Genomic DNA, 72089 nt, shown 5'->3' with positions numbered 1-72089 from the left:
CAAGCTTTAACCAAGTCTCCTCCCCCCAACTCGATAGGACGAACTGTTTTCCAAAACAAATCCTTAAAATATGATTGAGAAAAGTGAAAGAAATATGAACCAAAATCTGGTTCTCAAGATGAATACTTCAGTACAACTCGGCATGTATTTAAAATGAAATGTGAAGTGTTCCTATCGAGGAGCTTCAAAGCTCTACAAGTGAAATTGTTTGACCTGCCTGGCAGCAAAATAAATACAATGGGTGGTCTGTTTCAGGCCCCCGTCCAAGTCCAATCACATTGCATTTTCATAGTCTCAACATTCAAAAGCTGCATCGCTGTTGTGTCAACAATAGCATATGGGGACATCTCCCAAACACATGGCAACCAGCACGTTATGCAAACACGTTGGCTCCGTGAGCCAGAGTCGCTGATTTCCAGAAAATAGAATCTTACCAAGTGTCAGGAGGATTTGTGTGTTACAGCTCAGAGCTCCATCATTGGGAACAGAGCAGGAGTGTGGAGGGCGAGGACCCGCTCCATGAACAGTCTGTCGACTCTCCAGAATCACAAGCAACACATTCCAGCTCAAACGAGGGAGTAGGCGCTAAACGGCCAGGCCTCTGGCTTGGAAACCAGTCTGCTCCTCACTGTACTTGATGCCTCCCTTACTTCTTCATACCACTGAAGACTGAGATACAATTAGTATGTACCCACCAATGCTTCCCCCTTTCCATTATTTATAAAGCAAACAGTGTAGGACAGAAAGCTCAAACTTGAGTCCACAAGCTGGCCGCCATGGATTTAAATTAATTGCTTAATTTTCCTAAACCAATTTTAGGACTATAGCCTAGAACTATGTGAAGTTTACTCAAGATGTTTTAAAAGATATCTAAGAGGATTACAAATGATAAACAGTGTACAAATATATTAGTATTATTAATAAGAATCACTTTTTTCCTGCTGGGATTAAGAATCAGTGGGGAGTGGCAATTGCTGCTGAGCCAGATGACCCAGGTGTAGAAGGAAAGAATGAAACCCTGTGGGTTGTCCACTACCCTCCATGCACTGGGATAAAATTGCATGTGTGCATACATACACACACACACACACACTCACATAAACAAATAAATGAAGTTAAAGAATCACATTCAACTAAGTTTTCTTGGGAAGGATAGGAATAATAATCAAGTATGTGGCTTGGTCATGATTTCTGAGCCAGTGATCTGTGAAACTTTCTGTTTTCTGGTTCAGTGACTTCCTAGGCAGAGCCTGGAACCAAACAGATGTTCATAAAAACACTTCAGTCTACTTGGGAAGTCACAGATAACTTGAGCTACATATTTTCCACAAATGTCCAGTTCCTAGTGTACCTGCTGGCTCTGCTGATTCGGTGAGCAAATGCATTCCTGTGACACTAGTGTTATGTGTTGGTCTCATATTGGCTAGTTAATGACAGCTGTTGAGTAGAACGTTGAACACACGTTGTATCCTTTCTTTGGTCCAGTCTAGAGTATGAAAAGTTACGATTTAGCCTTCAGGGTGGGGCTTGCTTATGCTTTCTCATTTATTGAAAAGTCAGAAGACCATGGAGACACACAAGGCCAAGGAGCTTGCTGCAAGTTTATCCGGTAAATCCTCTCTGGGACACAAAGATCCTAAGGGAGGGCTCCCCTGCCAGACCACTTCCTGTGTTACATCCTGAGGCCTCCACAGTTTTTTGGCCTCTCTCTCCAGCAAGCCCTTCCCTTTACAGCTGGTCTGGCTGACAATTTTCAAACTAAAATAATACATGTCTGAGACATTTAATTACCACTTGTTTTGAGTTGAATATTGCCCATGTCCTTCAAATGATTGACTGTAGCCCAAATGCCCAAATACCCACAAATCAGTCGCTATTTGGATAGATTCAGTGTCTTTGCTGATGGAAGCAGATTGGGAATCTCAAGTAGAAATGATCTAGGATTTAGAGGAGGCACCACATCAGATAAATGGAGTCCTTATAAAAGGAAAGCGAAGGATTGGGCATAGAGACACGGGGGAACCCGAGATACAGAGGAGAACATGATGTGAGTACAGATGCAGCCACTGCCACGGTGTAGAATCCCTGTAGCATCATGGCCTTTGTAAAGAGCGAGTATAGATTTGTACATTTGGTCTTAGGGGCCAAGAGGGCCCAGCTGACACTTGGCTTTCAGAGATCTAGTCCCTAGGTCCGTGAACGAAACTGGCACATTCTAGTTCTATGACAATAAAGGAAATATTTTAAGAAAAAAAAAAACATCCTAAAGTCTGTCATATTTCCTCCATGACGTAACCATTTCAGTAATTGTCTTCCCTACTCTTAGTACTGCTCATCTATCTTGCTGGTCCAGTTATAAATCTACTGCACAGTAAATTTCATTTAAAATACCCATAAATCTACATTTCTCCCCCAACCGAAGTAAGCAGGAATCATTAATTAATTAAAATTTTTCATCAGGTCCATTTGTACACTTTTGTATATGTTCTGGGTAAACACAGAAAAAGACCCTGATTTTTCACTTACTAGGAAGAAGAAAAATGCCTTCAAAAGCTTTAAGATTTTTTTTTTTTAAGCAATCAAAGGTGGTGTCCTCAGCAGGGTGTCTCCTACTCATCCACAGCTGTGGCTGAAAAAAAGTCAAGGTGTGATTAAATGGTCTTAACCAATTATCATCTCTTGAAAGTGTTCAATTGGAGCACAGCCATTGTTTATAGAATCCGCTCACCAGAGGCCACTACTCCAAAGGACCAACCCCTGTCTTCTCCATGCCCTTATAAAAGTCAGCTACTGATCCTTGCCCCACAGCCTAAGGCTTTTCTACATGTCAGGTTAGTAAAGGAAAACATGACAAAACTCTGTGTGCTTTTCACATCCTGTGACTTCCTATGAGACATTCTTTCCCACAACACAAACAAGCAGCATCAGGCAGCATCAGGGGAAGCCCTTCCCTCCCTGGCTCTCTCTTCCTTTCTTAAGTCTTCAGTCAAAGATTTTTATATGCTGTCTTGTTGCAACCTCTGTAACTCCTCTCTCTCTCTCTCTCTCTCTCTCTCTCTCTCTGCCTCTTTCTCTCTCTCTTTTGTGTGTATTTGCACGCATGTGTGTAGTATATATGTGTATACTCTATATGTATGTATGTATGTGTATGTGTGTGGTGATGTGTTTGTGTGTGTTTGTGTGTATCTTTTTGTGTGTTTATTTGTGTGTATGTGTGAGACAGAAACAGAGACAGACAGATAGACAGACAGACAGAAACAGACAGAGACACAGAAAGGTCTAGTTCAGATGTTTCCTCCCTCAATTATTTCTTTTTTTATTATTTTACTTTTTTATTAGATATTTTCTTTATTTACATTTCAAATGCTATCCTGAAAGTTCCCTATACCCTTCCCCCACCCTGCTCAGCCACCAAACCCAGACACTATTGCATATGCCAGCAAGATTTTGCTGAAGGGACCCTGGTATAGCTGTCTCATATGAGGCTATGCCAGTGCCTGGCAAATACAGAAGTCGATGCTCACAGTCATCTATAGGATGGCACACAGGGCCCCCAATGGAGAAGCTAGAGAAAGTACCCAAGGAGCTGAAGGAGTCTGCAACCCTATAGGTGGAACAACATTATGAACTACCCTGTACCACCCCAGAGCTCGTGTCTCTAGCTGCATATGTAGCAGAAGATGGCCTAGTCGGCCATCACTGGGAAGAGAGGCCCCTTGGTATTGCAAACTTTATATGCCCCAGTACAGGGGAACATCAGGGCCAATTATTTCTTTATGTTTTTGAGACAAGATCTGTCACTGAACAAGGAATTTATTGATGGCTGAAACAGCTGGCCAGTGAGCTGTAGACATTGTGTTGGGATGACAGGTATCCAATGTTTTTCACAGCTGCAGAGGGTCCAAATTCAAACCCTCATGCTTGCCCAGAAAGCACTTTAAGGACTGAGCCATCTCCCTATACCCTCATGCGGCCATCTTTTGCTTGAAGCTGTCTCCGTTTGCCTCACTGCCTGGATCTTTTGATGAACCTCACTGCGCTGACTGCTCGGGTCTCTGTCAGGTAACGGTCAAAAGCACCATGCACCTTGTGACATTCCCAGCTCAGTGTTCCCGTGTGGTTTCTGGACTGGGTCATAGAGGAAAGCTGTCATTCTGTAAGACCATTTCAAACTGACAGTTCTTAGTGAGATATATCTGTCTCCCTTAACTGTGTCACACAGCTTCCCAGTTGGTCAATTCACTTGCTTTAAATCCAGATGTCCTTCCTTGTGTTTCATGAAGACTCTTTCAGCGTCTTCACTCTTTAGTGTAAAGCACAGGTCATCTTCCTATCCTACCCTTACTAATCCAACCTAGCACAATACCCTCCCTAAGGAAGCCTTCGACTGCTGCTCTGACCCTCCCTCCTATGATCCTCTGTGTCCTTATTCATACCTCACTTCCTGTTCTTCTGCTTCTCTCAATATCTTCTCCACACCAAACTGTTTCAGAAACTGTTAGAGAAAACTGTTTTAGAACTGTTTAGGAAGCCCTGCATATTTGCAATTTTTTTTATTTAAATCTTTCCTTATGTAGAGTACACAGCACAATAATACTACTCTTTTTTAAAATTTATTTATTTGTTTATTACACTGCAGACCCCACTCCCCTCCCTGTTCACCCTCCGACTGTTCCATATCCCATACCTCTTCCCTGACCCCCTGTCTCCACCAGGATGTCTTCACCACCCCCCAGACTTCTAAACTCCCTGGAGCCTCCAGTCTCTTGAGGGTTAGGTGCAACTTCTCTGACTGAACCCAGACCTGGCAGTCCTCTGCCATATGTGTGTTGAGGGCCTCATATCAGCTGGTGTGTGCTGCCTGGTTTGTGGTCCAGTGTCTGAGAGATTTTGGGGGTCCTGGTGAATTGAGAATGCTGGTTCTCCTACAGGGTTACCCTCTTCCTCAGTTTCTTCCAGCTTTTCCCTAATTCAACTACAGGGTTCATCAGCTTCTGTCCATTGGTTGGGTGCAAAAAAAAAATGCATCTAACTCTTTCAGCTGCTTGTTGGGTCTTTCAGAGGGCAGTCATGATACATCCTTTTACATGAGCACTCCTTAGCCTCAGTAATAGTGTCAGGCCTTGGGGCCTCCCCTTGAACTGGATCCCACTTTGGGCCTGCCACTGGACCTTCTTTTCCTCAGGCTCCTCTCTATTTACATCCCTGCAGTTCTTTCAGAAAGGAAAAATTATGGGTGAGCATTTTGATAGTGGGTTTGCAACCCACTAGCAAAATTGCAGTTTCTATATGGACTTATGATTAAGCAGTAGTGGTTTCTTCTCTTGGCTATTTTCCTTCAATCCTTTGTTTTTCTTAAGTCATCAACCTCTTTTCCATTCCTTTCCTTCTTAGACAAGACAATGGATGGATGGATGGATGGATGGATGGATGGATGGATGGATTGATGGATGGATGGATGGATTGATGGATGGTGATGATGAGATGAAATAAGATGAGAGAGAGAGAGAGAGAAGTAGATCAGTAGATAGATGATAGGTAGATTGGTAGATAGGTACTGATGATGATACATAGATGGATGGATAGATATAGATAGATGGTAGATCAATAGCTGGATGACAGGTAGGTAGGTAGATCAATAGATAGATGATAGATAGGTAGATTGATAAATGATGATAGATGGATGGATGGATAGATGGTGGATGGATGGATGGATGGATGGATAGATAGATAGATAGATAGATAGATAATAGATAGATAGATAGATAGATAGATAGATAGATAGATAGATAGATAGATGGATGGATGGATGGATGGATGGATGGATAGATAGATAGATAGATAGATAGATAGATAGATAGATAGATAGATAGATAGATAGATAGAGCCATTTGCCATCTATCTCTAATAGGGTCTTACTGTATAGCCTAACTTGGCCTCAGATCCTCTTCCTTGTTTTCCACATTGTAGGGTGTGCTTAAAAACAGTGAAGAAGCCAAGGATTCATTTTTTATCTTAAAATTGTAAACTTGTCATCAGTTATTGAAAGGTCTCACACCATGATAACTGTTTAACCACTTTCTCTCTGGACAGGTCAGATGTCTGTGACATCAACCTTGCTTTGTCCTTTTGAACTTGCTCTTCCTGTTTGAAAACTGGCATGGAGTTCTGAGGTGATTATAGGAATTAGTGTGTCAAAAAGTTCAGCGGAGTTTGACTCTGTTGCATTTTTATCTACTGGCATACAACTTTGAACATATTTTTTTCAGGCAAGGTTCTCATTGATATATTGATATATTCAGGAATTGGAGTCAGTGAACTCACTCATTAGGTAATTAGTTAATTCACTTCCTGCTTCAGTTCCACCTCTACTCTCTTTGCTGTTAACATTTCTTTAAAGGAGCCAAACATTCCCTTGAGTAACTGTTCTCTATTATACAGGCTATAATGGCAAAGTCACAACATCACAATGTAATTTATAAAAACTTCCCGAATAAAAGCTACAAATTTAAGCCAAAATAAACCTGTCTGGGTGCTCACTCTCAGTTGCACCCCAGGGCGTGGTGATGCACAGCTGGGGAGCTGAGCTAATCAATGCTGAAAAGTAAAAGTTCTGCGTCATAGCATCTCAGAGACTGGTCTTTTAACCCATCCCATGCTTACAGACATCGAGATGCAGATACTGTGAGAGAGAACCTTCATGGTAACAGACTTACAAGGCACAGAGAGCTATGGTGTGGAATTTTTTTTTTCATTTTGTGGACTAGTAGTATAAGAAGTCAGAAGTGGTAAGGCTTTAATAAAATGGAATCACTTTTTCATTGCTGTTTTCAACTTCAGAGGGGTCGTTTCTAGGAAAGTTGTTGGAAATGCTCCACAATGTTCTATTTATCCATAAAGAACTAGGACTGTCCCTTCCACACGGTGACTGATCTCTAATTATCTAAATATTGGCACCCAAGTACGGGGCTTGAGCCTTCCAAGGAACATTGAGTTCAGCTTCTCAACACTCAAATAACTGTGCTAAGAACACTCCTTAGCTGACCTGAAGTTGTACATTTGGTACTCACTGTTTGACTTGGCTGCTATGGTTCCTAGCTGATGGCCACTCAACACATTCAGTCCCTCATCAGTCAGCCGTTCAGTACCCAGTCATCTTACATCTAGGACAAGTGGACAATCTCTAAGCCACCCATGTTTAATAAATCCAAGAGAACAATCCCATTTGTCATAGAAAGATCTCACCAGTTAATCATGGAAGGGACTGCTTTATTCTTGGGCTTGGGATAAAATGAGACTTAGCCAGAATAAGGAAAAGAGGCAAAGAGAGGCACCAGAGTGTATTGCTAGGCACATTGGTTTGCCATAGAGAAACACCAAGCTTCAGTGGAAAAAGGGGAGGTGGACAGCCCTCATCTCTGAGACCCCATTGTCTGAGAACTTCTAGTACAGCATGGATTCTGAGGACTGTGGCGTTTATTGCATCAGACCCTTTTCTGATATTACATGGCAACAAGCAAAGTGTTTCTCCTAGAACCTCTAGAACTTTCCCTGTCCCATCCTTTAGTGTTTATTATTCCCACCGAGCTGATTTTCTTACCACTTATCACCCTGTTGAGGATAAACTCCATATCTTCTGGTCTCTCACCAACAGAACTTAACACCAGACATTGGAATAGTGGAGATTATATTTTCATTGATTGAATAAAGTTTTCAATGGATTCAAGAAATGCATCACCAAGTATTCATTATACCATAGCAATACTTATTACTGAGATGTGTAGTGGAAAATTTGACAAACGTGACCAGCATTTGGGTGGAAGACCATTTGGGTAGTCCAAATCCTGTGAGGATTCCTGTTCCATAGTTGGGATACTTCTAAAAGACACTCTAATTGCCAGAGGTTTGAGTATAACAAATTATATTAAGAAACCTCTGCACAGCGATCCTTGTTAAGTTCCCAGAGGTGTCCGAGTGTGCAACTGAAGATGACAGTGATGTGAACTGTGTGACACTGTCTCTCTTGTTATCTCTCTCTCTAATTTAATAACATGCATTGCTGGACCACTTTCTCCACAAATACAGATGCAAGTCCTGCACATGGTAGATGCTGCTCAGGAAAAAAAAATCTATTCTCACTAACTATATTTTTAATGTTGCATAAAATATCCTAGAAATGCTAAACATAACAGTTTTGGTGTCTGTAATAATTTCCAACTATTAAGCAGATAATACAACTTGTACCTTTTTATCATCCGGTGGTTTCTTTTCTTTTCTTGTTTATAGCATTTTTATCCGTCATCTCTTCTTTCATACATTTATTCAAAGTATTCTGATCATATCCATCCCCTATTATCTTCCTCCATCTCCTCCCGGGACCACTAACCCCAGCGTCCTCCCAACTTCCCATTCTCCTTGAGTCAGACTGGTGCTGTTCATATGCCCACGGGGGTGTGGGGCCATCCATAGGATCATCTTCTCATGGTCTGATCCCCAATGGATAGTGACTCTCCCTTAGCTTTCTCTACACTATAAAGAAAAAAATTTTTAAAAGAATACAAGTCCTTTAAGAGTTCATGTTTTTCAATTATACTTAACACACAACACAGAACATAATTGGGAAGCAGCCCATTCTACTAAGAGCTTAACCAACTTGATTTAAGTTTAACCAATCTTCAGGTAAGGATAACTAAGGTTAGTTATGCAGTGGAAATACAGAACAATTGAGAGACAACAGGAAAGCTACTTGACCTAGTTTCCACATCATCTCTAGAACACTAATGCCAGATCCTAACTTTCTGCTGGAAGGAATGGTTAATGAGCTGTGTTTTGACACTTGGACTATCCACATTTAGAAGATGGTAAATACGGGCAAATTTTGCATTTCTGGTTATGCTGTGCAAGTGCCTACCAGTGTTGAAGCACTGTCATGGTGATTTTCACCCATTTGAAATCAGGTGACATTCATAGCTACACAATTCCACTGACTGTTAGCAGCAAGAGGTGGGAGAAGAACATTAGCTCCTACCTCAAACAATGGCATGAAGGGGGCTGCTGGGGGCGATTATTGGAAGGCTTGGCCATGGAGGGAGGGGCCAGAGGTGAGGGGGCAGGTGTGTAAGACAGGAGCCTCAGCCGTTTCACAATGGGCAATGAAGGGGTATCTGTGAGGAAGGGATTTAGTTAACCAGAAGCTAAAAAACTAAACTAAACCCAATAATTAAAACCAATAGTGTCCTTGGAAGCAAAGGCCAGAAAAACAGACTACAGTTCTGTCTTCTGATACAAAAATAACTAACATTACCCTCACAATCTCTGACCATAAAGGACAGCCTATCACCCCCCAAGAGAGACCGCTCATTAAAAGGAGAAAACCTCAGTTTTATTCTTACTTAAAACACACACTCTCACACATACACACACAAACACACACTATAGTAAATGTAGAAAATGCTAGTACTCATCAGATCGTTCCCATCCATGCATAAAATAAACTCTGGCCATATTCCCTCCCCCTCCCTCTTACTGTCCCTACCCTCGCCCGATCCCCTTTCTTCCCTAGTAGCATCTTTCAATGGTCCTGTAATTTTTTCAGGCTTTCTCTATAAAAGGAAACATATGATGCTTGTCTCCCCAGATTTACTTTATTTCACTTGACAGGATGAGCTCCAGCTCTCTCCATTTCCCTGGAAACCACATCATTTAATTCCTCATTGCGTCTCAATGTCCCATTGTGTACATCGGCCAAATGTGAACACAGGCAGATGTCTATACTTGGGCACCTATTTTGATGCTATAGTTTGGTTTTTGTGGCAAACATGGGCATGCAGGTGTGTATATACAAACTTTGATTCCTTTGGGTATATATACTCAGCAGTTGTACAGTTTGAGCACATAGTGGTTCTTTATTTAATTTTATTTTGTATATGCCTGTGTATGTACCTGTGTAAGTATGTGCCTGCGTACATGCGTGTGTGTGTGTGTGTGTGTGTGTGTGTGTATGTGTGTGTGTGTGTGTGCAGTATATGCCATGACTTGGGTGTGGAGGTTGGAGAACGACAGGCAGGAATCAGTTCTCTCCTGCCATCCTGCAGCTCCTGAAACTAAACTCAGCTCACCGAGTTGGTGGCAAGAACCTTTACCCATGAGCCATTTGACTAGCCCTAATAGTTTTATTTTAAATCACTGAGGCACCTCCATACTGGTTTCCACAGCATTTACATCATGGGGCCCCTGCCTCTGGGTTATTGGGACAGACAACAGCTAGGCATTTTCTACCCCACTCTATTCTTTTCTTTCACTCATAGCTATCTTTTAAATACTGCAGGATGTGTACAGAGGATCATAAGGACAGTATGAGAACTTGCCATCATTAGTGAACTCCGTATTAGGGAAATCCCCAGAGAGACACCTCTGATAGATGCTATCAGAGAGATCTGCAGAGCATAGCTCAGACGGTGACTGTTGGTTGGGTCACAGACTAGCTGGGCTTTCTCTAACACAGTCCTGTTCTCCTCTATATTCAGAAATGCACAGGTCTCTCAGATGACATTCCGAGAGACAGATGTGCTTTATCCCACAGCGCGACTGAAGCAATGACAGACAAGTCTGTGTTTGCATCCAGGGCCAACCTGAAAACCTTGCCCTGGGTGGATAGAATCACTGCGGGGTTTCACTGCTGAACACATCAACATCCTCTGCAGGCTTGCTTGATGATGATGAACATAGTCATTGACCTTCAATCTTTTCAATGGCCCAGTGACTTAAAGGCAATGATGAGACCCAAGTCTGAGAGTGTTAGAGGAGACTTGGAATTTACCCTCTCTTCTGTAAGCATGTCTGCTCTGAACACCACAAATTGCTGGTAGTCATTACCTCACATGACCTCCAGATGTTAGCCATGCAACTGGCAGAACCAGTCTCCAACAAGAGCAGCAAGACAATTCTTCCCATACATGATCATTTCAATAACCACGGACATTGTTCTGCTGCTCAACTCCACTTATGTGATGTGAAACTCCCGTGTGAGCAGTGTGGGCAAGGTAGCAAGGGAAGCCAGCTGTAAACCTACCAAACGTACGGTAACACTTTATTTTGTATAGAGAAGAAACAAATAAATGAATGAAAACTAATTATAATTTATCCTTTAATTATTTATGTATTTTGTATTTCAAATCCTGTGTCTATGATCTAGACAAGTGGATTTCAACATGTGGATCTTGACTCCTTTGGGGTCTAGCAGCCCTTTTTCAGGGGTCACCCAAAACTATAGGAAAATACAGATATTTACATTATGACTTACAGAGTAGCAAAATTATGAACATAAACTAGCAATGAAAACAATTTTATGGTTGGGGGGTCATCACAACCTGAGAAACTGTATTAAAGGGTTGCATCATTAGGAAGGCTGAGAACCATTGGCCTAGACAGAGGCAGAGGCAGGTGGAGCTCTGTGAGTTCAAGCCCAGCCTGGTCTATATAGCAAGTTTGTATCTTATTGTCCTTGTTAGTTGATGGACAGTACTTTGGGCCTTCTTTATATAATATAGTCAAAATAAATTGAAATTATTTTCAGCTACAATCAAACACAGATGCAGTTCATATTTGCTATTAAGAAAACTAAATTATGCATGCTCATGAAAATGAAGCTACTTTTTAAATGAACTTCTTGACATATTACTAAGAGTAGGAAATATTAGGGTAGTCCAGGGGTGGCATTTCTTACTAGGAAGACATGAGACAATGTTTTTATTAGCATTAATCCACTGTCTTCTTAGGAAAGCATTAGACATTTATGTGCATTTGGACCAGTCCTAATAAGAATATACAAGTTGTTAGAAGACAGGAATATTGGCCTATACGTGCAATCTCAGTAACAGGCAGGCTTAGAGAAGAAGAGAATAGACATTATAGGTCAGCCTACACTGTGTAGTAATACACACACAGAGAGACACATACACAGACGGACACATACAAACAGACACACACAGACACACAGAGACACATACACACAGACACACACACGTACACATACACAGACAGACAGAGAGAGACAGATTCAGATACACACAGACACACAAACACAGACACTCACAGAGACACACACAGACACATACACAGACACACAGAGTTACACAGAGACATGCACACACAGACACACACACAGATATATATATACACAGACACACAGATACAGACACACACACACAGACACACACAGGGAGACACAGAGATACACACAGACACACACACAGAGACACATACAGATACACACACACACAGAACCACACAGATAGAAAATAAAATAAAAGAGGAGACAAAACTGGGAGGATAGAGAGGAAGGTAGAGGAGAGGATGGGAGGGGTGAGAGAGAGGGAAGAGGATGGAGGGGGGAGGGGGAAGGGGGAGGGAAAGAGTTATAAAGAAGCTAAGAGAAGGAGAGAGAAGGAGGGAAAGGGGAGATAGGATAGGACAGGGGAGGGGAGGAAAGGGGAGAAAAGAGGATGGGAGGGGGAGGGGAGGAGGAGAAGGGAGCATCTCATTTTTCAATGTCATCACTGATACAAAGTAAAACAAGCAGTTGAGCTTGCTACTTAAGGTTTCCAAAGTTGGTGTTCAGTTTTTCTACCAGGGTGCAGTGTATAAAATTCTCAAATAATTAATAAAGACACTATATTGGGTAAAAGTTAATTTGATATATATACTCTATCGAGTGGTGCGTTTCTTATTTTTTTGCGTTTTTATCTTGAAGCAGCTGTAAGGACCAGAGGTGGGTGGAGCTCTGTGAGTTCACAATCAGCCTGGTCTACAGAACAAGTTTCAAGCCAGCCAGAGAAGCAAGGTAAGATCCTGTCTCAAGAAGCAGAGGGGTCTCCCATCCAAGGGTCTCCTCCCACCCTGCTTAGCTTCGGAGGTCAGACGAGATTGGGCGCGTTCATGGTAGTATGGCCGTAGACCCTGATATAGCTGTCTCTTGTGAGGCTAAGCCAGTGCCTGGCAAATACAGAAGAGGATGCTCACAGTCATCTATTGGATGGAACACAGGGCCCCTAATGAAGAAGCTAGAGAAAGTACCCAAGGAGCTAAAGGGGTCTGCAACCCTATAGGTGGAACAACAATATAAACTATCCAGTACCCCCCCCCCCAGAGCTTGTGTCTCTAGCTGCATATGTAGCAGAGGATGGCCTAGTAAGCCATCAATGGGAGGAGAGGCCCTTGGTCTTGTGAACTTTATATGCCCCGGTGCAGGGGAATGCCAAGACCAGGAAGCGTGGGTGAGTAGGTTGGGGTGCAGAGGGGGAGGATATAGGGGACTTTTGGGATAGCATTTGAAATGTAAATGAAGAAAATATCTAATTAATAAAAAAAGAAGAAGAGGGGATGGCATGCTGGCAGAGTAAGATGGAGCAGAGTGCGGGAGACAGGGAATCACATCTGGCCCTCTGTTGGTAGTGTGGCAAGAAGAGCAGGACTCAGGGCTGCAGACACCACAGGGAAGATTGGCAGTGCCCTGCTCCTGAAGAACTTTCAGAAAACTGGCATCCATTCCTGGCAGCAGAGGCACTGCAAAGGCGTATGTTTAAAATGTGATCCTGTACAGATCTTTTCATATAAAGTGGGCACTAGCAATAGCAAGACAAAAAGTCATGTGTGTGTGTGTGTGTGTGTGTGTGTGAAAGTTACAGAAGTGCATGAATAAAATTCGCATTATATCATAGCTTGTAAGTCTTGAAAAGTTGGACATAGGAGACACTGTTATGTTTTCTTAAAAGAAGACTTTCCCATGAGAGGGACTTCATAGCCTCTCTGCTCTGTGCTTGAACTTGTGAGGCTCTGTGTGTTCTATGAATTTTACTACTTCCAGTACCCAAGAGATTGAGTCACACAGCATAAACTGTCCTGTAGTGAATGACTTAATAAATCTGTTCTCATGAGAGAACGTGACAAGACTTGCTTCCTTTTTAAAAGCTAAATAACATCTCATTCTTATTCTCATTTAACCATCTGTGGACTTTTGGCTTGCTTCCAGCCTTTGGTTACTATGTATATAAATATGAATGTATACATATTTCTCAAAGACCCTCCTTTGATTCCTTTAGACGTGGAGCCTTACATTCATTTCACTCCACACAAAGACTACTTGCTCTTTCTAAGAATGTATTTTATCACATTTCTTAAGTAGTTAATTGATTAATTTATCTGTGTGGGTATGGATACATGCATACCAGGGGTTACATGTAGGAACTAAAGAGACACTTGCGGCAGACCATTTCTTTGGTCACCATGTGGGTTCCAGGAATCAAACATAAATCGGTGGCCTTGACAGCAAGGACCTTTATGCACTTAGCCATCTCACTGGCCCAAGAATGTCTATCTGCTTTAAAAGACTGACATCAAACCATTTCACAAGAAAGCAAATTATTTAAAACATAGCCTGAAAGAGGAGCGGTGTTGATTGGACTTCACAATGAGAATCAGCAATAGCTTCCAAATCTTCTTTATTGCCTGAAGATAATGAGGTCATAACTGTACATACAGGAAATCCACTGTCATATCCTTGCATATACTCTTGTCAAGGGGTAAACAGTACACACACACACACACACACACACACACACACACACCTGAAAGTAGTCCATGCTAGAATAAAATGAACAGCAGAGATCACCATCAGACTGGCCATCATTCTATAGTCTTCTTTTAAACCTTTAGAAGTCACCATGGGAGTAGTGGACACAGCTGAACACGTGAGCTTTTCACAGCCCTCAAATCATTGACTTGGCGAGGCTGTCGAGCCTCATTCCCTTATTATGAAGCCGGAGAACACATCCAGCGAGACCCAGTGGCCTGTCCAATGGCACACAGCTGTCATTCCTGCGAGGGACTAGAAATCCTTATTCCCACCACAGCATTGCAATAATCATGTGCTTACATAACTAATAAACGAATCCAGCAGATGGGGAAGTCCGACCTGCACTGACAGTGAAATGCCTTTCTGTTTTTTTGTTTTTGTTTTTGTTTTTTTTTTTTCTTTTCTTATATTTAATTTCCGGGATGCTACAGCTTCAGGGATTTATGGGATGAGACTCCTTCCCTCAAGGGAACAGGCCCTGATTAGTAGTTATTGCTAAGTCTGTCTCTGGATTTGAATGTCCACCAAGAGCTATCACTAGAGATGAAATAATAATCCAAGACCATGTAGGGCTTTACAGTGGATGGAGAGGTTGCTGGGAATGTAGGTAAACTAAGAGGAGTAACTCAAGAATCTAGAAGCACTCATTAGGAAGTGACCAAATAGAAGAACCTCTTTCCTAAGGCAGAGAAGAACCATGAGGTAAGGTGAAAAATAAGACTTGGGTGCCCAGGTTATACAGTGATTGAGCTGGGGGCACTGACTAGGGAACTTCTACTGTCCTCTGTTGCAGGATATTTGATCACACTGTGAACCTCAAGATTGTGTTAGTTACTGAAACAAAACAAAACAAAACAAAACTAAACTATTTTTAGTTGTGGCTCAGGCCTTAGCACATATCTTTAACCCCACTGGCTGGAATCCAGATACAACCTTAGTATACGCCTTTAATCCCAAACAATGAAGTTAAAGTTAGTTGGTAGAAGGAAGCACCCATGTTTGAAGGTAGTGTCGAATTGAGTGGTAGACAAAGTGACGAATCAGAGAAAGATTTGACAGAATAGGATATGTCCCATTCTCATGAGAAGAGAGAGGAAAGGGAAGCTACTTAAGAAAGCAGTGCAGGTAGAGAGAAAAGGAAGAGAGAGAGAAAGAAGCCAGAACTCAGAAAGAACTAGAAGGTGTGAGCCTATTCAGCAGTAAGTCTCAGAGGCAGAAAACCTTCCAGGCCTAGATTAGATTGTATGGAGGCTAGAAATTTTCAGGACAAGATCTAAGTTTGCAGATGGACACAACAATAAGCTCTGAGACAACAATTAATACAGGAGAATAAAAGTTCCATTTGCAATCCTCCCCAAGAGCCTGGGCATTGCTTCAGCATTAATCACTCTAACTGTTATTCATCAATCAGGACCACCCCACCACACTCCAAGGCTTTATCTGAGCAACTCCTCTCTCTCCTTTACCAAAACTTCCCAGCCCAGTGTGTGATGCCCCAGTGACTGAAAGAGAAAAGGAGCTTGCACATCCAGAGAGTGCCACAGTGGTGAGGAAGGGAAGCCCACACCCCTGCATGTAGAAGGCCTAAACGCTAAAGCTTAAACCCCCTGGAATGAAGGCAACGATTAAAGGTTCAGTCTCAGTTCAAAATGATTTGGTATTTGATAAGGATTGGGAGCTTTAAATTTTTCCTAGTTTCCTTCATAAATGGATAAAGGGAATTGCTCTGCCAATTTATAAAATATATTAAGTCACCTATGGCTGGGGCTTCCTGACAAATGTGCATTTGTTGTGCATATTTGTGTTTTGCAAAATGCAGCAGTAGATAAATAGCAACCAAGTTAGCAAGGTGGGTGAGCTGGTTAAGGCACTCACTGTACAAGCCTGGTAGTGACTCACTTGGAACACACTTGCAAGTAGAAGGAGGGAACTTACTCCACAAAGCTGTCCTCTGATCTCCACATGTGTACCGTGACACACACAGCAGCAGGTTATTCACATACATGCACCCAGTAATAAGCATAAGTAAAAATTAGTAATTGATTAATTAAAAATCCCAACCAACAGAGAAGACACATTCAGGGTCATAAATGAGAAAAGGGGTGATTGGCTGGATTTCATGTAACTGCCACCATCTCAAACATCAGATGCTGCACTCCAAGGGTGGGATCTTTACATGTTCTGTAAAGATAACACATTCATCTTAAAGAATTCCTAAACACAGCATAGGAAATTAAACCCTGACCTGGTATCTCCCATCACACCCAGAGGGAGCTCCTGGAGTCACAGAGATCTGCTGTCTGTGCCTCCCCAATGCTGGGATTAAAGGCAAGTGCCACCACACCTAGCTTAACCTTGTATGTTTTTATCCCAGTAGACATGAAAAAATTTGGGAAAAAAAATGGAAGACTGTTTTTCTTATTTCTTTTCTTTGCTTTAGTTGTGTGCTCTATGCTGACTGTTTTGGTCTATCACTGATGTTATCAAACAGGGTGATTGGACAGACTGGCTAAAAACACATGAGCAGCAACAAAGAAACAAGAAGTTGTCCAGCACTCGGGAGGCAGAGGCAGGTGGATTTCTGAGTTTGAGGCCAGCCTGGTCTACAAAGTGAGTTCTAGGACAGCCAGAGCTATACAGAGAAACCCTGTCTCGAAAAAAAAAAAACAAAAACAAAAACAAAAACAAAAAAACAAAACAAACAAACAAAAAGAAACAAGAAGTTGTAGGAAGAGGGAAAGAATGTAACAGTGAAAATCCTCCTTGGATATTCCCACGGCCAATGCAACAGAGCAAAAGATCTGTCTTAAAAGGGGCAGCCAGACAGCCTGCAACCTAATTACATTTCAAAGTATGACAGGACCAACACAGTGTGCCTACCAGATTGCATCTCTAACTCCAGGGACAGAGATGTTTGTTCTGTAACTGTAGATGAAAGCAACCATAGCTTTCAAGTCATGGAAAGATGAAGGAGCAGTGATTAGATTCAGAACAGTCTGGCCCTGTCTAACAGTGATTGTGACTCTAGGAAGGGTCAAGTTCCAGGTGAGAAGCCAAGCCCTAGCCTGCAGGTAGGACTCCAGTCCCTATTACCTTCCTGTGTGGCTTTTATAGTGAGTTGGCCCTGGTAAGGAAAGCCTTCTTTTACTGCCTGTCTGGATGGAGTCAGTTAGTTTCTCCTTTTCTTTTCTTTTCTTTTCTTTTTTTTTTTTTTTTTTTTTGGTTTTTTTGAGACAGGGTTTCTCTGTGTAGCCCTGGCTGTCCTGGAACTCACTTTGTAGACCAGGCTAGCCTCGAACTCAGAAATCTGCCTGCCTCTGCCTCCCGAGTGCTGGGATTAAAGGCGTGCGCCACCACGCCCGTCAGTTTCTCCTTTTCTATCTGTCTCTTTTAACCAACACAGTGTTTTCAAAGCTATTGGTATTCTGTATGAACTCCATCCCCACAGTTACCTGGCAACAGCCAAGTAGGCCAACTCACTATAAAAGGGGCTGCTTGGCCCCTTCTCCCTCTCCTGCCTCTCTTGTTCTCTTACTTCTGCTTCTCTCTCCCTTGCCTCTTGCCCCATTCCCCTCACCCCTCTCTCCACGTGCTCATGGCCGGCCTCTGCTTCTCTACTCCCAGCCTTTCTCTGTCTCTTCTACCCTCTTAAATCCTCTCCCCATGCCCTGAATAAGCTTTATTCTACACAGGGGGAAGGACTGCCTTGGCATGGGCCCGCTGTGACGTATCCTTCCCCCACACCCTGCCAGAACATATTGTTATAGCTCTTTATCTTTTTATGATTACAACACAAGCTATGGTAATTCTGTCTTTGTTAGCAGTGACGGTACTTACTGATACACACATACCATGAATTCTGTCCATCCGCGTGGAGATGGCATGGGGGTTGTTTTATCCTTTGCGGTCTGTAAATACCACCGCAGATTGTGATGTAGGAGTCTCTAAGTACCTGATTTGTTCTTTTTAGGAAGGGGATGTATCCAGAAATTGAAGTTGTGGGTCATTTAATCCCACACTTATTTTCATGTTACTTCCTGCTGCCATCAGCCATGCACAACCATCGCCAGCTTGTAATCATTTCCACTAATCATTGCCCACAGTTTTGCTAACAGCCATGCCAAAGAATGTGAAGTCCTAGCTCATTAAATTAGATCTATCTGCTAACTATTAGAAAAAAGACAAAGACACACACACACACATACAAAAGAAATTATTATATGGCTGGGTCACCCTGTGTGCAAAAAGCTACGAACATCTGGTGCAAGCCCCAAAGCGGATGGTTATATAAAATATGGTTATATCTGTAAAAATTTAAAGACAGTAATATTCCCCAAACTGGGTGATCCTGAGCTTTGTAACTGCAGTTTAAAACCTGCAGCAAATTCTCGGGACTAAAGTTTATTCTCAGTCATTACAATGGAGGAACCTGACCTAAGGAAAGCATTCCTCAGCAGAATCCAGAGCTGATTACTCTTACGTCAGATTTAGGGGCAGGGCGCCAGGCGCAGCGCATGCGTACACCCATGCTGGTGCAGCTCGCCTGCGCGCGCGGCCCCGTGACGCTAGGGACGTGGCCGCGCGCCTTGCTGTCTCTCCTCCGCCATGGCTGCTGTGCCCAGCGCTGTGCACCTGCCGCGTTGTGTGGTGTCCCCGGCCGGGAGACACAGTGCCTCGCTGATCTTCCTGCACGGCTCAGGTGCATTACAGTCTCGTGGTCTCCGACCCGCTCGCTACAGTAGGGGAAGCACCCTCTTCTCGGTCCCCCAGCGCCCAGGGTCGCCCGAGGTCTCCTCTTTCTGTATAGCACTCACCTTCATCCTCTTCCTTCCTTCGCTGGTGTCTTTGACCCTTGCATCCACAGCATGGTCGAACGGCAGTCCTTACCTAACCCCAAGTTCAGTCATAGCACCATATCGGTGTAAGTCTCCAGGCACGTGGATTAACCACTGTTTCGGGGTCGACCAACAGTGTGATCTGACATACATACCCCACCACACACCCCTATTGCAGATCATAAGCTGTTGTCTGCCTTGCCGCTGTCATAGAGACTTTTTTTTGGATCATATTTACACTGTGTAAATGTATGCTCGGCACCACCAGCGGGTTTCCCCTGCGCCTCCCACCTGTCTTTTTTGATGGTCCACCACCCTGGTTTCCCCTGTGCCCTCTTGTAAAACCTCCGAGGTAAGTATAAAGTCCGCTTCATTTAGGGAGCACCCTTAGAAGAAAACACAAGAATCACCGACTTAATCCTTGCTCACTGTGCTTGGTTGGTCCGGGGTAAGTTCTCAGGAAAGGGAAAAAAAAAAATTTTTTTTTTTTTTTTAAATTTAAAAAATGAGATCCAGGCGGTGTCCTCAAGGGGCCTACCTAAATTTAAAAACAAAAACAATTCAATTAATTTGAGTCAGCAGTGGATAGGAGATCACAAGATGGTGCATGAGCTACTGCCAAGAGAATAGTAAGGAAAGAAAAAAAAAATGGGTTTGGACATTGTGAATGCAGGGCTTGTCACAGCTTTTCAGGAGCACTGCGTTATGCTGAGGCCTGTGTAGGCTTAGGGGACTAGAACACGAGGCAATTGGAGTGTTCCCTCCTCCCTCCATTTTGAAAAAAACAAACAAAAAACAAAACAACGGGACTAGAAACACTTTCTTTCTTGCTGTTTTGTAAGGAGTAGTGAAGCTGGATTTGAATCCAAATGTCTGACTTGGAATTAATATTCTGGGTGGGAAGGGGAGGGAAACCCTCAACTATGGTGTATCGTTCTAGAAATAGAGTAATAAAAGTTGTGTAAAGGGAAAGGCCTGGCACAAGACTTACACCTTTATAGCTAGCTGCCTAATAATTCAGGACCCAAGAGAATTCAGTGATGAGCATCCAAAATTCCCACATAGTAATTCCTTCTCATAATTAATTCAGTGTCTTTAGAAAGAACTAGAGTTTGTTCTTTTCCCCCCATCTGGACCACTTTGCTTAGTGCTTCCTATTTTTCTGTTTCAAATTACTGACATTTTTATAACCTGTAATGTATGTCTGAAAACAGAGTCACCTATTCTGTATGTATTTTACTCATTTGTGTGTATTGTCTGTGTGTGTGTGCACCCGCGTGTGTAAAACTTGCCTTTCTTCATTGGAAAAAATTAATCTAAATAATTCTTCCAGATGTTCAGGTATATTATTCTTATATAATTGGATCTCCATTGATGTATAAAAAGATCTTTTAGGAGTTGGCCTGTTCTGTTAATTATTATTAATAATTAATTGGAACGTGGAGTCACCTGAGAAAAGTGAGTCTCAGCTGAGAAATTGCCCAGTTCAGGTTGGCCTGTGTCTATGGTGAATGGTCTCAGTTGTTGGTTGTTTAGGAGGCTCCTGCCTGCTGTGGCCATTGCTTCTCCTATGCATATGGTTCTGGGTTGTATAAAACTGGTTGAGCATGAGCCATGGGGACAAGCCAGTATCAGCTGTGCTCTGAGTTTCCTGCCTCTGCTCCTACTTAAGTTCCTGGCCTCCCTGGGTGAATATGCTACCAGGTGTATTTGAACCTTTTTCTACTTCCAAACTTTGAGGGGAAACGGCGACTCTTACGGTGATTGATTGATGTAAATGGTCTTCTCTGTGGCTGGCTTCAGCCTCCCACACGGGTCCCTAAACTCCATTATTTCCTTCAGGGGCATCCATCATACCTGTGATTTCCTAAGTCTGTGCCCCACACTGACCTTTAAGGCTGATAAAGGCCGTTCTGTGCGTGGTTGCTGTCTTTCTCCCTTTATAATGTCTTTAGGAAGGGGCTCAGTCAGATCTTGCTGAAGTTACAAGAAACCCCAGGAAGTGGGAGCCTTTTCCAGTAGACACTGCCTTCTCCACCTCTCTTCACCCACCCTCCTCTCAGTGACATGTAAAGCACTTGGGTTCTTTCCTTGTCTCCATGCAGGTAGACATACATTAACTCTTACACTATTTTTGGGGGGTGGGCATGATGTTAGATTATATAAATATTATCAACACCATTAAAATCTGATTTCTTCACATTTATATTTGAAGTACAGTGACTGCCTTACCCACTCCTTGAAGACTTGTTGTCACCAAGAAAATTGTATTAAGTCACACTAGCTACAATGGTGTAAATCACACTGGGATTTTTTTAAAGGGTAAGATGAGAAATGAATAGTGTCAAACAACAGCTTAACAGAAGTCTGTTCTAGAAGAAATTATTCTACCTACTACAAGCAAGGAGACCTGAAATGCACCATGAGGATCTTTTCTAACTGATAAACACTGCCTCTAGATGTGTAATAATAAAGATTGTGTGCCCAGTCAACTAATTCTGCTATCCGAACAGCTCTTTTTAGCATGTGGGGATTTTTCAGGTTTTCTGTCCCAGCCCTCAAGTGACCTGAGATGTGAAGAGTACCTTCAAATGCACTGTGTTGTGAGGATGTCTATCTGACAGTGTGGGTTTTGTAATTTTGTCAGGTCACTCTGGCCAAGGACTGAGAGAGTGGATCAAGCACGTGCTAAACCAAGACTTAACATTCCAGCACATAAAGATTATTTATCCAACGGCTCCCTGCAGGTACGCAATGCTTATTATCTATGTGCCAACTAGATGTTTTTAGCTTTAACTCTTTATTTGAGATTTTAAGTTAGGGTCCTCACCTCCCACCTGTAAAAAACGCATGCTTTACTTGGAAATTGGCGTCCGTGGCCAAGCTTCCCCAGGTGGTCAACCACTCCACAATGGGAATAACTCGGCTGTTCTGAGCAACCCTGCCCCAGCCCTCAGCCTGCTTCCCGTGAGTCTCATCTTTCACCCCTCTCCACTTCACACACCCCAAAAGCAAACTTAATAACTTCAGCCAAGATAGTCGTTCTGACCTGGGTTCATAGTCCCTGGAAAAGAATTTTATAACATTCTTCTTTCCAAATTTCAAAGGATGTTAAGTACTCTTAGGTTCTTTGAATCAGTAAACCAGGATAGACATGAGGTGTGGAAATCCGCATTTAATGGAATTCATAATGATAGGAGTGAAGTAATTTTGAGGCCATGGACTGCTTTTTATAAATATTAAATAAGCATCCACATAGTCATCTTCAAATTTATTTTTTGCATAAACAGATATTGTTTTGTCATGCAAATATTGGCTTGTCATGCAACCGAGTCTGACTTCTCATGATTTAGTCTTGGTTTGTTTGTTTCTTTCTTTCTCTCTTTCTTTCACTTCTTCTTTCTTCCTTTCTTTGTTTTCATTCATTCGTATCCCAAATGCTGCCCCCTCCCAGTCCCCCCTTCACAGGGTCTGTTCCCATCCCCTCTCCCCTTCTCCTTTGAGAGGGTGCCCCCCGCCCTGGGTATTCCCCAACCCTGGCACATCAAGTTTCAAAAGTTTGTAGTTTTTTTTCTAGGGAGTTAAAAGGGAATGCTGATATCTCTGTGGAAACTGAGAGATTGTGAGTTTTAGGCTAATTGTAAATGTAAGTTATTAAATAATAAGAAAGATATTAGGGACATGATTCTAAGAATTTAGTTATTTTTATCTCTTGCTAAGAATCGAATGGTTTTCAGCCCTTGGCCGTCATGCATTACCAGTTGTAACATGAATTCTATATCAGTGCTTTTCAGACTTTAAACCAATGGTATTTTATACTCCATATTGCCATATGCCTGGGGTTGTCTGTTGTGTTTGTGCTGGCCTCTTCAAATGTGTTTGCAAGGGTTCGTCCCTTTGGTCTTTAGAGGTCTGTCTGTATCCCATTGTCTTTGAGTGTTTGATAGCACTTAGAGAACTCACTTGCACCTGAAGATCTCTTGGGTGAGTTGTTGGCAATGAATTTGTTTTCTTTTCTAGAATCTATGTTTTCAGATTTTCTGTGTATTTTGTATTTTCAAGTCAGTGTCAGTGATTTCTATCTGCTGGGATTTGTCTCTGACTTCAAGATACTTCTTTTCTTTTTTCTTTTTTTCTTTTTTCTTTTTCTTTTGTTCAAGACAGGGATTTTCTATGTAGCCCTGGCTGTCCTGGAACTCACTCTGTAGACCAGGCTGGCCTCTAACTCAGAAATTTGCCTGCCTCTGCCTCCTAAGTGTTTAGATTAAAGGCGTGCGCCACCACGCCCAGCCAAGATACTTATTTTTAATCTTTACATTTCTATTCATATATTTTATTTAGATTCTCACAGTAATATTTTGTTGTTTTGATGATGATGATGATGACGATGGTGTATGTGTGTGTGTGTGTGTGTTTGTGTGTTCTAACTTGTCAGGGTTCACGAATCATTTTTAGAGCCAGTTTAGGCGTGGTTCTTTTCTCTGTTTGGTTGTAGTTTGGACAAGGAGTCTCAGGTAGCCCAGGCTGGCCTGGAACCCCTGGCCCTTTTCTGTGTCCTGAGTGCTAGGACTGCAAGTGGTCCCCACCTCATCCAGCACAATTTCCTCTTGCTTTTCGTTTTCTGTTCCATTTATGTTTGCCCATTTTCTTTCCCCCTCCTATTTATATTAGAGCAGTAATTTTATCACGACTCTAGCCAAATCTCACAATGTTTTATTTTTTTGTTTTATTTATGTTGGAAGGTTTTCTGTCACCTTCGTGTTCCCTGTGTAATTCTTGTGTAACAAATTACCCCCAAGCAACGCTTTTATTATGGCCACAAATTCTGTGGTTTAGGAATTCAGAAGGGCACAATAATGGTGACTCAATTCCACTCTGTTGTTCTTGGGGCTTCTCTTGGGAAAGCTTGAAGGTTGGGTGTGGCTCCTGATTTGTCTGCTGGGCACTGGATCCCTCATCTGTCAGCCTTGTCACACAGCCAGCAGATATCAGCCAGGGCTTTCCTGCTGGCGTCTCTATACTGTGACACCTCAATAGGCTTTATCATTTAGAGTTCATTTTATTTTTATTGTTGAGTGTGTGTATGTGTGTGCATGTTGATATGTGTGTGCTGTCTACCTTTTCTTTTCAGACTGTCACCAAATCAGGAGCTTACCAGTTTGGCTAAACTACCAGGCCAGCAAGTTCCAGGGACCTAGCATCCCCTCTCTGACCTCCTCCCATCTTCCAGCACTGGGATTACAGACAGTGCCGACACTGGACTGCAGATCCACATGCTTATAGGCTGGACAGATCTCTCCAGCCTATCATTTGGAGTCTTGGGCTATGTAGTAGCATGGAAGCTTGTTCCCAGAGTAGATACCCTCAGAAAACAAGGAAGTTAACAGTTGCAGAGCTAATGCAGAAGGCATCCAGGATGCAAAGGAAGAGTGAAGGCCTTTGCCTCTCAGCAAAAGTCTGTCACTGTGGTAAGGGCTTGTCTGGTTACTGTTCTAACTCCACCTCTCCCTATCCCCCCCACCCCCAAATTCCTGGACCCACTTAACCAGGAAGCCATCAGATGTCTGTTGGTGATTTCATGCATCGAGGACTGGTTCAGTTGTCTTACTGTTGCTGATTTCTAGTTTCATTCCATTACTATCAGATAAAATATCCTATATAACCCGAGTCTTTGGCTTCTCACAGGACTTTATGGCTTCTCATGAATTCTACCATGGTAACTCTTCATGTATACTTTAATTTACAGCATTAAAATTGTATCAGGGCAATATAAGATGACTGATAGTGTATTAACTTACATTTTATATATGGTCGATAATTATTTTTAAGTGGTTTTGAGAGTCATGAGCAAAGGACTTTTATTACAAAATGACCCTCTTAACTTCTGGTAACAACCCAAAGTGTAGTTTGTATAATGATTGTGTACTGCACAACAATTTTTCTACACTTATTTTACATTTTTTCCATCACTTTGTTAGTTCGATTAGTGTTCTTAGCAAACTTCCAGACCTTTTTATCTTTAGCTTGTCTATCAATTGTATTTAGAATGTATTTGTTATAGGCAACATGTAATTGGGCTTTGTTTATTGCTTTAATCTATAACAGTTTTTGTCTTTTAAATGATTTGTTGAGCCATTTATATTTAGTGTAACATTGAATTTATAGGCTTGACTACAAATCTGTTGTCTTTTCTCCTATGTTCTACATTTCTCATTTTTGCACTATTTAAGCTTTTTAATATTTCAATTTCGTTATCTTGTTCCCTGATTGTGGCAAGGCTAAATACAAATCACAGACTTTAACCCGTCTTAGAGTAAATATTTGCCAGTTTAACTGAATTGTAGAACTTTAAATGGCAAGGCCCCTGTCTCCCATCCCCTTTATGATTCTCATGTCTTTCATTACCTATGTTAAGAACACCATCAAGCAAGGGTATAATTTCAATTTTCACACTCATAAGTGCCACCAAGAACCTAAGAAGGGGACAGTTGTCTATTGTGTCATTCGGCGTAGTCTGTGATCGCGTGTCATTGTGTTTCCACTCAATCCTTAGTTACCCTTCCGCTCCTCAGTGCGCCTTTCCTCAGCTATAAATCACATATTAAATAAAAGTCAACAATAGTTTGCTGTATTAATTAAAATGGAAAAGTAGAATAGTAATTTTCATTATGTTAATTTGGACTTGTTAGTTGGAAGTACTCAATAAATATTTTTATTCTGTGGCATATTTTAGCTGTGCTTACAGGCACAGGTTTTCTTAGTTTAGATATAATAACAGAATTTCCATTAAAAAATAACAATATGTGATAGTTCATTTATAATTTTTATGATATAAGTTCTGTTGATAATTTGAAAAATCCTCAGACCCATCAGACTTGCCTGTGCCTCTACATGTTGACTGTACATTTCCCCACCTAAAAAAGAGTGCTTATCATTTTCCGTGAATTAATGCATGTTCACAAGGGGAGTGCACAGGCATCTGTATTCCTGTACATGTGGAGGCCCGAGGTCCACTGCTCATGATCAGACTGAAAATGGCAACAGTTACAATCTCCAATGATGAGCACTGTGATGAGCAGTGACTTTAGTGAGACAGAGTCCTTGCAGAATAGAAGCAGCAATGGGGAGTCAAAGGTGACTTTCAGTTGACACCTGAATAGTCAGTGGGAGCCCAGCACAGGGTATGATGGGGAACACAGGGCTGGGAGAGGGCGCTGATGACATCATCTGACTGGAGCCTTGAGCCAACACAGGGAATGATGGGGAGTGCAGGGCTGGGAGAGGACATCTGATGCAATGCTCGTAAGTCACTCATGAGCTGTCCAATGGCACTTGAGCCTAGAGCATGCTGGGGGAATTCTGAAATGAGGACAGAGAGAGACCAGAGCCAGCTTGCCATCCTAAAGACTGCAGATGATCTTTTGGCTCTTATAACTTTATGGGAATACAGATTAAAACAGAAGTGGGTATTCAATCGAATACCTTTTTATTAAAAAAAAATCAAAGTGTTGGACATGTAGTCTACTCTAATACTTGAGCAGTGTGTAACGGGTTGATTGATTGATTGGTTTAGGAGCTGCACAGATGTTCTTTGCTGAACATATTTGTTTATTGTGGTAATGTCTGAACTGTTTTTATACCAGCTAATAAAGTGATTTATTTGAGGAAGAAAGTGAATGAATATAACACATGTGCCAAGCCTTTTAGCTGTTTAAAAACAATCTTTTATGCTTTATTTAAAGGTTATTCTAACATCTTTGGAAATTTATGTACTCTCGATTGTTTTCTTAGCAAAAAGAGTTCTAGTCTTTTTTTTTTAATCCCATTAAATTATCTTAATGATCCCATTTAAACAGAAATTTTTAATTTCTTTCTTAGGGAAGTGAGAGCCCCGAACCATCCCGATGAGTAAATGGGAATTTACACTGTGTTTTACCTCAATGAAGCATCTCCCTAGATTAATCTTATAAATAAGGCATTGTCAACGGAGCGGGGAAAGAGTTAGCGAGTATCATTTTTTCCCATTAATGGCCGAGTGCCCAGAATGATTCACATTTTAGCCGATGATATCATCCTTATTTAAGTGCTTAGACAGACAAATAAACAGTGAGAGAAATAGCAGGGAATGGAGAGAGGAGTCCAGAGGGCTGGGTATCACTCAGCTCTGGAGTTGGCCTTCACTGTGACTTCAGCCTCAGGGAACATTTCACAGTGTGTAACAATGACTGAGAACAAAACACCTGCTTTCAAGTGCGGTGGACTTGAAGTTAACCTTGAGAATGTCTCTGGGAGGAGGAAGGCCTGGGTGCTTCTGCCTTCTCTTGTCCCTGAGCCATCTCTTTAGCTGGCTGAGAGGAGTGCTGTGGGCTTCTATCTTCCCCACAGAAAGCGAGGGTCTGGATAGAGCAGTGAGAAGCCTGAGGGTTCAGTCTGCAGAAGCCTGCCCTCCTCCCAGGCTTTGCTCTGAAAACATTATAACCTCCATGAATAACATAGATTAATTAAAAATCTCCAAAGATAATTAAAGAGAATCATTCATGAGTATTTTAAACTTTCTAAATGTTTTGAATGACTTTTTGACTAAATAAGAATGACTGCCTAATGTAGTAAGCATGACGACTAGTGTGATGGTGGTAAGAGGGGTCTGGGGCTGGAGTGCCCATGGACAGATGCAGAGATCAGCAGAGGAGTCTGCCACATCAAAAGCATTTGGACTTCTAAGTTAAACCTGAGCACAGTTTTCCATGTTAAACCAATGAAGTGTAATTGATAAGTTGGTGGATCCACTCATGTGAGAGCACACCAGTACCAGGAGCTCCTCCAGTGGGACCTGCTCGTACAGATGCTTTGGAGAAAGGTGGTCTTCTCTGTGGTAGAATGATGGATTTTTACCACCTTTATGGAAGCAACTTTGAAACATGTACTAAGGTAAAGCCTGGACCTTCCAACCTGGCATACGATTCTCAGTCTCTGTTCCATAGGAATAGCCCCTCTACATGAAAAACATATGCATCTATATTAACTAGGCATGTTTTATGTCACCCTGTCCACAGAGGCTGGAATCTACATATATCATGGGGAGAAAGGATCATTCAGTTGTCAAATAGGTTTATCTATGAGCATTAACAACATTTATGTACATAATCATTTGATGCATAGGGAAGGGGCTAGTATGGTTGGCAGGGACCAGAATGCCCAGTGACTGACAGAATTGTGGGAACTCAGCATTCACTAATGAGAAGGTGCATAGGTGAGGACTGTTCAGATGGATTTCTGTGAGACACTGTGGAGAAGAGTGCGTACGTATGGGAAGAAGACTGGATGCTCTTGCTCTTAGTACCCCAAAACTTTATAAGCCTTGAATCACCCAAAGTCAAGTTGATCTGCCTCCTGACAGCTGGTCCAGTGTGGTGGTCATTCACTGTAAGTACTCACAGGGCTTCCAGACCCTTGCTTGTCTTCTCTGCTCCCACTGCCCTTGTGGACCTTATGGGTCGAAGAGCAGGTAGACCCACAACAAAGCATCTCCAAAATTGTCTTTATTACACACCCCCCCCACACACACACACATCCTTTTTTACCTCTCCTAACACAGAACTTAGACCTGAAACCTTTAACCACATTGTAATTGGAATATGTGCAGTGTGAACAGTATGTGCATAGGACATGAAGTTCATTGTGCAGCATTAATGTACAGGAATGGACAACGATTCCTAGGACCATCACTGTCCAACCTCCTAAGAATAGTTACCGGGCTTGAGAGGTGGTGTACAAGGTATGCGCAGTTGTCACCACGGCTGAAGACCTGTGTCCCACCCCTGGAATCTTCATGGTGGAGGGAGAGAATTGACACTTTACTAATTATGCTCTGACCTCCACATAGCCCACGGCACACCTCTCCCAAGTCAATGAGTATACCAATTAGACATTTAAGTAAGGATGTCAAACCAGGTTTAGAACATGTTAATGGAATAAATAAAAGAAAGTTAATGGAGTGTGTATAGGGCATTTTCCATATAAATTCTATTTACCATAAGATTCGGCAAAATAAATAAATAAATAATAGTATACCAATCCTTCAGATACTACAGCAGCTGTTTAACATTACTCCTGTTGTCTTACATTGTGTTAAACAGGCCATACACTCCTCTGAATGGAGGGCTCTCCAATGTGTGGTTTGACAGATTTAAAATATCTATGGACTGCCCAGAACACCTTGAATCAATTGATAGTATGTGTCAAGTGCTCAGTGGATTGATTGATGAAGAAGTAAAAACTGGCATCCAGAAGAGCAGGATATTAATAGGTGAGGACTTTATAACATTGGTAATGTATTTTACTTTCTTCCAATTATATTTTCTGAGTTGTATTTGTAACATTGTTTATAAGTACGTGAATATTGCTTGACCCATTCACAGTCTTGGAAAAGCTACATGTGTTGCTTTCAAAAATATTAGAGTCATAAACAACAGCTCATGAAACTTTCATTGATTTTCATTTTTAATAATAACCCTCTATTGGCTTGTTTATTTGTTTTAGACAAGGCGCTACTGTAGAGCCGAGACTACATCAAAATTCCAAACTCTCCTGCACTCAGCTCTCAAGTGCTGGGTTATAAGAATATGCCACCATGCCCCAGCTAGTTTGCAGTTGTTTTAATGATAAATATCTTTCTACTTTAATTTTTAACTGAGATTATCCATTGCAATTAAAATGTTTCCCTTTCATGTAGCTGGGATCTTATGAATATAAGATTCAACTGCTCCTACCATGATAAAAATAGAGTACATGGTGAGAGTGTACTGTCAAACTCATGAGCACAATGTCTTTCAAGTATGTGTCACAAGACATTGATAACCTTGTGTTAAACATGTCACAGTGATCCCTGCTCCCAAGGGTGTATAAAGCTTCATTGAAACTCTGTACTGAATACTTTCTTTGTCTGAACTCATCAGATATACAAGCCTGCAAAGATTTCTCCTTCTCTAATATATACAAATGCCAGGTGGGGTGTGTAGAATATCGCCGTCCAGAAAGGTGTGGTTGCACGGTGTACAAATACGTAACAGCTGTATTGCATGATGAAATTATAAAGATTCCAATTATAAAGTAAACACCTCCATCATGTGCTAAATAGCATCAACATGTACTCAGCAACCTTCCAGAGACTAGATTAAAGAACAGTTTTAGTACTATACAATTCCTTGCCACCCATTGAAGCCATCAAGGTGCTGAGCTGTTCAGTTAGTTACCAGTGTCCTATAATACAGTGGATAAGATCCTTTCTGTGTTTTGCCTTTGGTTTCTACTTTAGTTTAAGAACTGGTATGGCATCAAACACAGCATCACCACCTTTCTAATCCCGAGGCTTCTTGTCTGTGTTCTTCTGTTTCTGTGCTTGGCGCTAAGTGTAGATATCTCTACTAGAGGTAACCATGGATGAGCAGGAAGCCTGGGAAGGGAACAGGGGAGGAGATGCTACCCAACCCGCAACCTTAGGAAACAGCAAGGAGAAGTCACAGATCCCATCATTCTGTCATCAGCTTGGTCTCCCTTAATCCCTACCATGGTAGCAGGAAATTTTCTCAGTACCTAAAGGGACAAACAGATAAATAAAGCAAGTTCTGTATCACAGATTTCTTCCTCTAAGTTACTTAAAGAAATAACTAATCCTACTGGGCTGTGACGAGCACCCTAGAATGATATAATCCACAGCTATCCAAAGGGAATGGTCATAGGTCATGTCCCATCACAGTCCCTGCCTCTGAGCATCCATCACAAGGCCTAGCACCAAGTCTATGCTAAGCAAACGTGTACTCGGTACATGACTAGGGAGCAAACTCGTGACTGGAGTAGTTATAATTGTAGGAATTTAGATGAAGAAAAGGCCACGTGTACTTGGGGACATTAGGTGAGGACCAGAGGAAAATGGCAGTGACACGGGAGGCATATCAGTTGTTAAAATTTAACTGCTATACTGTGCAGTCCTGGCACAGTCCAGGCAGCCCAGACAAACGATAAATAGGAAGTGGGAAAGGCCATGCTTTCTGTTTTGGTCTCGGACACAAGCTACCATAGCAAAGTTAGCTGCCCAACGGTGACATTTCGTTGATATTCTTTGCCAAGTTAAGAGTCTGAAGTGGTACGGTTGGATAGTGATGACTCCAGTGTTTCCAAGACTGAAGTCTGACATGCCTGGCTCGACCTGCCCATCATTACTGTAAATATCTGTGCTATCTGTGGAGATAACACAACTGTTTGGTGGAGAGATGGTACCTATGAGGTATTCGGCTTAGTCTTGACTTCCTAGTAGATCCTTTTAGGACTATTCTGTGCATTAGGGAGTGATCTGTCCAAAGCAGTGACAAACTAGGTATGGAGCTAGAGAGATGACTCAGTGGTTAAAAGAGGACTGGCTGCTTTTCCAAAGGCCCTGGGCTTAATTCCCCACATACCATGGCGGCTCACAATCATTCCAGCTCCAGGGAATTGGGTGCCATCTTCTAGCCTCTGTGGGCACCGGGCATGCACACAGTAATAGACATAAATGTAGACAAAGCACGGTATACACAGAGTAAAATAATACTAGACATGTGTTGTACACTAAGCATTGGGAACCAGTCCTTGAGTTTATCAGTATTAGGTAATGGAAGCTGGGGAAAATATTAGGATGAGAATTTGTTGTAAAATAAGACTACAGCGCCTCTGGAAATAGAAACTGAAAAATGCCCTGCACACTTCTGAGAGAGCCATCAGCTGGAGAGCTTGTCACATCAAATGCTCAGCTCTGCTTGTTTATCACCTGCCTGCCCTTCCTACGTGCTCCTTAGTCTGTCTGTGGCATCTTTCAGTGCCGTGAAGACACTGGATTTTGTTAAGGTTAGAGAAGCAGGGAACACTCTGAATCTAGGTCTAATACTCAATTTAAAGCCCCATGATAAAAAATAAAAGTTAGAAAAACATTTAAAGCCTATAATTCTTCCATTAAACCCAAATATTTTTTAAAAGTTCATAATATTTGTCAAAATACCTTCACAAAAATTATACCTATAGATGTCCCACCATCTACATTAGAACTCATTTTTTTTTTCTAATTTTTTAAAATTCTTTAATCCTTTTCTTCAGTCCAGATTTCATCCCCCTCCTGGTCTGCCTCCCCCCACCAAACCATTTCCCATCCTATACCTCCCCCCACCCAGTCTCCAAGAGGATGTTCCCCTCCCCCAGTCCCCACCCCACTAGCCCTCCCCATTTCCTGGGACCCCGAGTCTCTGCAGGGTTAGGTGCATCCTCTCTCACTGAGGTCAGACCTAGCAGTCCTCTGCTATATATATGTTGGCTACAGCATGCTGCCTGGTTGGTTGCTCAGTGTCTGAGCAATCTCAGGGGTCCAGGTCAGTTGAGACTGCTGGGCTTCTCATGGGGCTGCCCTCCTCCTCATCTTCTTCCAGCTTTTCCCTAATTCAACCACAGGAGTCCTCTGCTCCTCAGCTTCTGCCCACTGGTTGGGTGCTAGTATCTGCATCTGACTCTTTCAGCATCTTGTTGGGACTCTCTGAAGACAGCCATGCTAGGCTCCTGTTTGTAAGCACACCACAGCATTAGTAATAGTGTTAGGTCCCGGACCTCCCCTTGAGCTGGATCCCAACTTGGACCTGTCTCTGGACCGCCTTTCTCTACTGCTCTTACCCAGTTTTTGTCTCTGCAGTTCCTTCAACAGGAATAATTCTGGGTCAGAGCTTTTGACTGTGGGATGGTAACACCATCCCTCCACTTAATGTTCTGTTCCTCCACTGGAAGTAAACTCTACAAGTTCCCCTCCCCACTATAGAACACTTTGTCCAAGGCCCCTCCCTTTGAGTCCTGAGTCTCTTACCTCCCAGGTCTCCAGTACATTCTAGAGGGTTCCCCCACCTCCTACCTTCCAAGGCTGCCTATTTCCATTCTTTCTGCTGGCCTTCACGGCTTCAATTCTGTTCTCTACCCCCCCCAAATACCTGATCATGTTCCCCCCTTCCCCTTTTGTCCCCTCCCCAACCAAGGTACCCCCTCCCTCTGCCCCCCTTTCCCATGACTGCTTTCTTCTCCCTCCCGAGTGGGCCTGAGGGACTCTTTCGTACTGTATCTGTATTGAAGTGTCCAGTGTTGCATGATTTTTTTCTACAAGTAAGCTTAAACAAGGATTAGTAACTAATTTTAATTTACATTTAATTTGCTATTTTCCTTCCAGTTCTGCTTTAGTTTAATAGGAAAGGCTTTTCTCTTAACAAAATTTATTAGCTTATCCCTTTTATAACTTTTTTCTATTTTGTCCTCTATAACTTAAGTGAGCATTCATTCAAATTAATTTAATTTTTTATAATTTATTTTACATTTAATATTTGATTTACTTGGAATTTAGTTTCTTTTCTCTCCATAGAATAAATTTTTATATTATTTCCTGAATCAGAAAGAGAATTTTGTTAAATTGTTAATTTGTATATAATTATAAGACAGTCTGTGATTAAATTAGTATTTCATCAGGACTCCATGGAATTTATGAGAAAAGAAAAGAGGTTTTTGGAGGAAGAGTTGCAATACACACACACAAACACACACACACACACACACACATAAATACATTTATAAAATTTGAAGTTATAACGAAGGCATAACAACATTTGTAAAATAATGTAACTTATGAAAATTTAAAACAGAGAAAGAAGTACACTGTTAGACTTTGAATGTGAGCCAGTCAACTTGAGTGAAGTCGCTCTCCTAGCTTTAGAGAGAGCAGAAGTGCAGCTAGGATCCTGTCTGTTCGTGCTCCTTAACTGCCTGGTTCACTGACTACTCCGTGATAACAATAGCAGCTCCATAGTGGGGTGCCATGAAACACACATGATTCTTGACCGCGAGTGTACATGAGAAGTGAGCTGACTAGCCTCTGCTCACAAAGGAAGTGCTGAGCATCATATTCCTATCTGCATTTGCTGTGTTTTTTCCAATCACTGAGCTAGCTGTAGTTTCGCATGTATTTACAATGTGGCATGGGGTGACTCTGAGTCACTTGTACCCATGGCCTACTCACTGTGGACACTGCAGCCACGACCTCTTGTTTATGGACTTGATTGCTGAAGGGCACCAGCCCGACTGACAGTACAGGACGCAGGGAAGAAGGATCGGACACTTGCACTTTGAGCTGCTGATCCTTGACTTGGAACGTAGGGTGCTCTAGCCTCCCCTCGACCTGTGCCATGAGTAACCATTGCCCCTATGGCGTGGAGCTCAGCTGTGCAGATGTCAGTGAGATACTTATAGGGAGGGATATACCCAGCACCTCCTGCTGAGATTCTATGCGCATGCGCTCTGTCTCATCCACTCTGGTGCCACCCGAAGTCTGAGTGGCTGACCTGGCATGGCATCGCCATTCAGAGACCTTGAGATGGCTCACCATTTCTTCCTTGAGGATGTGTGCTTGTCCCTTTACCATCATCACTGTTCTGTGATCTCTTAAACACTTAAATCACTACAAACTATGTTTCTGCCAGCTTTACTCTAACGTGTCTGTTCGAGTGTGTACCAATTGTTAAAAGTCTCAATGCTGTTTGTAAAGTTGTGGTAGAGGGATTTAGTGGGTAGTCAGGAGTGTGCACTTTGATTCCAAAGAATTTTTATAAAATATGCTCAAGTGAACATGCATTCACTAGTGTCTGTGTGTGACCTACACACTCCATATTGAGAAATGAAAGTTATGTTGCCAAAGCAAGTAGTTGTAATGTAGGAAGTCTCTTAGATGTTAAGGAAGTAAAAGGGAAGTACTAACTATAAAATGGACCCCTTGTTCTTTCTGTGTAACAGTGGCTAGGGTTCTGACTTACGAGATGATGTGTGTAATGGGACTGTGTCTCTGAGATTATAGTTTCAACCTTTGACACTTTGTAAAGAGTACTGTTTGAGATCTGATGCAGATAAGGAAAGGCCCATCCTTTCCTTGTGTTATTTTGATTGATGACATTTTATTGTGTTGAACTTAGCTAGAAGCAGGTCCTTATATTGTATGTGATCTGCTACCTCTCCTTGGGAGTCATCCATCTTGTATTAGAATGGTATTTAGACTTTTTATGCCCAAGTTGTTAATAAAACGTAAGTATTAGAGTAGTAACCTTTCTCAGAAACTCTAATGGGTTAGGAACTGAAGCCAAACGCTCTAATGCAGAAGTATTGTTTGATAAATGAGTGGAAGATGTGGGGCTGGTAGTATGGAGGCAGCAAATAGATCTTAGTGGTTAAGGACATTGTCTTCCTAGAAAAATAACCTTCTGTCTGATCTTAAAGCATTGAAAGGATTTGGTAAACAAGAGAAAAACCTGTTCCATTCCCAAGAAACAGTGTGGCATGCATCCCAGGACTTAGCGTCACCAAGTGATACACAGAGAACAGGTGATATGGTGGGATGTTGACTGCAGAGGGATGTCAGCCATGATGGGGTATTCAGTACAGAGAAATGTCAGCCATGATGGGATGTTCACACAGAGAGATGTCAGCTTGATGGGGTGTTCACTACAGAGGAATGCCAGCCACAATGTGGAGATGACAAGTGCAGGTTACTAGGACAGCAGGAAGGATATAACCAGATAAGGAGATTCATGGACCAATGAACTGACACCATAACACTGAGAAAACAGACACATGATGGTTCCAGAGTAGGTTACAGCCGACTGTAGAAAAGGCTATGAAGATTTCATTTTCCAAGTTTTATGCAAAGGGCGTGCATTACTGTCTTAATAGGAGAGATTAATAAGCTTCTGCTATAAAGGAAAAGGTAGGTAAAGCTTTGCTGAGGGTGCACATCTGATACACAGGTAAGCCAGTACAGGAATCGTCTCTGGAGACATTCACTAATCTTCATTATTTGAAATGAGAATGTAAGACAGGGTGTAGTTTGCTTGTTTTTAACATATCTATATATCACACGAGTTTATAAAGGTTATGATAAAACTTAGAAGAAACACAAGCATATAATTATGAACTTTCCAGTTACTTTCTGAAGGTTGACCAGATGTGTTCAGCTGAAGCAACTCTACCTCCTGTACTGTATGAGAGCAGCCTGCCTTCTGGAGTTCTTGCACATTCACTGTGAGTGCCATGTGTAAAATAGAAGCACATTTCATAGCCAGGCCATACCTCTCAGGTTTCTGTCATGGACTTCTGTATGTTTTTATTTAAAAAGAGAAATCAAAATGGAGAGTGAGAGGCTCCAATGTGCCCTGTTATGCTGGGGAATCAAGAGATAATGGTAACTCTTCAGCTTAGCACATAGCAGCCATCATACACCACTCCTGTTTGTATGAAAAGTATTCATAAGCCTTTCTCCCATATGCAGCTGTCCCGCTTGAGCCTTGCAGTGAGGAAATTAGGGTATAGTTGTTTTCATTCTACCAGTGAAGGGATTAAAATTTAGAGATTATGAGCAGCACAGAGGGAGCCTAGATCCCAAGCCCCTTAATTTAGTCAAGAACTTTCTACCATGATTAGAATCTGTTTGTGGCCACTAGGTGGTGATAACTTTTTTCTTAATTGGTTATTTATTTCATTTACATTTCCAATGCTGTCCCAAAGGTCCCCCTACCCTCCCCAACCCACTCCCCCACCCACCCACTCCCACTTCTTGGCCCTGTCGTTCTCCTGTACTGAGGCATATAAAGTTTGCACGACCAATGGGCCTCTCTTTCCACCGATGGCAGAAGAGAACATATTGATATAATTTAGGATCAATTTTGATCCAGGATGTATAGAACCGGACTCTTACCAGAATTGTGATACTGTAAGTGTATGATCAACATTTCACAGTATGGTAGAGGATGTACTTACAGGACCACATGCATGTCACATGGGTGATCTATATACTCATCATGAATGGCACAGTGAAATAACTATGGTCCAGTCATAAAACTGCATATTATGTAGCCATTAAATTCACCATCTATACATAGAAGTCACTCAACAAGTATTCATCAAATTATGAAATGAGATCTTAACTTTCATAGGTTTCATAATCCCACACAAAGACTTCTCATGTTATGGATCCACAGGAGATAAAGTAGGGTACAATGTGGAGGGCATTCAACTGTTAAAACAAAATTCGAAAACCTATGGGGTACTAAGAATTCAGTATTGGTTTCCTTTATTTGCTTTATCTATGGAGTAAACACATTGCAGAGTGACTTGTAATTACTATGTTAACATTATAATAGGATTTAAAATATAGGACTTTGTTTTGTTTGTTTGTTTTCGAGACAGGGTTTCTCTGTATAGCCCACACTGTCCTGGAAGTCACTTTGTAGACCAGGCTGGCCTGGAACTCAGAAATCCACCTGCCTCTGCCTCCTGAGTGCTGGGAAAAATATAGGATTTTAAATTGAATTATAACAGGGGCATCTGGAATCCACAGGATGCAGTCTAGCAACACAATTTTCTGAACCCCCAAGCCCTCTCTGGGGCAAACATATGGAATGATAATATTGTTCATACTATACAAGTGCAAATAGATGTATTTTTGCTAATTAAAAACAACTCAGGATTCCTTTAGCAACACTTAACAGGCCTTTAAAGGCTTGGTTGGGACTGTTGTCCTAGCACTTGTCTGTGGAAGAGTGGAAATACCATAACTTGCAAGCTTTGTAGGGTGAAATGCAGACATAGACACAGTAACTGTGAGGTGTCTGTTCCCAGAATGTTTGAGCCTTTCCTGACATTCGAAGAATTCTAGAGTGCCATGTAAATGAAATAGAGGGACTGGGATTTTTATTAACTTAAACAAAAATCTGTTCCCTTGATAGCAAACTTCATTGTTTTGTCCTTAGGAATTTGCTTTGAGATAGAACATGTTAATTTCCCCAGTATAGAGTCTTTTATAGATTGTTTCTGTTTCATTTTATACAAAGAGTTCATAAAGCCAAGTTTATTATTTTTAACATGTTTTATTCAACTTGTTAATCTTAAGTGTATGTTAAATTGTTATCTCTTACTACTTTAAATACTTCACCAGCGACTATAAATGCCCACTATAACCATTACCTACAATGAATTTACTATTTTCTATTTACCTACTGAATAGTATATTGTGGGCTGGAACTTAGACTCCTAGATGGAAAATTGACTCAAAATAACTGGTCCTTTGTGTTCAGTTTCTTCTTTGAGAGAAAATATACAAAGTTCCTTTTCACAGTGCCCCATGATAAAGGTGACAGTGTTGTCAAAGCCAGCAAGTAGGGAACTATGATGACCTCACTGGACTGTAAATGGGTTAGGGACTTTTTAATCTGCACACGTTCTCCATTGTGAGATATAGAAACACGTTCTCCATTGTGAGATATAGAAACATGTTCTCCATTGTGAGATATAGAAACACGTTCTCCATTGTGAGATATAGAAACACGTTCTCCATTGTGAGATATAGAAACACGTTCTCCATTGTGAGATATAGAAATATGTTCTCCATTGTGAGATATAGAAATATGTTCTCCATTGTGAGATATAGAAACACGTTCTCCATTGTGAGATATAGAAACACGTTCTCCGTTGTGAGATATAGAAACATGTTCTCCATTGTGAGATATAGAAACATGTTCTCCATTGTGAGATATAGAAATATGTTCTCCATTGTGAGATATAGAAATATGTTCTCCATTGTGAGATATAGAAACACGTTCTCCATTGTGAGATATAGAAACACGTTCTCCGTTGTGAGATATAGAAACATGTTCTCCATTGTGAGATATAGAAACATGTTCTCCATTGTGAGATATAGAAACATGTTCTCCATTGTGAGATATAGAAATATGTTCTCCATTGTGAGATATAGAAATATGTTCTCCATTGTGAGATATAGAAACACGTTCTCCATTGTGAGATATAGAAACACGTTCTCCATTGTGAGATATAGAAACACGTTCTCCATTGTGAGATATAGAAACATGTTCTCCATTGTGAGATATAGAAATATGTTCTCCATTGTGAGATATAGAAATATGTTCTCCATTGTGAGATATAGAAACACGTTCTCCATTGTGAGATATAGAAACATGTTCTCCATTGTGAGATATAGAAACACGTTCTCCATTGTGAGATATAGAAACATGTTCTCCATTGTGAGATATAGAAATATGTTCTCCATTGTGAGATATAGAAACACGTTCTCCATTGTGAGATATAGAAACACGTTCTCCATTGTGAGATATAGAAACATGTTCTCCATTGTGAGATATAGAAACACGTTCTCCATTGTGAGATATAGAAATATGTTCTCCATTGTGAGATATAGAAATATGTTCTCCATTGTGAGATATAGAAACACGTTCTCCGTTGTGAGATATAGAAACATGTTCTCCATTGTGAGATATAGAAACACGTTCTCCGTTGTGAGATATAGAAATATGTTCTCCATTGTGAGATATAGAAATATGTTCTCCATTGTGAGATATAGAAACACGTTCTCCATTGTGAGATATAGAAACACGTTCTCCATTGTGAGATATAGAAACACGTTCTCCATTGTGAGATATAGAAACACATTCTCCGTTGTGAGATAGATATAAAAACATGGGATAAAAGTGTAGAGAAACCTTCTGTGCTTTCTTTTCTTTCTTTTTCTTCTCTCCTCTTGTCCCACCCCACCTCTGCCCTCTCTCTTACTTGCTCTTTTTTTCTTTCTCAGGCTAGTCTTATCAAAAGACACTGAAGCCACATAAACTCACTAGATTTCCTACTTATTAAAAATGTACTGTCCAAGGTGCCTAATGTGTTAAGTTTTATGGCTTTATAGTCACTTTAAAACATATTTTGGCCTATCTGTTTGCTTTATTATACTTTATTTTTATGATCTTTATCTTAGACTCAAGATTACCTTTTAATGAATTAATGAGTTGGATTTTAAAAACTTGTTTTCTCTGGTATGGTTCTTCCTTATTGGAGTCCAGCTGCCACCAGTGACCGTGGCTCTCTAAGTTCAAATTTAAGCTACCTAAGGATTAAACACAAAATGTGGTTTCCTCATCACACTAGCTGTCCTTGAAATGATCATGTACAGTGTGTGGGGAAATGTAGTTCAAGGTCTTGAGTTTCTCAGAGAAGAACAGCTGTGTAGCCTTGGTGTATATTGACAGCAGACAGATCCCTCTTAAGTCACTGCCATGTTTCCACATAACCCATAATGCTCATTGTGGAGCTGCTCACCGCAACAGCTGAGGTCCCAAATATCCAACTCAGGACAGAAGAGCCTTTCAGATCAGACATATGCAATGAGATTTTTCTAGTGGTCCAGGACCGACTCACTCACTCTCTCTCTCTCTCTCTCTCTCTCTCTTTAAATTTTTTTATCTTTAATCTTTTTTTTACAGTCCAATCATTATCCCCCACTCCAGATTTCCTTTCCTTTTGTGAGCATTGCTGTTCGAGTTGCTGTGAAACTCACACTTCCCCTGCCTTCTCCTCCCGAGAGCTTCTACTCCACCTAAGCACCACCATTCCTAGCTTCAACCATGCACATATTTGTAAAAGCTTTATTATCATATCAAATTAAATTGCCAGAAAATGACATTTCCTGACAATAAATTTGCCTCCTTGCAGAAGTATCTTTTTCAAACTTCAGTTTACATTAACTTCATTTATCCAGGGAATATTTATGACGCTCCTGCTGTGCCCAGCCCTGTTCCAAGCATAGGGAGATCTTTCTTCTCCAGTGAATGCTAGCTCCTTATGCTCTCTACCGAAGACCTTATTAAAGTGTCAGTAGCAGAAGCGGCCGCGTGCACAATGTCTGGCTTTTGAATTTTATGTTTAATAAAGATCCACTTAATAAATTCCAGCAAGAAATTAAATGCTAGGAACGGTTTCTAGTATGATTTACTATGATTCCTCCTGTGAAAGATTATTACCCTGCTAGAGAGGAACTGTTAAACCTCCAGCTATGGCTGAATTACCACTGTGTCAGTGTGATGGCCTGCCTCCTTTCTTCTCCTGAGCCTTTCGTCCTCCCCCCTCCCCCCATGTGCTTGTGTGTGTGTGTGTACACGTACACACGCCTCCCTGTTTCTGTGTTCTCTCTCTCTCTCTCTCTCTCTCTCTCTCTCTCTCTTTCTGTGTGTGTGTGTGTGTGTGTACCTCCCTGTTTCTCTCTCTGTGTGTACATCTATGTGTGTCTCTCCTCTTGACCCCCTACACACACACACACACACACACACACACCACAGAATCCCTTTTAGAGGCATCCCTGTGGTTAACAGTGTGTTTGCCTTTACAGTGTATATAACTGGCTAAGAGACAAAGGAAGAGCTAGAAGAGTGAGTATTCCCAGCATTAACCATGAGGGCAGGGTAGCTGTAATTCTCTCCTGAGACACTGATTCTTACTCCCCTGTGAAGAATGGATTTGTATAGTTATGAGAAATGTAAACTTTGAAAGCCTTTGAAGACTCAAGTTGTAGTGCCTACCTACCACATACTGCTGTTCAGAAACCTGATGGAAATTGCTAAGGCTTCGACTCTAGCTCTCCAGTTTTCCTGGAAATTAAGTCCTAGATTTTAATGGAGTTTTTCAGACATTTAGGTAGGATTTGTCTCAGGCAAACTAAAAGTAAGGTTCCCATATTTTCAATCTAATCCTCGTTCTAATCTAACTTTTTTATTAGATATTTTCTTTACTTGCATTTCCAATGCTATCCCAAAAGTTCCCTATACCCTCCCCCTGCCCTGCTCCCCTACCCACCCACTCCCACTTCTTGGCCCTGGCATTCCCCTGTACTGGGGAATATAAAGTTTGCAAGACCAAAGGGCCTCTCTTCCCAGTGATGGCCGACTAGGCCATCTTCTGCTTCATATGCAGCTAGAGACACGAGCTCTGGGGGTACTGGTTAGTTCATATTGTTGTTCCACCTATAGGGTTGCAGACCCCTTCAGCTCCTTGGGTACTTTCTCTAGCTCCTCCACTGGGGGCCCTGTGTTCCATCCAATAGCTGACTGTGAGCATCCACTTCTGTATTTGCCATGCATTGGCATAGCCTCACATGAGATAGCTATATCAGGGTCCTTTCAGCAAAATCTTGCTGGCATATGCAATAGTGTCTGGGTTTGGTGGCTGATTATGGGATGGATCCCCAGGTAGGGTAGTCTCTGGATGGTCCATCCTTTCGTCTTAGCTCCAAACTTTGTCTCTGTAACTCCTTCCATGGGTATTTTGTTCCCTATTCTAAGGAGGAATGAAGTATCCACACATTGGTCTTCCTTCTTCTTGATTTTCTTATGTTTTGCAAATTGTATCTAATCTAACTTTTAAGTTAGGAAAATATTAAGAGAAGCATATACATTATTGCTAATATATGAATTTCTAAGATATAAAATTGTCATATTTTTGGTTGGTTGGTTGTTTCTGAGTCAGATCTCATATAGCCTAGATTGACCTTGAACTCCTGATCATCCTGCCTCCATGTCCTCTGTGCTGGCAATATAGAGGTATACCGCCCAATGTGGACTTGGTTATACAGACTTAAGTATTCAGTAGCCATCATGTGCCAGGCACTGTACTGGGCTGAGTGGTTAAACAGAAACTACTTAAGGAGTATATTCGAAGGAGAATAGAGACACTACTCAATGAGCTGTAAACAGTCAGCCAGTTCAGTTTCTGACACTTGAAGAAAGAGCTGCCTCTTCCTCTTGAGGTTTGTAACCTCCAGCAAACTAGTGTGTTTTCAGCAAATGAAAATGAGAATTTTGCTTAGCTACTATGTAGCTACTGCATAGAGACTTCAGAAGAAAGAAGTCTGAAGCTTAGAACCACAGAAAAGTCATATGAAATAGTAAGTCTGAGATTCTACTTTGCACACATGCATGTTCAACTGCTGGAGATGCTGATCTTGTCTGTACCGAGTTCTATATGTCCAAAGCAGACACGTGGACGATGCGTCATTGTACAGACACATAGCTATAGTCCACCAGCTCTTCCATCTGGGAAGACTCACATGGTAGAAGCAAGCTACACTTAAGTGTCTTAAGATATGCACATTCCCTCTTCCTGCACTAAGCTGTTCCAGAACCTTCCTTTGTTGTCTTGTATCTGAGGACGGTGCTGGGTCTATCATCCTTTAAGGGGTCTCTTGTCCACATTGGTCTAGTCACTAAACCTCTAGATTGTAGTGCTACCAGTGAGCCCCTGTCATTTTTCTCTGGAGAAATAAAATTATAGGCATCATACTCATCCTTATCATGCATGATTATTTACAAATTGTGCCTTTTAGGACAAATCTAAATCTAAATCTTGCAATCTGCTAGCCTAATTAATAGCAGTTGCCTTTCCCAGAGGAAGAAAATATTCAAAGGCTAAGTGAATGTATATTGGCTCTGTCACAGTGATTGGCATCCCAGAAGTCTTTATACCTAAAACTAAGGACATACCTTTAAGCAGGCAACCTTGCTATAGGATGTTTGATTACATTGGGAACTCCAAGACTGTGAACTGAAAAAAAAAACTTGTTTCTATTTATGGGTAGCTCAGCCCTTAGCATACACCTTTAATCACAAACAATGAAGGTAAAGTTAGTTTGTAGAAGGAACCACTATGTTTAAAAATGATGTCTAATTGTGTGGCAGACAAAGTGATGAACCAGAGAAAGATTTGACAGAATAGGATATGCCCAACTCTCACAAGACAAGAAAGGAAAGGGAAGCTACTCTACTTAAGGGATAATACAGAGAGGGGAAGAGGCAGTTTTATTAAGAGAGTTATAGAGACCAGTAGAGAGAGAGAACAAACTAGACACAAGTGAAGACAGAAGGAGCTAGAAGATGAGAATGGATTGCCAGAGTTAGTTAGTAGCCAAGCAAAGCAAAAAGTCAGAGGCCAAAGAGAAGCCAGATTGAGTAAGTCAGCTTAGCCAGGAGTTTGAACCAGAATGGCTGAGTTGAACCAACCAGCCAGAGATCAGAAAGAATAAGAAAGGGTGAGCCTATTCCGCAGACTGGAAGCATTCTAAGCCTAACTAAGACTGTATAGAAGCTAGAAGCTTCCAGGACTAGGGCTAGGTTAGCAGATAGTGGCAGTAAGCCTCAGAGACAACAGTTGCTTCAGGCAACTAAAAGGTCCTTTTACGTACCTGTTTCCTCAGGCCTCAGTCTTCTTGACGTAGACAGGGAGTATCTTATAAATTACTACATGATGGTCTCTGGTGGGTTTCAGATCTCACTTTATTATGTGAAGTAGGGCAGTAGACTGAAGATTAGGAGACACATAGGTCTCTATGTGTCTTAATTTGCCTAGTTCTAGTCACTAGTGCAGTATTCTGCACTTAAAAAGACAAAGGCAAGAGAAGCATGACTTTGAAGGCTTAGTCACCAGGGAGTGGGATTGGGTGAAAGAATAAGTAGAAGTAGACGGTATGGCCTTGGAGAAACTGTCTCCCTGGGCTGGTGGTGGCCACTCCAGGCCCAGGCATGCTCCCCCACACCCTGTCCCCATCTCTTCACTTGAGGATCAGAGTGCAGCTCTCAGCTTCCTCTCCAGCACCATGTTTGCCTACCACCATGATGCCCACCTTGATGATAATGAACTAACCCTGGGAAACTGTAAACAAACCCCAATAAAATGCTTTCTTTTATAAGATTTGCCGTGGCCATGGTGTCTCTTCAGCCTAAGATGGCAACTGCAGTTCTTTTTAGCAGTGTATTTCCTTCATATCTCCAGAGTCTTTAAAATGCTCGTGAACGATTGGTAGTGTCCTGTTTTATTGTGAAGTACCTTGGGACCACGTGTGTGTGTGCCCCTCATCTTCTAATAAGCACATGTGTTGCTTCTTCCCGTAGGGGGATTTTCTATGGGAGGCTGCATGGCGATGCATTTAGCATACAGAAATCACCCAGATGTGGCAGGAGTATTTGTTCTTTCTGGTTTTCTGAATAAAGCATCTGTTGTTTACCAGGTAAGTTCCAGATTTAAATAACAAGTAAGCAAATGTGACATGAAACATAAACACAATGAAACTAAAATTAAGTTGATAATTAAGCAATAAAATGTAGTGCCTACTTGATACGGATTAATAGTTCCTGGAATTCATGTCGAGTCCAGGAGGCCTCTGTGTTCAGCAAGTACCCCAAGAAAAGGACAGTTAGAGAGGAAGGGCATGCTTAGTACTATATGAGTCCTTTATACCAAACAAGAATGTAGAAGACTATAGGCGGACTGGCTTGTTATGAGCCTACTCGAAAATCAGTTGTAAAGCTAGCACTTTGGTGTAAGGGCTTCATGACCAGAAGTTGAACAGGGAAGTAGAATGTGGCTTTTCTCTTCAATTATGCCTCAGCTCCAGACTTCTTCCTCTTAGTCTCCCCACGAAGAAGTCTGTCCTTGCATTTCCGTCCACTTCTTGAGGGAATGCTTCACTGACCTTTGACGAGTCCTCAGTGGTGAAAACACAGAACATATACCCACACATCCCTCACAGAGGCCTGCTCACTGGCATACAACACACACCTCGGCACACACCTCACTCTGTGCCACCTCCACATCCTCTTCCTCTACATACAGGAGCTGTGGTGAACTAGGCATGGTCTTCTCTGATTGACTGCCTAACAGGGCTGTCTCACGTCTTCCTTTAGGACCTTCAGCAAGGTGGCCGCATGCTCCCTGAGCTCTTCCAGTGTCACGGCTCTGCAGATGGCCTAGTTCTGCACGCTTGGGGCAAGGAGACAAACTCAAAACTGAAGTCTCTAGGAGTGAGCACAATGTTTCACAGTCTTCCGAATCTTAACCATGAGCTCAACAAAACTGAGCTGGAGAAGCTAAAGTCATGGATTCTCACGAGGCTGCCAGGAGAGACAGATGGGCAGAGTGAATGATTCCTGACCAGTGTATTGATTGTTCATCTTACATTTAACATTTTTTCTTATTTGATCCTCACAAGAATTAAGGTTTTTGAAACAACCAGTGCCCCTATATTATACAAATGAAATGGCATATCTGTCTATTTTCATTCAACAAGATTGTCTTGTAAATCATCATGCAGTGAATGTCAACTGTTCATTTTGTTGCTGCCTAGGTGCCATTGAGGGGCACACTGGAATGTGCTTGTCCATGCACCGCGGATTTGGGTGACTTCCTGTGTGAGGCTGTCATCAATAGGGCTGCTATGAGGTGCAAACATCCACCCTAAGGTGGAGAGCTGGGTGACAGTGTTGTAGCCTCGCCTGAAACGGCCCAGCTGCTTCTCAATGTGGCTTTAGCACCTTCCATTCCAGTCAGCAGTGTGGTGGCCCCTGAGGCCCAGTTCTGCGCCCGACCTTCATCTTGTCTGTTCTGGTGGCTGTGTAGTGTTCACGGAGCATTTGATTTCTGCTTTCTTGGTGCCAATGATGCGATACAGAATCCTACACTGAATGCTTTTCCAAGATTTGTGAAAATCAGCTTGCCCTCCCCAATCTGTTTGTAGATTGTCTTTGTGAAAATTATTCACTGCCAAGATAATGACAAATAAATTAAGAATAAATAATTTACTGACTTGCAGATTTACTTACTAAAATGTCTAGTCCCATAATGAGTAATTTAGTCTTAATACAGGTGGAATTAATTTAGATCAATAGCTGTGCATTGTGTTTTACATAACGGGTAATAAACACACAAAGATCTTTTAAGTATTTTAAAATAAGTGTATAATAATAGGTCTTTTGTATTTTCACACATGTGTACTATTCATTTCTCATAAACCTCCCTGCACCTCTTCCTACTGATCCACTGACACTTCTGCTTTCACTTTATGTATGTATGTATGTATGTATGTGTGTGTGTGTGTGTGTGTACTCGCTCTGCATGTGAGAGAACCCATGACAATGTGACGCTGATCTCTTCCCCCTCTCCTCCTCCTCTCCAGTTCTCCCCCCTACCTTCCCTCTGGATTTTCCTTTCCCCCACATACTCCCGTTCTGCTCTCACATTGATCTGTATAGAAACCTAGATTCTTCATACAAGAGAACACGTGATAGTTCTTTGCCCGTCATGCCAATGACATTTAACTTTTGATCACTTTACTGAAAATTAATATAATTCCTTTTTACATCTGTATAATATACCAAATTCTCTTTATCCTTTATCCATCAAGGCTTTCAACTGGCTCTGGCTCTGAACTACTGTGCATAGTGCTGTGGTGTGCACAGATGTGTCCATGGATGTGCACAGATGTGCACTGATGTGCAGCTATCCCTGTCAGTGATTTAGAGTCCCTCAGGCATATGCCCAGAAATGGTTTTGCTGAAGCATATGGTAGCTCTATGATTAGGTCTTGAGGAGGCTCTGTATTGATCTCCATAGTGGCTGAAGTAGTTTATGTTCCACCTAGGAGTATTTACATCCTTGTCTGCATTGATTATCATTTCTTTTTTATTGCACCATCCTTACTTGGGTGAGATGGAATCTCAGTGTTATTGTGATTATGATGTAGCTTTTGCATCTAGAAAGGTTGGTGATGGGGAATTCAAGGGTTTTTATGGGATTTTACCAGTTCCATTTGATAAGCAGGTCCTTTGAATCCTTTTCTCTTCACCACTCACAGAAGGTGAGCTGGATTTTTCCAGTAGGGCAATAGCATAGAGTCACAGTTCTTCTGGGGTCAGGTATTCCAGTGCAGCTCAACAGTTAAATAAATAAATGAATAAATAAATAAATTCATTTCAAAAGTTGGAGTAACTGCTACCAAAGGGAATTAGAGTCCAAACTTTATGGGATACTTCTGAGTAGAAGCCTCCTCCCTTTGCCAGGTTGATAACTTTCTCAGTTACAGGGTTTTGTGTTCAAGGGCTCATTGAAGATGTGAAGACCCAGAGGTCTCAACACTTTGCTACACCTAGGTCCTCTCAAATAACATCATTTTGGCTGCTTACACACATTCTTGGTAGAGGCTTATAAAACCACAGTAGCATTTCTAGCTTTACCTGGAGAAGCCAAAACAATAGCAATAAAGCCACACAGGCATACCTATCCTCTTCTCTCCCTGACTGTGAAACCAACCACCACGCTAGCAATTAAATATGGGTATACTATCACTCCATGGGACTATGGAACAAATACCTGTACCCAGCAAGCCCCCCAAAATGAGATTTCCTCATTCCCAACATTCCCTCACTCACTAACAGTTGTAAATTGTTTCTGTCCCTTGTGGTCCCCAATTACCATTCTCCTTCAGAGAGCTAAGTTCAGAGAGAGGAGAGGAACAGATCAGGAGCACAGAGCACTGGGGCAGTTGCATACAGAAAGAACACCACACTTCATATGAGCGTGGTTCAGCGGCTTAAAAGAACTATTCAAGTCTGAGAGATGAGTTCCCCTTACTTTTCAGAGGATCAGCTTCATTCCCACTGTAAACTTGATAGAGAGTAATATTAGTGTGGTGATTTAAATAAAAGTGGACCCCATAGGCCCATAGGGAGGGAGACTATTAGGAGGTGTAGGCTTGCTGGAGTAGAAGTGACCTTGTTGGAAGAAGTGTATCTAGGTCACTTCCTGCTGCCCCTCAGCTCCTTCTGCAGCACCATGTCTGCCTGCACGCTGTCATGCATTCCTGCCATGATGATAATGGACTGAACCTCTGAAACTGTAAACCAGTCCAATTAAATGATTTCCTTTTAAGAGTAGCTGTGGTCATGATGTTTCTTCACAGCAATGAAACCCTAACTAAGACAGTCATCATTTGTGCTTTCTCATGGCAGTCCATCTCAGAACTTTCTCTAAAAAGACCAAAGTTCTTAGGAAACAGTCAAGGCTGTTATAACAGAAACGTGACAAAGTGACAAAGTAAAGACATTAAGCTTCTTATACCATCTTCGAATGATCGCTGGTTGACATGACAGGTGACAGAAGGAACACAGTTGGTGACCCTCCTCCTTTGGGATCATTGTATACTATGCTTGCTCTCATATTTCCCAGGTAAACCAGCTGGCTCTCCAGTGTTGTTCCTGGTCTAGATAACAGGGGTGTGGATTCACTTATTTGTACATGAAATATTAGTTATATGCCCATTAATCCATTTCTACTGTATAACAAAATATCCTAGGCTAGGAATTTATAGAGAACTGAATTTACATTTCATAGGTATAGAAACTAGGAAGTTCAAGATCAAAACACAGGCAGATTAACTGTCTGGTAAAGACCCAGGTCTTGGTTCAAGATGGCACCTTATTGCATCACAGAACTGGGGAGACAAAGAGCACCAGGAATTGTATTAGGTACTCATTTCTTTACTGGACCTGACAAGAAGCAACTCAGTGGGTGAAGGATTTATTTGGCTCATAGCTTGAGGAGAGTGGGGGATGGTGTGGTGGCAGAAATGGCTGGTGGCTGTCCACACAGGAGAACAATGCTGCTCGCTCCTATGTGAGCAGATTAGGAAGAAAGCCAGCATAAGACACTGAGCTGGGCTGGGCTGGGCTGGCTATAAACCCTGGGGCCCCTCCTGTAGTGACTTATTTCCTCAGCTCTCAGGAGCCATCTAGGAAAGACTGAAGGCACGCAAGTGAGTTTTCTGGAGATGGCTCACTCTTTTGGGTGGCCATCAATGAGTGAGCTCTAAGAATGCAGAGACCTCAGAGGCTTCATCACAGGATTTCTTCTTGCTATTGATAAGCCTTTCCTGTCACTATTACATAGCCTGATGATTTCTGGGCATTAGCCCACCCTATTGAGCAGATTTCCTGCAGATCAACATAAACATGAATTTTTTGTAAATTAATGCTGTTTATGATTTTATACAATTAATGATTTGATTCAAATCATTTTAGGAAGAAAATTTTTAAGAGATGGTTTTACTTGTTTTTCCAGAAAGATATAATAAAGAGTTAGAATCAAGAATAGAATATTCCCACTTCTCATAGAATAGTAAGCAAAGGCTGCATAGTAAGGACTACAATGAGCTTCTACAATCACAATACAAAGAGAAATAGGCTTGGGATACACTTGTGGTCAAGGAAAAACACTTATTCTATATCAGATTCAAGGATGAAGTCACAGGTGTGCACTATGGTACAGCAAAGCCATGTGAAGTTGTTGCTTTGAACTTATCATGAGCTTTCAGAATGAAACACTGCTTTGGACTTAATATTAACATCCTTCTGTAACTTCCCGTTTATGTAATATTTTATCTATGAGGTAATTTTCCTTAGAACTTTTGGCCAAGAAGGATAACAAATTAGTGCAGAGAGAAGGAACAAATTAGTGGCTTGGGGAACTCTGCCTCATTCTTCCAAATATATATGAATATATCTGTCTGTCTATATATATATACACTTAAGAGTTAAAACAGTTCAGAGTTTCTCACTGGGCATTCTTTTTTTTTTTTAAGATATTTCTTCATTTACATTTCAAATGCTTTCCTGAAAGTCCCCTATACCCTCCCGCCACCCTGCTCCCCAACCTAGCCATACCCACTTCCTGGCCCTGGCATTCCCGTGTACTGGGTGTACTGGGGCATATAATCTTTGCAAGACCAAGGGCCTCTCCTCCCACCAATGGCCAACTAGGCCATCTTCTGCTATAAATGCAGCTAGAGATAGAAGCTCTGGGGGTACTGGTTAGTTCAAATTGTTTTTCCTCCTATAGGGTTGCAGACCCCTTCAGCTCCTTGGATACTTTCTCTAGATCCTCCATTTGGGACCCTGTGTTCCATCAAATAGATGACTGTGAGCATCCCCTTCTGTATTTGCCAGGCACTGGCATAGCCTCACCAGAGACAGTTATATCAGGATCCTGTCAGCAAAATCTTGCTGGCATATGCAATCTCACTGGGCATTCTTGCCAGCCTCAGATAGTTAAGTTTTATTCCCAGTAGTGCTGACCCTGTAAATCACCTGTTGCTGTCAGTGGGCTCTCTGCCAGCTATCATCAACAGGACCCCAATCACCAGTGCACTACCCCCTTCCACTGCCTTCCCTGTTAACCCTCTGGTGTCAAATCTGACCTTTGGCATCCACCTACGTTTTACCTCCTAAAGGTTCCACAACCTCTCACAACAGCACCTCCAGCTGGGGACCAGGTGTTTAAACATGTGATCTGGTGAAAGACAGCTTATGTCCAAGCCATAATAGGATTACATCCTACCTCTTTTATAATATTACTAATTTGTCACCATGGAATTTAATGTTTAAAATAAGAACTTTAGAGGGATTTCCATATGATAGCATTAACTAATACCCATCTGGGATGAATATGTATACCAGTTACTGAAGGGTAGGCCCATGGGTGAGGCAGGCTGAGATCTTCCTTCCAGGGGGAGTGAGCAACAGCACCATTGGAAAGCTGTTTGGACCTCTTGTCTCAGTCTATAGTCACCTCCCTGGTTTCTCCTCATTAAGGAGAAATAAAACAGAAAAAATATTTCCAATAAGACCTTACACATAAGACTCACTACAGCTCTCCCTGGGGCTCCCTCAAGTCTCATTAATTCCCTTGCAGGGGCTACAGTCTTTCCCTTCCCATACTCCAGCTCCCCAGAAACTGGTTGGGAAATTTAATTTGTAACATTGACTAATTTTTACAAAGATACATAAAATATTTTTACCATCTTTCAATGCTATGTAGACATCTTGCTGAAGATTCATAAAACCATATATGAATTTTTTCATATTGGGAATAAAAAGTGTTTCTATGATGAAGGTTGAACATTGAAGAAATCATGTTTTCAGCAAAAATGTCTATAAAAAGATCATGTTTTGCCCATTAGACAAATTTAGAAGCTCTGGATATCTGTCTGTCTATCTATCTATCTATCTATCTATCTATCTATCTATCTATCTATCTATCTATAGAAGTGGTGAAAAAATGTGATATTTTGTGGTGTGTTATTGGGGATAGGTTTTGAGGTTTCAAAAGCCTATTCCATTCCCAGTTATTGCTCTCTCACTCTCTCTCTCTCTCTCTCTCTCTCTCTCTCTCTCTCTCTCTCTCTCTCTCTTCTCTCTCTCTCTCTGCCTTATGCTTGTGATGGTTGTGGATTCAATATAAGTTCTCAACCTCTGCTCCAGTGTCATGCCTGCCAGCTTGCTGTCATGCTTCCCACTTGATGATCATAGACATTGAACCTCTATAGATTGTAAGCCCTCTAATCAAATGCTTTGTTTTAAAAGTTGCCTTGGTCAGGCCATATTGTCTTAGCAGTAGAAAAGTAATTAAGGCAGTGTACAATATATTATTCATCTAGAAATAAACATGGAACTCAAAAAAAATCACAGGTAAATGGATGGAGTTGAAAATAATCATTCTAGTCAAGGCAACTCAGACCTCAAACATAAAGACTACATGTTCCCTCGCATATGTGAATGCTAGCTTTGGCTGTTTAGATGAGCATGCTTAAGCTAGAGTATACACAGACGTTAGGTAACAAGTGTGGGAGCATAGGGAGAGATTTCCTAGGAAAGGGACCAGAATGCAGGTGTCATAGGAGGAAGAGGAAAAGTTAAACAGGGAAGGTGAAATCAGTTGGGGGGTGGGGAAGGACAGGTTAGAGGTCAGAGTGTGGGTGGAATAATTAAAGGGTTTTGAAAAAGTCATATGGAAACGTACTACTGGAAAAACTTCCTAAAGTCATATATATATATGGAATTCATGCCTGATACTGATATATATATATATATATATATATATATATATATATATATATATATATATGGAGTTTAGATGGGCCACCCCTTTGAAAGCAGTTAGTCAATGGCGTCCTGTAGACGTCCCAGCAAACATCGTATACTATGACTGTTGCTCTTGATGATTCTCCAGCACTGGTTATTAAGACTGTATTTTAAAGAGAACACATAATCACAGGGCTTGGGAAAAAAAATCAACCTTGTATTAACATAAAGCCTCATCCCCACTGGATAGCTGTCAGAGTCCTGCAAGGTTCTATGTGTGGCACAGTAGAATTAAAAAACAGTCTGACCCAACACTGATCCCTGCACATCACAATGACAACTGGCCTGGCACACTATGCTCACTGGCATACTAGAGTGGCATGAATGTTATGTTAAAAACCAAACAACTTCTCACCGGTGTTAAGCCCTGTTCCACAAGATGGAATTCATGCCTGATACTGTTAAGTGTGCCACAAACCCACAGCTTATAAGATCACAGGCCCTAGGCAAGAACTGAATACCACTCATTAATCTATTAAGTGGACACAACATTACACCGGTCCCAAGTTCTTATCTTTATTCCCCTGGATACATGAATCTCTCAGTCCTCACTGGAGATTTTTTGGTAGTAGCTGTTTGTAGAGGTTTGAATAATAAATGTCTTTCTTGGTCTCAGGCATTTGAACACTTGGTCCCCAGGTGGGGCACAGTTTGTGGTGGTTTATGTAATACTGGAGGGGCTACCTGACTGGGAGCAGGGTTTGAGATTAAAGGCCTCAGGTCACATTCAGTTCACCATCTCTGGTTTGAAGAGGTAAGCTTTTCGCTTTCTGTTCTTGTTCCAGTGCCTGCCACTTGTTGCTGTAATTCCCAAACTCTCCCGTCCTGCGGGATTCAGTTATTTGTGGGTGCAAGGGGGACCACAAACCTGGAAGAAAATGGGAGGAAGGGAAGGAGAAGCAGAAGACCAAGCAAAGAGTTGTCAAGGTCTCTGTTTATTATGCTGAGGTGCCTGGTTTTATAGCATACATTGTGGGGAATAGGGAGGGGTCGAGGAGGAATTATCAAAGAACAAAGAAGTAGGCATCAGGAGACATGAGGGCCGAAGTCAGGCGCCAGGCAGTGGGCACTCTGCATCTTATCTTCAGAACATAGATCCTCCTTGACAGCCTTGGGGTGTCAGGCCGGGCTCAGGCGTAACTCATGTCTTTGGATGGCATGGGAGTTCAGGAAGAAATAGGGAAGAGGGGACTACAATTCAGCTTTTACAGTCTCAGGTGCCAGGAAGGGAACAGGGAGGAGGGAGTGACAACCAGCTCCTAGCACAAGGCCATTTGGCCTGTCAGGTTGGGAGATTGTGAGAAGCTCACTTTCTCACGGTATGGTCTCTGACATCTCCCCCTTCTGAATTAAATTTAATAAGGCCACAGTTAACTGAGGTGATCAAATGATCTTCTCATCCTTGGATGAGTGGGCATTAACCATGGCTGGGGGAGCATTGACCTGATTCCTCCTGTGGGTGCTGTCATGACTCACACTCATGGCTCTTGGTATCTTTTGGGGAAGGGAGGCAGAGCCTTAGAAAAATTCTTTATTTGTAGCTGAAACTAGATACCAACCTCCATCCAAACCGGATGTGTCTCTCAGGGAACTCAGAAACGGTCTAATTGGACCTTCCCCTGCATTGCTTAGCCTCGGACCCACGCTGGTGCCCATACTGAATTCGTATTATCACGAACCAGCATGCACAGTTCTTAGTCCTGTGCAGCTCCCAGAGAATTGTCAAACTCAGAATCAGCAAGGCCTCTACAAGAATTATGCCAATTGTAACACCACAATCTGTGGCTCTCAAGCTATATTAGGAGCTGGAGGTCACCCTTCCTCATTCCTACTGTCTCCAAAGCCTGAGGAACCAAGGGGACCCTGTATTACCAGCAAGGGTGGAAAACTGGAGACAAGTTGCTCTTTCTGCATCGGTGGGAAGAAGATCTTTGTCTGAGTCTTGGATATCCAGCTGATGGTAGTGAACTATAACCGGCTTACTTAAAGCAGCCTCAATCTGTGACTTAACAAAACTGGATAATCTTCTAAAGGCCCAGGGGCCAAAAGACAAAAGCAGCAAAATACCCATGAAATGTCCCAAAAGGCTGGGAAGTAAGGTGGTGACCCTAGGAGAAGTAGAAAACCAATTTTTATACCAATATTCTTGTTTCTCTCTGATGCATTTTTCTCTCTTCTAAACTAGCTCTAACTTTGTCTATGCTATCTTGAACTAAGCCAGTCTTATCAGAATAAAAACAACATTCTTCTAATATCTGAAATTTCGGTCTTTGTAGCCTTAATATTTGTTATATCCTGCCTTATTGTTGAGACCATTACTTCTAAGACATTAACCTTTTCCTCCAATTTTTTATCTACAATAAATTGCTAATATTCTTATGCATATCGTTAACAAAATGAGCAGTATGCAGCTGTTGATCTAACACTGTGGTAGATATTGAAGTTAAAATTGCAATTAAAGCAGTAAATCTTAAAATTGCTCATTTGACCTTTTCCAAGTTTGCATTCCCGGATTTTTAAACCAAGGATCATTTCTTAACTCTAACAGGCCTCAAAACATAAGCAGGTCTCTTTAACAAAATCATAACAGCAAACTCCTTATCTAAATTAGGATCTACACAATTAGTTAATTGACAACAATTACAATGAATATGAAAAGACTTGTCAAGATTGATGATCTTAACTCTTAAAATTATCTAACAATATAGCATATAGGTAAGGAACACACGCTTTCACAGTTATAGGGAAGTTGGTCTGAATGGCCAAAAACAGTGTCTCTAATGAAATCTTGTTAAATACACTGTGGCAGTCTCTCTGCCTCACGGGTTATCATTTATAGTTGTCCTCAAATTGACACCAGGTCGACTCTCCTTGCTTTAGCCCATGGCAGAGATAAGAAGTTTCTTCATCTTGTTTGCAAGTGGCTGCTCTCCCTGATTCCTCTTTCTCTGTGCAATCAACACAGTTTTCTTGTCATCAATGCCAGGGCACTCATGAACTCACAGGTCATTCTGTCACATGAATCATTCTGGAAGCTAGCATGCTTCTGCAGCATTCTGTGGAAAAAACAGAAACACCGCCCCCTTTTCCCCATATTAACTTTCTATTTAAGATCATGCCATGTGTCAATAAGTGTATCCTTTTCTTCTCTCCTAGACATAATTATGTCTAGTTTTAAGATACTATAAGGCATTTATTAAGTTCTTTGACATCCAAATTTCAAAAGTTTTAAGAATAAAAGTATGATTTAAATAATGTGCATGGGGGTATAATTTCTCCCCTTTTTGTTTTTAAGAAGATAGAGTTTTTAAAGTTCAATAATACCTTGCTTTGAGAATTATAAAATTGTTGACAAAACCACTTAAATACTACACTGTTATAGTTAGTTTTAATATAACATGGACAGTGACTAATTACACTTTCAATTGTTTCTTTTGAAGAGCAGTCAAGTAATTATAAGGATCATGAGTTTGTATCCTTTCAGGAGCTATCTGTAATCTTTATCAGTTAAAGCTTTATGTAAACCTCTATAACATAAAAGCAAATCCTGGAGGTCTTTTCCAGGCGACCCAGGACAATTTCTTAACTGCCCAGAAACAGTCTTCTTAAAGGAACAGTATATTTTCTTATAAGTTGTGTAAGCAATTGCAAGCTTGAGAATTAATAGCATCTAAGGGATGAACAATTGTAAGCATTGTAAGCTCTGAGATATAATATTGACTAGTAATATACAACTTAAAGTTTGATTGTTCAACATTTTAAAACACCATCTACAGCACACAATTTAATATCTGTGCTGAAACAGGAGAAAACTCAAAAGAATAAGCATGTGATCCAATTCACACATACTTTTCTCCCATAGAAGGGCCGTTTTTTAAACACAATAATTGGGATGCATGCATGCATGAATTTATAGAAGATATAGAAGCATGCATAAAAACAATTTTTAACTTATCTTTAGGATAATGATTATCAATTTTATTTAAGATGATGGTATGCAATAGATCAAACATTAATATTCTGTAATAACCAAATTAGTGGCTGTTTTGAACAAGGAACAGACACTTATACATGTAAGCAAACTCTGTACACTATAACTTTATGTAATGTAGGCAAGTCAGATCACAATGCCTTGATAAATTCTACAGCCTGAGTGACCTTTTATAAACTTTGAATTTAAACTTTATTTAGAACAACATCTGGCTAGGTCTGCAACAAGACTCTTTTAGCTAAAAGGAAGGGAGGGAGAGCTGAAGTCCCAGGTTTCCCTAGTCACGGTTTGTGAAACAAAAGAAGTGCCATGCAAGCCTCTCTGAGGCTGCTCCCCTCAGAGCTCAACATCAACCCCAATGCAAACTTTTCTCAATCTGAGCACTCTGCCTGAGTCCTGACCTAAAGATTATCCCTATTTTGAAGTGTCTTTAAAGACCTGTTTTCTTGGATTCGTTCATGCTGCATGTTGTTTAGAATGACTCCAACCCTGAGTTACCAATTTTAAGCTAACTTTCTGTTACAAGCAAAAGGCTGCCTGCCCCTTTAAGAGCTCCGTTTGCAATCGGCTCTCAGCAGGGTTTTTCCAGCTGTACTTGACTCCCAGCCACAGTGCAGCGTAACTTATCAGTTTTTGCTGTACAAACTGAGACTGCTTTTTAAACAAGTTAAACTAAATCAAAGGATGAACAGCCAGCAGATAAAGTTTTAACCATTTTTTTCAACATGAAACAGAACAACAATCATTCAAACAACAAAACAAAAGCAAACATAAATAGACAGACATATGGACAATTTGGTGCACCAAAAACAGACAATAGACAGACAGGGAATAGAACTTGATGTCTCAAAGGGACCCAGATATCCTAAGTAGAGCTAAAAATATCTCCATACGAGCCAGAGAGGAAGCAGGAAGTCTCCCAATTTCCTTCTGTCCCTAGGAGAGCTCTGAAATAGCTTATTTTCATTTTCCCTCTTTTTTGCTAAAAGGTCCCAAATACGGGATAACTGCTTTTCTGAAACTTATTTTTTCTTTCTCATGTTCAGACTATAATTCTTTAACTCCTTCTTCTGGGAATTCTGCCAGAGAAGGGAGAGGAGGCACAGTGGCAGCTTCTGATAGTTACTCCTCAATAAGAAAAGATGGTTGCAGGGACCGCATTGGGACCCTCATTAGCTAGTTTATCATTTAAATCTCTACCTACCTTTCACCATTTTTTACAGTGTATCTCTGTTCCATTTATAATAAACATGGACATGCCTGGTCTATGAAAATTAAAAAGTTTATCAAATCTTTTTTTTTTTTTTTTTTTTTTTTTTTTTCCGAGACAGGGTTTCTCTGTAGCCCTGGCTGTCCTGGAACTCACTTTGTAGACCAGGCTGGCCTCGAACTCAGAAATCCGCCTGCCTCTGCCTCCCAAGTGCTGGGATCAAAGGTGTGCGCCACCACGCCTGGCTTTATCAAATCTTTCTATTTAACTCTAACTCCTCTTTCCCTGATTACTATCTTTAAGCCTTTAAGAAGGCTGCCTCTTTAGATAGCTTATTTCCCATTTCCTGGAGTGGAGATGAATCAACTCACCAAGGACTTCTTACTCCCGTGAGCTGCGGAAGTGGTCCTTCACTACTTCTAATGTCTTGAAGTCGGGACGAACTTCTCTGGAACCTCCACTGGAAGGAAATAAGATCTGAACCTTGCCCTCACATCGGGCGCCACTTATCCCGTCCTGCAGGATTCAGTTATTCGTGGGTGCAAGGTGGACCGCAAACCTGGAAGAAAATGGGAGGAAGGGAAGGAGAAGCAGAAGACCAAGCAAAGTGTTGTCAAGGTCTCTGTTTATTATGCTGAGGTGCCTGGTTTTATAGCATACATTGTGGGGAATAGGGAGGGGTCGAGGAGGAATTATCAAAGAACAAAGAAGTAGGCATCAGGAGGCATGAGGGCCGAAGTCAGGTGCCAGGCAGTGGGCACTCTACATCTTATCTCCAGAACATAGATCCTCCTTGACAGCCTTGGGGTGTCAGGCCGGGCTCAGGCATAACTCATGTCCTTGGATGGCATGGGAGATCAGGAAGAAATAGGGAAGAGGGGACTACAATTCAGCTTTTACAGCCTCAGGTGCCAGGAAGGGAACAGGGAGGAGGGAGTGACAACCAGCTCCTAGCACAAGGCCATTTGGCCTGTCAGGTTGGGAGATTGTGAGAAGCTCGCTTTCTCATGGTATGATCTCTGACACCCAACAATATGGGCTATTCTTCAGTAACTGTAAGTTGAAATATATTTTTTCTTTTATAAGTTACTTTTGGTTGTGGTGATTTATTACAGCAACAGAAAAGTAATTAATGGTGATAAATGCTGAGAGCCATAGCTGGCCAGTGTGTAGAGAATAAGAGACTGTTGAGTTCTCAGCTCTAAGTGGGACATCTATATCATAACTTGATGGGGTTCAGCCCTGCTTCACAGGGTTAACTGATGCAGGTAGCATGGGTGGTGTTTGTAATTGGGGGAGGGGGTATTTACTTTTGGTAATATACCTCTCCTTTAACTTTTTACTCTTCTATTGCTTCTGGTAATTTAACCCCATTAACTCTTTCTTGATTTCTTTGCTATTCTATGACCAAAGGCTGCAGGCTTCTGGCAGTATACATTCTGATGATAGCAGGAGATTAAGAAAAAAGACGTAGTTATCTGGGCTCTTTTCCCTGTGGCTCAAGAGCTCCTCACTGGAAGGGCAAAGGGTTCAGAATTCATTAACTCTTTGTGAGCTGAAGAGAAGAGAAATGGAAGCAAAGAAGAGAGTCAGGCACACACACACACAAACACACAGACTCTGTCTGACTGGGCCTGAACAATTTCACAAGTCCACATGCATACTTATATACATACACACAGACCTACATACTTATGTGTGTATATACATATAGACAGACAGACATATGCATATTTGATATATACATATAGACAGACAGACATATGCACATTTGATAGATGGAGCAGAGGCCCCAAAGCCACACTTCATTTCTTCTCTCTGGCAATTTATACCTTCTTAGACAAAAGTTCTTTATCAAATTACCTCATAGATGAAATGTTTCATTAAAAGTGGAGTTACAAAAGGATGTTGATAATAAGTTCAAAGCAGCATTTCATTCTATAAGTTCATTATAAGTTTAAAGCAAGATTTCACATGGCCTTGCTTTATCATAGTACATAACCTGTGCCTTTATCCTTGGACCTGACCTAAAATGAGTGTTTTCCCCTGATCACAAATTTATCCCAAGCCTATTTCTCTCCTTAATGATATTTATGAAAGTTCATTGTATTTCCAATTATGTACCCTTTACTTAATATTCCATGAGGAGACGGCAGATTCTGTTCTTTATTCTGACTTTATTATACCTTTCTGGCAAAACAACTAAAACCATCTCATTAAAATTTCTCCCTAAAATTATTTGAATCAAATCAGGAATGCTATAAGATAATTAATTTATCTAGATGGCATTAATTTATGAAAGTCCATCTTCATGTTAATCTGGAGGAAATCAGCCCAATAGGATGGGCTAATGTCCTGGAATCATTGAATTATGAAATAGGGGCAGGAAAGGCAGATCAGCAACAAGAAGCAATGCTGGGATGAAATCTCTGAGGACCTTGCACCTTAGCGCACACCCATCACAGCCATACAAAACGGTTAGCTATCTCCAGAAAACACAATTGTCATAGTCTTTCCTAGATGGCTTCTGACAATAACTCTCCCCACAAGGCTCAGGGATCATGTTAGAAGAGGAAGAGGAAAGACTGTAAGATCCAGAAGTGGGGATCTGCAGTGCAACAGTATTTTCTAGAAATGAAAGGACCATTGTACGCAAACTCATAGCCAAGCATTCATAAAACCAAGCCAGCAAAAAACCCAGCAGGAATGGGGAGGGTTTCACAGAGTTCCACCCCTAGATGGGGAGATATTAGCAACTGAGAGTTGTTGGAAATAAGCTTTCTTCAGGGACGCAGCCCCTGAGAGGCTAACTATGCTCTAGGTACATCCTACATCCATGCACATACAGAATGCATCTGTGCCAGGACCTATATTTTAACACTGTTAGGAGGAGAAAGTCATGAAGGGAATAGACAGGAAGAAATTGGGGACATATTTGATCAGAACATATTACATGTATGTATGAAATTCTAAAGCATTAAAAAATTAATGTTTTCATTTTCAGTCTCCCCAAGCCAAATCCCAATTTTCCTAGTCAGTCATTCACATGTCCAGCTGAGAAGAAATATAAAGTTGGTGTTGTAGTTACCTGACATGTTACATCTAGAAGTTTTTGGCATGCTTTCTTTTACTGGTGGACTTGTTGAAATTGAAACTCTGGGATGGATGCTTTCAGGAGGCATGGAGCCTCCTTGGATATCAGGTATCCTTCCATGCTCTTATTATGTGACAAGAATGTTAGGGGTGTTCCACAGAAAGCTGTAACAGACAGGAGCAAGTAAACAGCCCTCTTTAATACTTTCAAGAGCAATAAACCTGTTTTAAGTCAAAAAGGATTTAAAAAAAAAACAGCAAATGGAAAATCTATTAATTTCAAATAGTAGCCAACATGACTGTTTTAGTATCTTAATGATGCTATGAAATGCCAAGTGTGTTTTAGGGCAACTGGGTAAGAATGTCTTACTTCTGCCGTAGAAGGCAAAAGTGTTTTATTTCTGGGAGGGAATTCAGAGATTATCATTTTACACGTGTGGAGACTTGAGGTAAAAAAAGAATAGTGGATGCCCATAGTCCTGAACATGCAAGACCCACATATAGTTCCCCTGAGCTGTACTTTTTGGCCATGCGACCTACCATGATGGAAAGTATAGCTAAAATTTTATGTGAAATCAAGACTTTCTACAGTAGGAGCTATTTCTCTTCCCTTGTACATATTTTATACTCATAGCTTTGAGAATCGATCATTTTTGCTGGCTTGCCTAAGGGATGAGTTGGGTTGGTCTCCATGTGCCCCACTGTAATCAGAGCAGTTTCAATCCCTGTTTATAGTCCTTGTAGATATTTGTATATAAAGGTATTCTTAAATCTTATTCCTTGTTTCTCTTAGAGTTGCAATGTATGAACTCCAGTGAGTCTGTAGAGACTGAGATAAAATGTTACAGCAGTCCAGAGTTGTTGCTTTAGTGGATTGCCTGGAAGCATCTTTCCTTTCTGAGATGCTTTCTTTTCTGAGATCCAATGCTCAAGTAATCCAGAGAGAAGTAATAATGCTGACATCACCCCTGACTGCATGTCTAGTATGTGATAGTCACTATGCAGGCACTAAGAACTCCAATTATTGCCCTCCAACACAAGGGTCCTACTATACCTCCTTTCTTGCTTTCTTTGTGTAAGTTAACAGGCAATTCTAGTCTTCACTGAGACCTTTTCTTGTGACCTATAAGCTCTACTCATTGTCCCCATGATTGGGTTCCAGTGGTTCCTTTGTCTCTGCTCTCTCCTCCTTTCTTTTTATTTGGCCTATAGCATGCCAATGAAGCTAGTGGCTTATGCCACTACCTAACAAGTTTTGCACACTTCCAGTCTGCTCTGCCTTTGGAAAAGCATTCATATTCATGGTGGAAACCTTTCACCATCTGACTCTTGTCCTTTTCAGACTCCCCTGTCACAACACAGGCACACAGTAACTCTCCTCCTCCTCCCTGACCCCAGCCTTCTTTTCTCTCCCTACTGAGAAATGTCAAACCCCTTTACAGCTTTGCCTATAGCATATTATATCTTCTGACTGGAATGTCATCATCTCCTCCAAGTGACAAACTCATATATTTCAGACACAGATATTGATAACCACTTGTTCTGAACAAAAATGACAAGTTCTTTTTTGTTCTGTGCTTATCTTTGACATATCAATCTGCATTCACCCCAAATTGTGTTGGAGGGCAAGAATTGGAATTCTTAGTGCCTGCATAGTGACTATCACATACTAGACATGCAGTCAGGGGTGATGTCAGCATTATTACTTCTCTCTGGATTACTTGAGCATTGGATTGTCCATTAGACTTTCTTTCATAAGAACTAGGGATACAATCCTAATTTTTTGGTTATAGTTTATTTTTGTGACAGCATCATTGTGCAGCCAAGTACAGAATTCATAACTCTGCTTCCACCTTACTCCAGGTAAACACAGATTATCAATCAAAATGTTTTCTCTGAAGGATGCTGATAGGTATAATCCAATTCATTCAGTAGCTACTACTGATCAAATGGAGTTTGAAACTGGTGTGAAACTTGGGAGGTGGCATGTTATCATAAATCAGAGTGAATATGGAATTACTCCAAACTTTTGTCCAGAATTGTTGTTTAAAAACATCAGTAATTAACAGCCAATTGCTTTAAGAGTTTATTAGTAATTTAGCTATAATTTCTAAGTTATTTACTTTAATAATTAGCTAAAAGTTATTTCATATGGTATCAATTGTTAATTAGTCAATGTTCATTGTTCATTTTTTTCCTATTCAAGTTATAGGGTTATTGATTTCCATTCCACTTTTTGTGGTTGCTGTAAGAAAAAAATAGACTGAGACCATCTAGTTCAGGGAATTACCATACTAGGAATTGTTGCATTCTGCACCAGGACTGTTATTGTACACCTGTTCTGGGCCTGGGCCCCCAGCCCGTGGGTCAGACACTAATCATGGCAACCAAACACGGCTCCCACTCCCATGGAACTCACTTCTGGCTGGAGAAGCTGCAAACAAACAATACAACAACTGCTAACAATACAACAACTGCTGACAACACAACAACTGCTAACAACACAACAACTGGTAACAATATGGGAAGTAGAGTTTTCCTGTTCTCCTGGTATTCTATAGAAGCTATCATTCTAAGAAAACGTGAAGAGAAACCAAGTATTCTTAGATGTTCTTTACTTGCTTTTCTAAATAGGAGTGTACATGATTCCATAATATGTACCCAGCATATACCCATATGATGAACATAGATTGGGAGAGCTATAGAATTGAATCCGTGGTGGGTATATACAAAAGAAACCAGCAAACTAAGTAATAAGTAACCATTTTTTATAGCCCCAGCTTTTCTCTCTATACCTGATTGTCCTTGAAGTTTAAATCCTCCTCTTTAAGTCTCCTAATGCTAGGATTACAGGTTTAGAGTACCACACCCAGATAAATGAGATAGGTATTAATTACAAAGAGTTCAAGTTACACAGTTGAGAAACACTAACCCTAAAAGACTACATATTGCAAGTCTCTATATAGTTTACATATAGACAGTAATATCAGCAGTATTGCATAGAGAAAAAGTACACAAAACTAGCCCTTGAATTGTAATGTTGTTGTAGTAATCCCAGTAAAGTAGAAAGAGAGAGAAAAGAGAAGAGAAGCACATGTGTGTGGTAATGACAGTTAAAGGAGAGACCAGGTACTGTCTTAGCTAGGGTTTCATTGCTATGAAGAGACACCGTGACCAAGACAACTCTTAATAAAGGACAACCCTTAATTGAGGTTGACTTACAGTTTCATCGGTTTAGTCCATTTTTAAAGGTTTAGTCTATTATCATCATGGTAGTAAACATGGCTCCATGCAGGTAGACCTGGTGCTGAAGGAGCCAAGAGTTCCACATCTTGATGCCAAAGCAGCTGGAAATGACTGGATTCCACACTGGACAGAGCTTGACCATAGGAGACCTCAAAGCCCACCTCCACAGTTACACCTCCTCCATCAATGTTGTACCTACTCCAACAAGGCCACACATCCCAATATTGCCATTCCCTAATGGCCAAACATTTAAACACATGAATCTATGGGGGCTATCCCCGTTCAGACCACCACAGATATTAAAAAGGTAAATCCATTCCCTCTCCCTGAGAAAGTGATGTATCCTAGCACTGTGAAGCCAAAGCACATATTTTAAAATTTTTTTCCACAGAGTTGTGTAGGTAAATACCAACTGTCCTGTAGTTGTCCTGTTGCTGTGATAAAACTCTGTGACTAAAAGTGACTTACGGAAGAAACACTTTATTTTGGCTTATGACCCTAGGGGAATAGAAGACTGTCTCAGTAGGTGTCATGGCAGCAAGTGGCCGGCATGGCCCAAGAGTAGGAAGTTGAGACTATCTTCAACAGCAAAAATGAAGCAGACAGTTAACTTTAAGTGGGATTAGCCCATAACTCCCAAAGCCTGCTTTCCAGTGGTATACTTCCTCCAGGAGGTCTACAAGTCTTAACCTCTCCAAAGAGTGCTGCCAGCTGTGGACCACACTCAGTTACCTACACCTATGGTGGACATTTCTCATTCAAACCACCCCACCAGCTCACGGATAAAGTAGGCAAGCCATGGAGCACAGCATCTTCCACAGTGAATATTTTAACACGAAAATTTACATAGATGTTACATTTACCTAATACATTATTTTATACATTATTGAATGTAAAGATACATTTAATAAAAATGTAATTGAGTCGTGTGTGAGAGCATTTTGTGGTTGCTAAGATAGATACATGAATCATATCAGAATTTTAAGTCACTGGAATGCCCTGTGGTGGTCATGCTTCATTGTTTCAGAGAAATCTGTTTCGTGCTTGGTGACTTTTACTTCTGGTTTATAACTTTATCTGTGCCTCTAGATAATCTATCAGATTTACTTACCTTTATGAACTACCCTGAACTATTGTGTACACAGTCCATTTTGAAAGACAGTTCAATTGAAAGCTATGACTCTACCATAGCTTTACTTAACTAAGGGGTTCCTATTGCTATTGACTGACTTGGTAAAGCTAATTGACTAACCAAAAAAGATTGGTTCAACTAGTCTTATAATCCCACAACTAATAATGCTTCCAGTCGTATCTAAACATAAGATATGAATAAGTACTTATGAGTTTAATTCATGACCTCAGTAACTGTAATTATAGCTAAAGTTTAGCAGAAACTCTTTAATTAGCAAATGTAATAATATCCCTTTAAATGAGCCTCCTTTGACTCTATTTAGTGCCTCAGTTTATCTAGGAGCTAGACATATTTTTAAATGCACATTTGCTTAGTTTAAATGCCCATGCGTTTTTGTAATTATGGTAGGAAGGTTTTTTTTTACAAACTGAAGTTATAACTGGAAAGCTGAACTCTCTAGGTGAACGCACCCACCCTGAAGCCAGACTCAGCCACCCCAGAGGGTAGTCTCTGATTCAAAAGTCAGTTTCGGGTGGCTTTGAAAAATATTTGTCAGAATTCAAGTACATAAATCTTTGAAAAGAGCTAATAAAGTGACTGACAATGACAACTTACTGTACAGGGAATGTTGAAGGAAATATAACCCTACCTTTAGAGAGTCCCTCTTGCAGGTATGTTGAAATGCTTGGAATTTTAAATAAATCATCCTCTTGAGACCTTTAATGGTCTTTCATGGGTTGGGGCTAAGTGGGTGAATATCTTGCATGCACAGGAATGATCTCCATCTGAGGAGACTGAAGAGAAGACTGTATGAAATACGACAAAGGAGAACACTGAGCACATCAGACACAGAGGACTGTGACCAGGAGCATAAATACTCAAAGAGTGCAGGCAGGTAGAGATACCAAAATACACAGCATTCCCAGTCAATCTTTTTAAAAATGAAAGTATCTGTATTTTATATCAACAAGAGATTAGCCTGAAAGTATGAATATATTCATACAAATAATCATGTTAATATAATACAATCTTACAGGCATTTATACTTTGTACATACATACATGTATATTTATATATCCACAGTTTTTAGGGATAGATATGGTTAGTTGGTAATAAAAGGAAAAAGTTCCATTAAGTCTGTATGTTCTAATTTTCTTGACAGTGGTCCCAAGATTGTAATATATAAAATTGGAAACGATCACTATTTTTTTTAAACATATGGCAAAATGCTCTCTAGGGAAGTACAAGCAGACTGATGTTTTGTCTGCATCAATTTCTCTGTGGACTATCTGCCATGCCTTGACAAGCCTGGCACATTTCCCTTATATGGTGAACATCAATATGTATAGACAACTGTTCATATGTTCCCAGAAGGACAAGGGTTACATCAAACAATTACTAATTTGGGTGTGTAATTGCTTTCTATTAAGCATGTAACTATCTTATTTTTATTATATATTCAGTCTTTCCAGAACTAGATATTATTCTCTATTTACCCAGGCTCTCCATGGCACACACATTGGAAAGTTGCAGCACAGTTGGAATCCTGCACTGCTGATCAGCTTGCAAACTAATGTAGTCACTATGGAAAGCAGCCTGACTGTTCTGCAAACAACTAAAACTAGACTTGCTTTACCATCTGGTGGTTCTTTCGGGAAGGTGTCTGAGTAAATTAAAAATAGGATCTTTGAGAAATATCTATATACACATAACCACATCTTTCATGATAACCCAAATATCCATTAGGTGAATAGAAAGCAAAATATAATATTTTAGTTCATATACATATTTGTCAACATTGAACAAGAAGGAAATTCTGACAAATCACCCAGCATGGATAAAAAATTGATTATGATAAGTTAATTAATCCAATTACAAAAAAACAACTACTATGGGAAACAACCAAAGTAGCCAAACTCGTAAGAATAGGTAATATAATGGTAGGGTAAGGTAGACAGGAGAGAGGAGGCAGTGCAGAAGGACAGAGGCAAAAATATGAAATGGGGATAAATGAGGGCAGAAGAAGAGGGATGTGGAGAAAAGAGGGGAAAAGAGGAGAGGAGATACCTATGGACAAAAATTCTACCCATTGAAGGACTCCCCAAGTGACCTATTTCCTCCAACTAGGACCTGACTCTAATGTCTGCACCACCTCCCAATAGCCCACTAAATTATGAATTCATTTTACCAATGTCCTCTTTGGATTGTTCAAAAATAAGTGGAAGAGAGGTTTGCTTCAGTCATAGTTTGAGGGGTTATGGCTCATCATGGTTGGGAAGGCATTTGGGGGATGTTGAGCTGCTTGCTTGTTGTACCAGGAAGCAGAGAAATGGGGATGTCAGTGTTCTGTTCTCCTTCCTCCCTCTCCATTTCTCCAGTCTCAATCACCAGCTCATGAGTTGGTGCCCCACACATTCAAGGTGGTTCTTCCCACTGCTAAGCCTCTCTAGAAACATCATTGTAGACACATCCAGAGGTGTGCCTCATGTGTGATTCCAAATCACAGCGAGTTGACAATGAAGATTAACCATAAAACCCATCAGTAGATGGATGAATTAAAGCTCTCGTGATATGATCACTTCCTGGAAAACCTGCCATCTTACTTTGTATTGAGGACCCATTTTCATATTGGGGAACCTCCTTTCTTCAACAGATGAGTTCTGTGGGGAGGTGGGGAGATTTTCATACGCAAACATAACAAATAGTGAATTTTAATTTTCCAGTATGAAAAGCACATACTACACATATGATTACAACTACTGAACTATATACGTAAATGTTTAAGATGCTTAGATTTATGCTGTGTGTTATTTTAACACTCTTAAAACATAAATAGGGGAATACAGTGCTGCCCACTTTCAAGAGTGAAGAAATGCTTTCCCTGGAATGATGATCCCTTTGTTAATGTCCAGCCACACATAAGAGAGGAGAAACCAAGGCAGCAAATAGAACAGTAGGAGGATGGTGAATGTTTGGGTAAACATTTACACTAGTTTAGAACTGAACTATTTCCCTATTAAGTCTCTATTAACTCCCCAGATTCCCTCTTATGTGAATACAATATATTAACCTTAAGATTGGTTTGAGTGGGGTGGGCGTGATGGCTCAGTCAGTAAATAGGTTACCTTCCAAGTATTAGGACTTAAGTTCAATTCTCCAGAACATATATTTGAAATGAACTAAGCCAACTGTCATGGTTTATGTATGTAATTGAAGTGATTGGGAGCAGAAATAGGCAGATCCCTGAAGCTCGCTGGCCAAGCAGCCTAGCCTATTTGTCACCACTGGCTCCTGGACAATGACAGACCCCCATCTCTGGGGTAGATTTCCCCTGAGGAATAAGAGCTGAGATTGTCCTCTGTTCTCCATATACACATGGTCATTTGTATACACATGTACCCCTCCAAAACACAAATCTACAAAGACACATATACTCACACACATACACCAAGATAATTGTAAGGTAGAGCTGAATTAATAAATGTGTTTATTGGGTATCTAATACTCATTCTAGAACAAGGGATGTGCTAACATATCACTATTAATAATAAAGCTTTTTTTGTAAGACACAACATGCAAAGTCTGAGTTGTTTTTATCACTGAGGAACACTCATGGAATGGTCTCTGATAAGGGTAAGATAGGACTGCAAACAGACAGTGGATAATGTATGTGGGACCTCTAGGTGGAGGGAAGACTGAGTTTTATCTTTACTTTAGATTTTTAAGGTTACTCATTTCTTTATCCCCATATTTTATGAATATAAGAATGTAACAAAAATCAGAGTCACTTAAAATGATTTAAAAACAAGATGTTTTCACACTGCCTTTGGACATGTATCTTAGATAACACATGATCTTTCACTTGCATGTGTTGTAACTCACTTTGACAGTGATGTTCCAAGGAGAAGATTAATTAAATGTTATTGGGCATGACTGAAAACATATGGTTTTAGATTGCTGACAGGACACTTTGCAGAGGCCGGAGTAACCACACCATGAAATCTCATGCTAACCCATGTATTTGCTCGTGGCTACATCTGTAAGCAAAAATGTAAACATTTGAAACACTGAGGTGACATTCTTGAAACAGAAAACTCCTTTCACTTAAAGCATAAACGTTCTAAAGTTAATGTTGAAGCATCTTTGATTATTACCAGATCCCACTGAAACTGAAGCATGGCCATGGATCCAGCTTGTTGTTTATGGAACATAACCTAATTACCTATAGATCAATGTGGGAAAATAGTCCAGCATTTAATGCAAAATTGGTGAACCTTTAATACTTCAGAAGATATGTCTTATGTGTAATCTTTTTGTATAGGTTGTGAGCAAAATGTTTTGCAGTTGTAGAGAAACCATATATAAGATTGCCATTTTATATATGTATGCCAGATAGCTAGCATTGTGTTCTAAAAGAATGTTGCTCACTTCCTGGATAATTTCTAAGATACATCTATTATGTATGTGAGTCCCAGAATTTAAGTATAATCTTACACTGGGAAGACTTCTCATTGCCAATATAGGAATTGAGTACACGTCCCTTGCTTTTTATAGGAATCCTGGCCACTCAATAATGTTTCTATTACCTTTCACGTTTGGGTAAGCAGCCAAGGAGAAAGGTTGACTATATGCCGTTACCCTACTGGAGAATGGAGCAGGTTGCAACTGCCCAGCAATTGTTTGGAGTACCAGCAACATTTCTTGTATTATACTGAGGCTGAAATCAGTAGTATTAGCAGCTTTTCTATCAAAGAAATTAGTTCCTACGTAAATGGTCAACAAATAAAATTGTTGGATAGTGGAAAATTAGGAGCATGTAATGAAACTTGGCCTCCTGCCAAACAAACATATGGACATTAAATTAAAAAAGAAAAAGGAAAATGTGCTTTAGATAGTCTATATGGGTCCCATGAGGGATGGTGGAAGTCATTCACCTACAGGTATCTGGATTCCATCCATTTAGGAGTACCAGATTCTTTTAGGCAGGAGACAGTTCTTACTGTCAAAGGCTGTTCAATGTGAGAAGATGTAGTATCCCGTGGAGTCGGGGAGAGGGGAAAGCACAGTTTTCAACAGTTACCAGGTTTTGTTGAATGTATTTTACTCTACAGTGTAACTTCAAGCTTAATAAGTGACATATCCCTTAATGTAATTTCAGTATTTGTTACTACCTCAAAGCAAGCAAGGAAGACCCCTCTTAAACCTGTCTGCACGAGACCTCATGTTTCTTACAGATAACATTGTGGAGCTTGATGAAAGCAGCCCCTTCATTTATCTAAGCTTGAGGATCGTCATTTTCTTTTCAGAAACTTCAAGAAGTCTTCAGTCTTTTGTGACCATCTAAATGCTCAATTATAAGTTTCAAAGGCAGTGTAAAATAAGTTTCAAAGCCATGTAAATATACACGAATATGTGCTTTCATTTTGTGATGATAGTACCTAAAACTTATCTTTGACTCCTTAGGAAATGCTAAAGAAAAGGCAGGGTTGTTAACTCCCACATGCTGGCTGAGTAGTGTCATTCCAGGAAAGGATGGGTTAAAATAACATAAAAAGTCAAGCCAGTGCTAGTGGATATTCATAGTCTTTGGAAATCCTCTGCCATTCACATGACATTCAGAAAACGCCCAGTGAGCTATTTGCTGAACACATCATTAGAAGAATAAAACACAAATCACTACAAGCTTCAAATGTCATTGTTTAAACATTTGTTGTTTTGAAGTACAACAGAGGTCCCGGTTTCCTCACAAATGACATTATCATTGTTGACCAATCTAAGACTCTCAGCAAAATCTCTGACTTCGTGGAAGAAAGAAATGGCACAAAGCAGTTTTCAACAGCTACCAATAATTTCATCACCACTTCTTATTGGTAATGTGTTATTGAGGCACATGGCATGACCTAAGAGTGGTTGTTGGGAACTGGCTTTAGATAAAGAGATCTGTTACCTTGTGGCTGGGTCAGGGTTAGGGTTAGAGTTAGGGAAGCTTTTTGAGGGCACCCAGGCTGAGCGGGGCTCCCAGGCCTTCTCATAGATTCCTGGGGTGCTCTTTCAAGGCTCTTAGTTCATAATCCCTTCTTCATTATTCCCTTGCCTGTTTGGCTTGCACCTCACAGTGTGCTCTTCCCTGGGGCAGAACAGCAGCCTCTGCTACTTTGTCCTCAACATCTAGCACAGTCCCCGACACTTATGGGATGCTGGGTGGACCCTGGATGGATAAAACTGTAAGTGTATGAACACGAAGGCATGGGGACTCTGAAC

At 41.0% G+C, this 72089-nt stretch overlaps 1 protein-coding gene across 1 annotated transcript; it reads left to right on the top strand.

Annotated features, from left to right (window-relative positions):
• Positions 1-19195: 19195 nt before the first annotated feature.
• Lyplal1 (lysophospholipase like 1) lies at positions 19196-46981 on the top strand. Its single transcript, XM_021162048.3, has 5 exons — positions 19196-19331; positions 22115-22214; positions 29604-29773; positions 45300-45415; positions 46092-46981. The coding sequence occupies exons 1-5, from the start codon at positions 19238-19240 to the stop codon at positions 46329-46331; spliced, it is 720 nt and encodes a 239-aa protein (XP_021017707.1). The 5' UTR covers positions 19196-19237; the 3' UTR covers positions 46332-46981.
• The last annotated feature ends 25108 nt before the right edge of the window (positions 46982-72089 follow it).

The sequence above is a fragment of the Mus caroli genome, unplaced genomic scaffold (genome assembly GCF_978045245.1).
Source record: "Mus caroli unplaced genomic scaffold, Mus_caroli_1 scaffold_1, whole genome shotgun sequence".
Taxonomy (NCBI): Eukaryota; Metazoa; Chordata; class Mammalia; order Rodentia; family Muridae; genus Mus; species Mus caroli.
Note: the sequence above shows the minus strand (reverse complement) of the source record. Positions and strands in the feature narration are given on the sequence as shown.

Excerpts from the sequence above, each read along its gene's own strand:
- Lyplal1 (XM_021162048.3), top strand. The coding sequence starts at position 19,238 with ATGGCTGCTGTGCCCAGCGCTGTGCACCTGCCGCGTTGTGTGGTGTCC. Across the intron at positions 19,332-22,114 it reads GATCTTCCTGCACGGCTCAG|GTCACTCTGGCCAAGGACTG; the intron begins GTGCATTACAGT and ends TAATTTTGTCAG. Across the intron at positions 29,774-45,299 it reads GAAGAGCAGGATATTAATAG|GGGGATTTTCTATGGGAGGC; the intron begins GTGAGGACTTTA and ends TTCTTCCCGTAG.